The sequence below is a fragment of the Cydia amplana genome, chromosome Z, assembly GCF_948474715.1.
Source record: "Cydia amplana chromosome Z, ilCydAmpl1.1, whole genome shotgun sequence".
NCBI lineage: Eukaryota > Metazoa > Arthropoda > Insecta > Lepidoptera > Tortricidae > Cydia > Cydia amplana.
The window spans coordinates 3,264,092-3,325,039 of NC_086096.1; the positions used below are offsets into that span (position 1 = coordinate 3,264,092).

The following is a 60,948-nucleotide window of genomic DNA, read 5'->3' on the forward strand; positions in this document are numbered from 1 at the left end:
CTCACATCTTGTTTTATTCCCCACCGTAAATTGACCACCGTGATTGGTCAAATTCATTTGTTGCCCACCATAACAAATAAATTCGACCAATCATAGCGGCGCAATGCGACGCTATGATTGGTCGAATTTATATGTTTTGTCCCTCACGGAGGCACGCATAGACCACTTCTATAGGATGCTACCTTCTATGGTTTGCACTAATATGCGAGTACGAGCGAGATGAATAGAAAGTAAATTACGTTCTCGACGGCGTTCATGTCAGTGCCAAACTGACGGTAGCTAACCTAACCTATACGGTAGTATAATATATAAGACACGTTCCGCTCTGTCGAAAATAGGCGCCCAATGGTCATTAATACACAATGTATGGCTATTTTTACGTTACGTATAGGTACATTTGACGTGCCCCTCCCCCGCAAAAATCGGCAGACTGTTTTGTTGAAACCGAAATTCGCAAATTACGGGGATCTTTCTCTTTTACTCCAATTAAGACGTAATTAGAGTGACAGAGAAAAGTGCCCGCAATTTGCGAACTTCGATTTTAGCGGTTATAGCCCAGTTTATTTTTAACCTCCGACGCAAAAAGAGGTGTTACCTATATGTTTAACGTCAATGTCTGTCTGTCCGTCCGTGGCATCGTAGCGGATTTTTTGGGAAAACCTTGCGGCATGGAAAAGAGTTAAACCTCAATTTCATCCTTCCAGGTAATTCACTTCAATCTAAGTAGTAGGTAAAACTTAGACTTAAGAAAACTATTCAGGCGACCATTAAAAATTAAGAGAATCGCAACTCAAATGCCTTCATTAGAACCAATTTATCTTTGCCGTTAAAAAAACACTTATCAATCACTACGAGGCTAAATATTTTGCCGACGGCTAAACAAAGTTGAACATTGACTCAAGTGAATTAGGTTCAAAATTAATTCAACGGTACATTAACATATTTGGTTAGGCTGACTTTGAGTGAGCAGGTGTAAAGTTATGTAAGAAGTGATGCGCAGGTTGCATTTAAAAACCGGCCAAGTGCGATTTGGACTCGCGCACGAAGGGTTCCGTATTACACTTACACTTAAATATTTACTTTTTTCTATTTTTAGTACTTAATATCTGGGAGATCGAGCTTTGCTCGGAAAACATGTAAAAACTCAAAAATGAACGTTTTCCTAGAGATAAGACCTAGCTAGATCGATTTTTTGCCCCCGAAAACCCCCATATAGCAAATTTCATCGAAATTGTTAGAGCCGTTTCCGAGATCCCCGAAATATAGGTATATCTAATCTATCTATCTAATTCCTTTAAACGAGCAATTCTTGTTTATTTATTTATTTATTTATTTATATATATATATATATATATATTTCGGGGATCTCGGAAACGGCTCTAACGATTTCGATGAAATTTGCTATACGGGGGTTTTCGGGGGCGAAAAATCGATCTGGCTAGGTCTTATCTCTGGGAAAACGCGTATTTTCGAGTTTTTATATGTTTTCCGAGCGAAGCTCGGTCACCCAGATATTATAAATAAATAAACAAGAATTGTTCGTTTAAAGGTATACAAGATTTGTTGTTATAGCGGCAACTGATATACATCATCTGTGAAAATTTCAACTGCCTAGCTATCACGGTTCATGAGATACAGCCTGGTAACAGAGGGACAGACAGACGGACAGTGAAGTCTTAGTAATAGGGTCCCGCTTTTACCCTTTGGATTGGATACGGTACCCTAAAAAGCGAATTGCATAATTGAATGAGATTAAGATGCTATACACACTTGTACACTGGCTATATACCGTGTGCTTTAATGGGGACATGGTTTAGGAAGCCACTGAAATCTGATTACGTAATGTTTTCTTTTTAACCGACTTCCAAATCTAAAAGGAGGAGGTTATCAATTCGGTTGTATGTTTTATTTTATTTTTATTTTTTTTATTTTTTTTTATGTTTGTTACTCCATATCTCCGTCATTACTGGACCGATTTTGAAAATTCTTTTTTTGATTGTATGTATATGCATACAGATTGGTCCCGTTTTTGTCAAAACCCAGTTCTGATGATGGGATCCATGAGGAATCGAGGGAACTCCTCAAATCTTAAAGGCCTACATATAGTGATTTTTGTGTTTTTATCAACAAATCAAGCATATACATTCAGAAACGTGACATTTGATGAAGTGGAACTGCTAATGATGATCAGAACGGAACTCTTCAACGACGCATAGTTCACGTTTGGCGATTTGTCCTCTTCGTTATGTTTGTTAAGCAAGTTAAGTTTTTAAGCCACATTTTTGTCAAGCTCGAGTTCTGATGATGGGATCCATGACGAATCGAGGAAACTCCTCAAATCTTAAAGGCGTGCGTATAGAGATTTTTGTATTTTCATCAGAAAATCAAGCATTTTTATTAAAAACTGTCGCATTTGATGAAGTGGAACTGCTGATGATGATCAGAACAGAACTCTTCAACGACCCATAGTTCACGTTTGGCGATTTGTCCTCTTCGTTATGTTTGTTAAGCAAGTTTAGTTTTTAAGCCACATTTCTGTCAAGCTCGAGTTCTGATGATGAGATCCATAAGGAATCGAGGGAACTCCTCAAATCTTAAAGGCATACATATAGTGATTGTTGTGTTTTAATCAACAAATCAAGCATAGGTGAGGGTGGGGAGGGTCGATCCCTAGGGGACACTTGGTAAACTTCATTTTTAATCAAACCAAACGAGATACAATTTTTTGCGCTGGTAACACTCATTCATTCGTTCCTAACTTCACGTTCTGTCATGGCACTGTATCGGAAAAGTCAGTGGTTCAAAAATGGCGGACGGTGAAAGATTTTCTGCGTACTATATTCAATTTTCGGTAAGCTTTAACTGGATTTATTTTATAATATGAGATGGAAATGATGTTAGTGAGTGTGCTTATTTTATTTGTTGTTTATTGAGGTGATGATTAACTTAGATTACATTGATATACGCGAACACATGTTTCGAGTACGGCACGTTTTATAATCTTACTATGTATGGGGAGACTTTGTCTTTTTCTTCAGGGGAGATATGATTCCGGGATCATGTCACCCCCAAAGCGATCAAGTATACATTATAATAAATTTACTTACAAAATGATTCATAGAGCTATCATAAATATTTTCTTTTCTTTAGTAAATCATGCCGCGAAAGTACGACCAGAGAAACACTGATTTAAACTTTCAAGGTTTTTGACTCATTATTGTTTATTAAAACGGAATTTAATGGCGTATAATTCAGTTTTTAATTATACAACCGACTCCGAAAACGGAATTATCCCCGTGGCCTTTGAAGACTGACTAAAGTTGACATCAACATTTTACGAACTACCCGTACTTGGTCTTTTTTATCAAGTTAAACGTTTTACACACAGGGGATGTTACTCGGTCGACAAAAAACACTTATAACGATATTTGGTTTTCAACCGGCGATATTTGTTTTTATGGATGAAAGGCTATTTCAATGGCTTTCCGACCTCATGTACTATAGAACCGACGGTCCATAAAAAGCATTTTAGGATTATGCAGCTCAAACACCGTCCTCGAAACGTGAGCAGTAAATTTCTAAACTTATTTATTATAGTAAACAATAACTACCAGTGATGGGTAAAAAAAATAAAATTGCTGTAGGTATCTGACGCTAAAAATACCTACATAAGAACTTTAAAAAAATTAGCTTGTTACAAGAAATTTTATGTTAATAACTTAGATTTTGTTTTTTTTTTGGTACAAAAATTTATTCCCTATTTTATGTTGTTTTATGGATAATACGATTACATTGTTTTTTAAAAGTATAAGATTATGGATTAATATGTGTTTGATATCTTCATATATTAATTTTCTGTAGATAAAGTGAATAAATTAATGTAGATACTACCCTCGAAATATGACATTGCCACTTAAAATCTTTTTACCAAGTGTCCCCAAATCTGGAAGACTTGATCCCTTCGGCTTAGACATCTGATTACCGGAAATACAACTTCAAAGCATGGAAGATGCAATATATATATGTTTGCTGTGTATTTTACAAATTATAGATGCATTGCTAATAGCAATCAGAGTTATATAATCAATGAGAATCTGGTATGGGGAGACATGCTAAAAATATGTTTACCATGTGTCCCAAGAACCAGGGTCACTTGATCCCCCTAGGATCAAGGCTCCCGGCCAGGGGTAAACAAGTCTCCCTTACATAGGGGACACATGGTAAAAGTCAACAGTATGGGTTTTCATTAAATAATGATCTAATTTATTGCACAAATCTGTTCTAATTCAAACTATTAATGAAGAGATAAATTCTGAGTCGTATGGTCTATAAAGTTATTCAATACTACAAATAGTTAAGAAAATGTATGCTAAAAACAAAAGGGGTGATCAACCCTCCCCAGTTTCCCCTATACATTTAAAAAGTAACATTTGAGGAAGTGTAACTGCTGATGATGACCAGAACGAAACTCTTTAACGACGCATAGCTCGCGTTTGGCGATTTTTCCTTTTCGTTATGTTTGTTAAGCAAGTTAGGTTTATAAGCCATATTTATGTCAAGCTCAAGTTCTGAACATGGGATCCATGAGAAATCGAGGGAACTCCTCAAATCTTAAAGGCACACGTATATAATTTTCTGTATTTTCATCTTAAAATAAAGCATTAACATTAAAAACTGTCGCATTTGATGAACTGGAACTGCTGATGATGATCAGAACAGAACTCTTCAACGACGCATAGTACATGTTTGGTGATTTCGAATTTCGACTTTGACTTGGACTGGGACCCGGACTCGGATCCAGATCCGGCCTCGTACCCGGATCCGGTTCGGACCCGGACCCGGACTCGGACACAGACCCGGACCTTGACCCGGAAAACCACTATGATACCTAAACTAAACAAACTACTATGATTACCTACCATAAAATGTAGGTATAAAGTATGATGAGGCCAAACCCCTCCCGCTCAAACCCCCGTACACCGCACCGCATGCGCCGTTAAGTGGGTTAGGTTAGGTTTGAACTGCTATCCTCACAGAACCAAACAAAAGTGGGTTAGGTTAGGTTAGAACTGCGAGCCTTACAGAAACGAAATGCTACTAGAAAAGTGGGTGGTTTTACCTCCTTTTCTACATAGCGCACCATCTACAATAATCTTTCACCGGGCCGCATAGAAGTCGGTTTTATTTTCTTAAAAATTATAATTATATGTTATTGAGCGTTTTCCAAAAAAAATGTACATTTCATTCATGTCTTCAAAATATTGACTTCTTGTGCTCATTTTACTCAGAATCGTTTGTACATTCACGCCTCATACATGAAAAAATGTGCCCCAAAATTTTGTATGAAAAAATATTTTTCCAGTGCGTCACGTTTCATACAGTAAATAAAAAAAATATTCATTAAAAAATGTGACGATCTGGAAAGGATATCTTGGGACACTTTTTTTCATGTATGAGGTGTGAATGTACAAATGATTCTGAGTAAAATGAGCCCAAGAAGTCAATATTTTGAAGACATGAATGAAATGTAAATTTTTTTTTTGGAAAACGCTCATTTGTTCAGGAAATAAGCTGAGTCAGTGTTCAGACTCTTGGCCTGCAGTAGGTCTAGCACATTATTGGCGCGACAGTATCTCGCGGGGAGCGAGATAGACTACCTGTCTTTTTCTTACTATGTTAATTAAAGAGGGACGGGTAGTCTATCTAGCCCGGCGGATTACGTAACGAACCGCTGCGTTCCCGGGGGCCTAGCCAAAATGTAAATCGTTGATAACGCCAATGGAAATTTTAATAATGTATTGGAAATATGTAGTCACGCGACTTTTCGCAGCATCTGTCATTGCGATTCATTTTTAGGGTGCCGTACCCAAAGGGTAAAAACCGAGCCCTATTAGGTACTAAGACTCGTCCTCTGTCCGTCTGTCTGTCACCAGGCTGTATCTCGTGAACCGTGATAGCTAGACAGTAGACGTTTTCACAGATGATATATTTCTGTTGCTGTTATAACAACAAATTACAAAAAAGTACGGAACCCTCGGTGGGCGAGGCCGACTCGCACTTGTCCGATTTTTCTATTCGTTTAGAGTTTGTTGATGTACGATATACAAAAAACAAAAGGTAACATGCAAAACATAATGATTACAAAAAATAGTTATTTGTACAACAAGAGATCAAAGTTTGATATTTCTTCGAGTGCTTATTTTGAGTCCCGTGCAAGTGAAAGATTCTATTCTAGATTCACGAGGGTAGCGAGTGAATCTAATTTAGAATCTTGAGCGTAGTAAGGGACTCAAAAGCGCACGAGATGTAAATAACTTTGATCTCGTGTAGTACATAACATTTTTCACCTCAGCAGTGAGAACATATTAGAGAACCCGAAAAATGTATTCCTTCTTCATCACATACCTCTATTTACTCATGTTTTCTTAAGATATACCAACAATTAAATTTTCACCTCAGCAGCTCGAACAAGGGTACTTTGCTACTTAAAAACAGTGAGCAAAATCGCACTTTGCTCACTGAGTGAGCAAAATCGCATTTTGCTCATTTTGTCTCACTGAGTGAGCAAAATGCGATTTTGCTCACTATTTTTAAGTAGCAAAGTACCCTTGTTCGAGCTGCTGAGGTGAAAACATAATTATCGTTGCCAGCATTGACGTTAATATCTAAGCACGGGCTAATGGGGCACTTAAACATCGTACTAGTTCAGCGGTGCTACCCACGAATTCCAGCCAATCGTGCAGTCTAACGCGACTAGTTGCGACCAATAGCGCGCGTAATGCGAACTCGTCAACCAATCGCGCGCGTGATGCGAACTCATCAACCAATCGCGTTGTAGCGATTTCACACCGCTGTACTGGCCCCTGTCATGCCTCATTATTATTGCCCGTAAAGCCAGTCCTTAGATATCTATGTCAAGTTGCCAGAGTTTTGCGACCTTCGAAGAGTATAACATATTATTGCATTCACAAACACCTGCGACCTGGAGCATTCACGAATTCACCTCCCTAGGTATAGCGATGGGCGAGTCGAGTTATCTGATTCGAATAATTCGAATCAGCCTACAGATGAGTTAATTTGAATCAAGACTATTGGCAATTCGAATCAACTCGACCACTAGCTAACTCGGTGAATGAATCGCCAATTCGCCAACTCGCCGAGCCGAGTCAACGCTATCACACTGCTACTAAGGCCATTCAAAAATAAACCTTAATACCGTAGCCCGAAGGCTCTTTTTACAACAACGCCGTCTCAACTCGCTCCGCGCCTGTGCCTGTGACCTTGTCGCGAACCACGCGAATCGTCGAATCGAGTCAACTCGATTTTGAATTCGAATCAGCGGCCGAATCAATTCGAATGATTCGAATTGAAAAAAAGTGGACTCGTCACATCGCTGGTATGTAATGTACTATTAAGTTCTTGTCAGACTTTTGATATTTATTTTACATATCTTGAGATATAATATTTAAGACTTTCCCGTTTTGAACACATACCTAAATATATAACTCACATTTATAGACGGGTCTATCGCGAAATTTATTTTATTACCTTTATTTATATCTTCAGATTTAAATAAAAACCAAACTCAATGCGACACAATGTTTATTTACAACAAAGATTCATTAATTTTATATAGCGGTTTATAAACTCGATGGGTACGGTGACAGGTGCCATCTCCATATAATTTATAACCTAAAACGCCTAATCTCGTAAAATTGTATTGTAAAGACACCTCATGCGTGCCCATCCAGTTTGAAAAATACTATAATATGTGTTTAGTCTCTTGGAGGATACAACTAAACGGAGTAGCCATTGACAGGCTTTCCCCTCTGTCGAAAATAGGCGGCCAACGGTCATACACAATGTATGGACTGACGTTTATCCAGTGGCGTAACTAGGGGGGTGCTGGGGGGGGCACGTGCCCCGGGCGCCGTCCAAGGGGGGGCGCCAAAATGGGCCAAATACCTCCCATAGAAAATGGACCAGCCAAAATGTAGGAAATAGTCATATTTTTTTTTTCGCGACTTAGGGGTTGGTCTCAAAGTAAAAATTGGTCAGTATAATCCCAAAACCTCCCTGGCAACGGAAATGCAGTTATTTTTTAGCCACCCTGTATACAGGGTGGTCCAAACCTTGACGTGAAAAAATTTTTTTTGGAAACCTAGCTTTTTAGTAGATTTCGAGTTTAACTTTTAACTTTTGTTAAGAAATTCCGGGGTGAAGCTTTGCGTTGCTTTTATGCCTTCTAATAATTGTTCGTGGTATTTGCACTGATAACATAAATAGCAATGGGGAAGTGACCCCATAAAATAACAGTAGAAATAACAAAAGAGGATTTTTGTAATGAATTACTAATTTGGAAGCTTTCCACCTCAGTTCCTTTGGCCGGCGACTCTGACAAATTATGACTATTAAGTATCAGTTTTTTGACCTTTTAAAAAAACGTAGGGTCTAGCAGTTTCTAAAATAACCAAAAGTCTTTGAAATCGCTTGTATTTTTTATTTATTTAGGTAAGGGCAACATCTAAGCTTGACATGCTTGAACGTAAAAGTTTGTCTTTTTTTCCCAACTCAGCCAAGTGAGGATGCTGATTTTTATTTAGCAACTGCGCCGTTTGTGAAGGATTATGTTACAAAAAGAAATATTCAAAAAAGTTCAATAGTTTTTTTTAATAAATAATTGCTTCACCCCGGAATTTCTCAACAAAAGTTAAAAGTAATAACAATAAAAATCATAATTCGAAAACTACGAAAAGTCGGCTAACATACATATTCTGATAGCCCACAGCATGAGGAATCTAAAAAAAAATTTTGGACGGCAAGGTTTGGACCAACCTGTATAACACATGCCGTGCCAACATCTCGTTCTGTGATACTAGAATGCCGTGAAAAACCTGTGTCAGGTATTGAGGTATCCAGAGTTTTGGTGTGGGATCGGGAGAATTTAGTCCAATTCAATCCCACCAAGGCTCAATTTTGCGCGTTTACCGCTAAGAAAACCTTATTTTTCAAGGCACAACCCATCCCATGTCAGGGAGTATTGGGAGCCTCGGTGTTGACATCTCCATCAGTGACGTCCAATAATTTCGTAGCCATCTTGCTGGGTAGGCTGCGCTCGTATCCAAAAAACTCGGTGTGCTCAATAAAGGGAGGCGATACTTTACTCTGGGGCAGACAGATCCATAGGCGTACCCACGGTGGGGCAAGGTGGGGCAATTGTCCCACCCTGGTCTCTGACCATAAGCTAAGAATCTCTGTTTCAACCGTACTCTGTTAACGTCCCCAGCCTCCCCTACTTCTGCCCCACCCCTTAAAAAATGCTGCGTACGACCATGGACAGATCCCATATAAAGAGTACTGCTGTCACCTTTGGGCAGGAGCACCTAGATGCCACCTTGGTCCCTTCAAATCAGTCCAAAGGCGCGCTATGAATAGTCTACGATCCCAAACTTACAAGCGATATTGAATCTTCAAGTCTAAGGAGATCTCCAAAAAGAAGTGTATAAGTTTTAAAATGGTCGGCAACGCGCATTACCCGCCCCTGGAGTGCAGACGTCCATAGGATGCGGTGACCGCTTACCATCAGGTGAGTCGTAAGCTTGTTAGCCACCGATGGACTAAAAAAACACTTATTTGTCTAAATCAAAAGTAAACTTTAATAAGTAAAAAGTAACCCTTTCGTTAGTTCATTTCGTTTGGGGGGGGGGGGGGGCGCAAATTTGGTGCCTGCCCCGGGCGCCATATCCTCTAGCTACGCCACTGCGTTTATCTGACATGGCTATTTTTACGTTACGCATACATTTGACGTTCCCCTCCCCCGCAAAAATCGGCAGACTGTTTTGTACAGAAAATTACAGACATGGCGTCTCCGTTTGATTATATCCTCCAAGGTTTAGTCTAATAAACGCCAATCTTTCACCAGAGTTTGACAGCTAAAGGCGCTATGTTCAGTGCACTGATGTGTCGAAAATTGAAATTTTTTAACATTTCCACCAATAATTGTATCGTATCGTTGTATTAACCTTTTAACCGCCGTAGACTGATATATAAGACAAACAAAATCAGGCTCATTTCACTCCGGTCTTATAAATAAGACGTAACTTCGTGTATAGTCTGTAGAGTTGAAGCTTATAACGCCGGCGACTCAAGCACGCTCGATGAAATACTATGGCGGTTAAAATGTTAATCTGTCAGCTCCCACGGCTCATATATGAGCCAGAACGCTTAAAATGGTGACGTCATATCGTGGGATTCGACAGGTAACAAATACCTACATAGAATTACATCTAAACAGAGTGAAATGATATTCAGTGCAATAATTTAATTACATGGATTAACATTAACATTACATACACATGTATGTAATGTATGAAAAGCCATACCGTACATACATATGTACATGTATTTAAAATGTGTGTTATTGGTGCAATAAAGAATATTTACTTAACATTAAAATAATCGTAGTTAGTTAAATTAGTTTTTATTTTCATAACTTACTTGTTCTAAATGCCCCACATATGTTTTTAAAAGCGTAATGGAATATATAATTTTAGAAAAAATGTAATTCAATATAAATAGTTTCAATAGCCAGACATCGAATTTTCAGGGGCAAAATCAAATGATACGTAGATAGTTCCTATGTCGATAAACTTAACTATCGATGAATTTAATTTCGCCCCCAAAAATTCGAATGATGACAATACCAGTTAACGTTAAACAACACATTAACAATAGGGCACTGAATAAACGTTCACCCTGTATATAAATAATTATCATAATTTTACATTTGATCTAAATATACAAATACTTTAATAATTAATATCTACATCCGATTATTAATTACAATAATTAATTGATAACGCTTAGTAACTTAACTACTGAAACTACGCCCTATTTCTTTTTTTTTTAATTTTTTTACATTTTGATGGTAGGTATTTCTGGTTGTTATGTCCTGAAGGGATCAGACAACCGAATAGGGAGTAATACTGCAATATTCTGCCGCCAGAGTGCAGCACTAGCACACACCGTAAACCATAGAGTATGCACAGTTTTGACAAGTTTCCACTGATTATTTGTTACGAATAAATATGACATTGCTACATCAAGGCGGTTTTTTTATAGTTTGTGCTAGTGGCGCCCCTACGCTTGCGTAATATTCCTTATACTTCGTCAAATAATATGTCCAAAGAGACTATTGGGCCAGTTACGCTCTGATATCGACATGTATAGTTGGTCAAATCAGTCAGTCAGTAAGAAGAAACTATACTCATCTTTTTCTTTACGGTGCTAGTACTAGTGTAAGACAAATATATAGTATGATTCTCTCTGTCTATATTTGAAATGACATCCTTTGACAAACTATACTGAACGTTACAAGCATGGTATAATAATATACTCCGCCTGGTACTCTCTTCCGACCACGTGACTGACACAAGCCTACGTCATCATGCGACCAGCGACAGCGCTATATGATAATATGCGATAGCGCTATATAAAGCGGCAATGTTATTGTGACGTAGGCTTGTGTCACTCTGGGAAGAGAAGACCATGTTTTATTAGACTATGGTTACAAGCATTAAATTAATACATAGTAGCGTCACCCACTGGAGGGTCGGACGGGGAGATTGTCCAGGCACCCCGAGGACCCCGTTGATCGGACTACTAGTTGAGCATAGTGTGGTTGTCGTATATGTTGCGTCGCTGCTCACGGACCTGTTGTGAAAAATGATTTTGATACAATCATTCTTCAAAGAAAACAATGCGGTTGCTTTATAAATAGGGCGTATTACTGCGATCTTCTGCCGCCAGTGCAGTACTAGTACCTATCGTAAACCATAAATTAATTTATACATACTGTGCCTTAATTTGTTTTTTGACATGTTTTCACAGACAATAAGTTTTTGTCAAAAATTTCATTTTTGGTACAAGCTTTTATCGCTGACTGTACTTTTCTTACGACAGACAGGTGTACTTCCGTTTGGCCCAAATACATTTCGCCAAATTTCACTTCCCAACAAACTTATCGCAATAGTTTCATTTCCCAAAGGAACCTTTAGCAAAGTTACACTTCGCATATAACTTATTTGGTCAAATTATCATTTGGCATGATTTTACTTTGTCAAATGTTATTAGGACAAAAACTTATTTAGCAAACGTTTTTTATTGGCTAATATTATATCCCAAAAAGATGTTTGCTCAAATTGTCACTTCGCAAATTTGGCAAAATAAATTCGTTCTGTTAGAATTTTGAATTAATATAATATTTCTACTCAGGATCAGTAGCTTTCCCCATTCTTACTGAGAAAAAATGTCCACAAGTTTTTGGTGCATTTGTATGAAATTTTGGGGCCACTTTTTACTCGTATTAGGGTCGAAAGAGCTCGTGATTCTGACTGGAAATGATACAAAAAATCACAGTTCTGTGTAATGCAGATTGGGGGTAATCTTCATAAATTAAGTTATACAATGCAGTACCAAAAAAAATGTTTTATGTCAAAATCAAGTCAATTTCATTTCTGATCAAATCGATCGATTTGATCATCCCGTCTGGATACCGCTTTACCAGTTACACTACACTGAATGGGATTGGCAACTGTCAATGGTTTGCATAGATGGCACCATCATAGCTTGCCGGGGCTTGCCCCTTCTCTAGTTGAGTTCTATGAGATTTGGCTTAAAGGGCTGGCATCTAGGGCATAAAATTCTATATAAAAAACAAGAATTTGACACAATTCTGGGGATTGACAGAGCAATCTATGCTGGCGCCATCTGCTAAATACTTTGACCGGCCAATCCCATTGATTACCGAATCTTAATTACTTAATTTTTATTTTAGGTCCTTATATAATTCTAAAATATTATATATTACAGATATGTTCATGGTTCAACAAATTACATCCGTTTGCGTAGGTAAAACATAACCAAAATGATAAAGTATTTCAAATGAAAGCAAAAATAAAAAATACTGCAGGCCCTCTATTGGTATGTAAATTGTATCCCATGTAATATTTTGGGACATGTAAGTTATGCTTAATGATACATTTGACTAAATAATACTTGGTAAAATGAAACTTGACCAAGTAATTATTTGCTAAACAATACTTTGCCAAAAAAGACTTTTGCTAACTGAAAAATTGCGATAAGTTGTTTTGCCAAACATTTTTTTGGGAAATGATAATTTGGGAAACATAGTTTGGGATGTGATACTTTGGGAAACGTTTTTGGCCCATTCATTAGTAAACCCGACAGACAACTAATACTCATCGAGACAATTCTAAAAACCCCTAACACAATTAGGTTGCGTTGTTTCATCACAGAGTTCCTATGGCCACCTCATGTCTCCATCATCAGATCAGCTCGATGGTACCATAATATTGCATTGCCACCCGACTTACATGTGTATGCAAAATTTCAGCTCAATCGGAAACCGGGAAGTGGATCAAATTTAACTTAATTCCATTACATAGTTACATACAGGTCGACCTAATAAAAGCTTGTTAATGAGTGACCCGGTTCAGCACGTTGGGCACACCCATCGGCTGGCCTGAGGCTCCGCGGTAGAGGACTCCTGCAGTAACTCACCTGTCGCTTCCACTTGTCCTGCTGGTGAGTGACCCGGTTCAGCACGTCGGGCACACCCATCGGCTGGCCTGAGGCTCCGCGGTAAAGGACTCCTGGAGTGACTCACCTGTCGCTTCCACTTGTCCTGCTGGTGAGTGACCCGGTTCAGCACGTTGGGCACACCCATCGGCTGGCGTGAGGCTCCGCGGTAAAGAACTCCTGGAGTGACTCACCTGTCGCTTCCACTTGTCCTGCTGGTGAGTGACCCGGTTCAGCACGTTGGGCACACCCATCGGCTGGCGTGAGGCTCCGCGGTAAAGAACTCCTGGAGTGACTCACCTGTCGCTTCCACTTGTCCTGCTGGTGAGTGACCCGGTTCAGCACGTCTGGCACGCCCATCGGCTGGCCTGAGGCTCCGCGGTAGAGGACTCCTGCAGTAACTCACCTGTCGCTTCCGCTTGTCCTGCTGGTGAGTAACCCGGTTCAGCACGTCGGGCACACCCATCGGCTGGCTTGAGGCTCCGCGGTAGAGGACTCCTGCAGTAACTCACCTGTCGCTTCCACTTGTCCTGCTGGTGAGTGACCCGGTTCAGCAAGTCGGACACACCCATCGGCTGGCCTGAGGCTCCGCGGTAGAGGACTCCTGCAGTAACTCACCTGTCGCTTCCGCTTGTCCTGCTGGTGAGTAACCCGGTTCAGCACGTCGGACACACCCATCGGCTGGCCTGAGGCTCCGCGGTAGAGGACTCCTGCAGTAACTCACCTGTCGCTTCCACTTGTCCTGCTGGTGAGTGACCCGGTTCAGCACGTCGGGCACACCCATCGGCTGGCCTGAGGCTCCGCGGTAAAGGACTCCTGGAGTGACTCACCTGTCGCTTCCACTTGTCCTGCTGGTGAGTGACCCGGTTCAGCACGTTGGGCACACCCATCAGCTGGCGTGAGGCTCCGCGGTAAAGAACTCCTGGAGTGACTCACCTGTCGCTTCCACTTGTCCTGCTGGTGAGTGACCCGGTTCAGCACGTTGGGCACACCCATCGGCTGGCGTGAGGCTCCGCGGTAAAGAACTCCTGGAGTGACTCACCTGTCGCTTCCACTTGTCCTGCTGGTGAGTGACCCGGTTCAGCACGTCTGGCACGCCCATCGGCTGGCCTGAGGCTCCGCGGTAGAGGACTCCTGCAGTAACTCACCTGTCGCTTCCGCTTGTCCTGCTGGTGAGTAACCCGGTTCAGCACGTCGGGCACACCCATCGGCTGGCCTGAGGCTCCGCGGTAGAGGACTCCTGCAGTAACTCACCTGTCGCTTCCACTTGTCCTGCTGGTGAGTGACCCGGTTCAGCAAGTCGGACACACCCATCGGCTGGCCTGAGGCTCCGCGGTAGAGGACTCCTGCAGTAACTCACCTGTCGCTTCCGCTTGTCCTGCTGGTGAGTAACCCGGTTCAGCACGTCGGACACACCCATCGGCTGGCCTGAGGCTCCGCGGTAGAGGACTCCTGCAGTAACTCACCTGTCGCTTCCACTTGTCCTGCTGGTGAGTGACCCGGTTCAGCACGTCGGGCACACCCATCGGCTGGCCTGAGGCTCCGCGGTAAAGGACTCCTGGAGTGACTCACCTGTCGCTTCCACTTGTCCTGCTGGTGAGTGACCCGGTTCAGCACGTTGGGCACACCCATCGGCTGGCGTGAGGCTCCGCGGTAAAGAACTCCTGGAGTGACTCACCTGTCGCTTCCACTTGTCCTGCTGGTGAGTGACCCGGTTCAGCACGTTGGGCACACCCATCGGCTGGCGTGAGGCTCCGCGGTAAAGAACTCCTGGAGTGACTCACCTGTCGCTTCCACTTGTCCTGCTGGTGAGTGACCCGGTTCAGCACGTCTGGCACGCCCATCGGCTGGCCTGAGGCTCCGCGGTAGAGGACTCCTGCAGTAACTCACCTGTCGCTTCCGCTTGTCCTGCTGGTGAGTAACCCGGTTCAGCACGTCGGGCACACCCATCGGCTGGCCTGAGGCTCCGCGGTAGAGGACTCCTGCAGTAACTCACCTGTCGCTTCCACTTGTCCTGCTGGTGAGTGACCCGGTTCAGCAAGTCGGACACACCCATCGGCTGGCCTGAGGCTCCGCGGTAGAGGACTCCTGCAGTAACTCACCTGTCGCTTCCACTTGTCCTGCTGGTGAGTGACCCGGTTCAGCAAGTCGGACACACCCATCGGCTGGCCTGAGGCTCCGCGGTAGAGGACTCCTGCAGTAACTCACCTGTCGCTTCCACTTGTCCTGCTGGTGAGTGACCCGGTTCAGCACGTTGCCCCGCACGCCCATCGGCTGGCCTGAAGCGCCCACAGTTGAGGATTCATCCTAAAACAAATAAAAATATTATAAAAACTTAAAATCGAGATTACATTTAGATAAGACACTTTATGGAAGACTGAATAGGTACCAAGGCTCGGAAACCGGTTATATTTCCAAACCGTTATTATGTACTTGGCGCAAAACCTTTTAATTTCGGTATCGCCCGCAAACCCGTTATTTTTACTGGTTAAACCGGTTTTTAGGAGAACATTTCCGTAAAGTAGAACAATTAAAACCGGTTTCTTCCTATGTCCGTGTCTTTGTTTACGCTGCCCACCTCCAGGCCAACCGGGCGTTTAGGTGCTCGTCGAATGAACCGGTTTATTAAGGTTAAAATAAAGTTCTTAAAACGTTCGCGTTCTTATTAAAGTTCGGAGGAAAACCTAAATAAACCGGTATTTACAGGTATTTTTTAAACCGGTTCCGAGCCTGATAGCTACAGTTCATCATTAATTAATAAAGTATTGTATGTACGTACATCTTCATTGGTGTGTTCTTGGTAAGATGCCTTAGCTCGCTTGTTGATGAGCGGGTCCAGACATATAAGGAAGCCCATGTAGACCACCAGCAGCATTATCACCCAGATCACTATTATCACCACCACCTGGAACGGAATTAAAACTTATGAGAGCACTACACATAGTTAAAAAAAAGTATAATACATAATTTTGTTAGTATAGCAACTATGTATTTACATAAACGCAATATTTCACCGACATAAACGCAATTTTCTTGTTTTGTCCATACTTCAAGATGGGCTCTCAGTGACCGTGACGTCACGTTCACTTATCGTTTTATTAGGAGCGTTTCGCGAGTGAAGTACGGCTGTCGGACTTTGACTATCATTTGTGACTTTTGTATTGCTTTAATGATGGGAGGATGAACTCAAACTCACAGCGGGTCCGAACTGGAGAAAAGTGGCCCACTACAGACCCCAATGGAAAGAGCTAGAGGAGGCCTTTGCCAAGCGGCAAACTGAGTTAAGAGGCATACTCTAACTCAGAATAAAAGGGCTTAATAGATAGGTAGATAGATTACTGCAATGGGTCCCATTATACCATTAATAAAAGCGGTCAAGTGCGAGTCGGACTCGCCCATGAAGGGTTCCGTATTTAGGGGATTTATGACGTATTAAAAAAAAACTACTTACTAGATCTCGTTCAAACCAATTTTCGGTGGAAGTTTGCATGGTAATGTACATCATATATTTTTTTTAGTTTTACCATTCTCTTATTTTAGAAGTTACAGGGGGGGACACACATTTTACCACTTTGGAAGTGTCTCTCGCGCAAACTATTCAGTTTAGAAAAAAAAAATGATATTAGAAACCTCAATATCATTTTTGAAGACCTATCCATAGATACCCGACACGTATGGGTTTGATGAAAATAAATTTTTGAGTTTCAGTTCTAAGTATGGGGAACCCCTAAAATTTATTGTTTTTTTTCTATTTTTGTGTGAAAATCTTATTGCGGTTCACAGAATACACCAAGTTTCAACAGTATAGTTTCGGAAAAAAGTGGCTGTGACATACGGATGGACAGACGGACAGACAGACAGACATGACGAATCCATAAGGGTTCCGTTTTTTGCCATTTGGCTACGGAACCCTAAAAATGTGTCATCTAGCCTATTACCTTGATTATGGTGGTGTTCCTGTTCTCGTACTTGCACTCGCAGCGGGGGCAGAACTCCTGTTCCCTTCCCTTGATGAGTTCCCCCACTTGTGGCAAAATCACCCCGTCGCAGTTACTGACATACAAACGAAAAAACAAGTGGTAAAGGGGTGGATCAACTATTTCTTGTCGTTATTCTGTCCGGTCAGCCAAGAGACAATAGTAGCATAGTTTGTTAGAAGACATACACCACCTTCTTCTGACACGCTTGGTAGACGACCCTCAATGGAAAGGGTTTATAAGTATCACAAAAAAGCGTGTTTGGTGAATATACATGCATAAAACTGAGGTTTTAAAGAGTGACCCAGGAGAACGTAACCATGGCAACGAGTGACAAGAAAAGGTTGATTCACCCAAATAGTTTACAAACCACTACAAGTAATTAATTTTAAATGCATCTAAAACAATTTACCATTGAACAGAGAACATAGACTGTCTACTTAAATCATATATCTTGTCGGGTAAAATTAGTTATTCACATTATAATTAATCCCTACTAATATTATAAACGCAAAAGTAACTCTGTCCGTCTGTCTGTTACCTCTTCACGCTTAAACCGATAAACCGATTTTGATTAAATTTGGTATGGAGATAGTTTGTGGCCTGGGTAAGGACATAGAGTAGTTTTCAAGTCGTGGGTAGAAGCTAGTTGTTAAGTAAGTTACGAAAGTGAGAGCTGTGAGTTTCAGACTTACCATTTATTAGGGTGTACATTGGCAATGTAGAGTTTCCTGTCCGATGTGGTGTTGTTACTAGTCGAGTTGTTGTTGAGCACTGCGGAGGGGCTCGGACACACACACTTGCACCGCTTATCTTCATAGGACTGCCCCTGTGGTATGAAAATAAGTTTATGGTAAAAAATTATTTACAGATGGATAAATGGACAGGTGAAACTAAATAAAAGCTTGTAATTAGATGGTCATGTAGTTTAAACAAGCAGTTTATAAGCAATCTAACCACCTAAGTCCCAATGTCCTTTATAAAGAACAACGTCATTTTTCATTCATTTTCCTCGCGTTGTCCTGGCATTTTGCCACAGCTCATGGGAGCCTGGGGTCCGCTTGGCAACTAATCCTAGTAATTGGCGTGGGCACTAGTTTTTACGAAAGCGACTGCCATCTGACCTTCCAACCCAGGGGGTAAACTAGCCCCGTATTGGGATTAGTCCGGTTTCCTCACGATGTTTTCCTTCACCGAAAAGCGACTGGTAAATATCAAATGATATTTCGTACATAAGTTCCGAAAAACTCATTGGTACGAGCCGGGGTTCGAACCCGCGACCTCCGGATTGCAAGTCACAAGCTCTTACCGCTAGGCCACCAGCGCTTCAACATCGTCAATGTTGTATAATATAATAAAAGAAGGTTCCAAATTCAAAACTGCAAAAAATATTGGGACTTAGGAGGCTAAACCTACTTAGTAATATTATAAACTGAGTCTAACAGAAGACTTGAGTCTAAATAAATATGAATGACTCGAATCGAAATGTAATATTCCTACTTTCAGAATTAATATTTTTCATGTTAATCTCACAGGAATTGCTTTTTAAATCAAAATATATATTCATTTCAACCAAACTAGCCTATATTTATGAATTAAATTTATACATTAAATATTAATTAACACTTTCAGTGCCAAGCTCCCCATTTTCAAAACAAAATGAACCCACCTACTTGGGGGGTTCTTGACGGTCAATGTGTATGTGTGGCAAACTTTGTAGCAGTAAATATAAATTTAAATGCATATTGGTTAATACAAGAGTACCTACAATGATTAAGATTAAAAAAAGCACTGGTGGCCTAGCGGTAAGAGCGTGCGACTTTCAATCCGGAGGTCGCGGGTTCGACCCCGGCTCGTACCAATGAGATTTTCTGAACTTATGTACGGAATATCATTTGATATTTACCAGTTGCTTTTCGGTGAAGGAAAACATCGTGAGGAAACCGGACTTATCACAATAAGGTCTAGTTTCCCCTCTGGGTTGGAAGGTCAGATGGCAGTCACTTCCGTAAAAACTAGAGCCTACGTCAATTCTTGGGATTAGTTGTCAAGCGGACCCCAGGCTCCCATGAGCCGTGGCAAGATGCCAGGATAACGCGAGGAAGAAGACCTACAAGGATTAAGATTAGCACCTTTAAACTCTTTAAGTACTCATATCAATTGTTTTTTATAATCCTAGCTGTAGGTATTAACCGCTAACGCCCCTTTCAATGACTGACTAATATGAGTCGTAGATCAAAAATAAAAGGTCAAGAAAATTGCCTCTATGTTTTAAAAACGGCTGTCCTTCATTTGATTACTTGGCATTTTTTTTTCTTTAACGCACCAGAGGTGAATTCGTGAATGCTCCAGATCGCAGGTGTTTGTGGCCCGAACCGAAGGTGACGGCCATAAATATGCGATCTGGGGCTTTACGAATTACTGTTGTCTAAAGTTTTACGTCTTGCCTTGGCCAGGAAGTGAGATTTTCTCGCGTAGCGGGGAGAAAATACGGTGACGTAAAGATAATAACATTTCACGATGTGACGAACATACACTTACCGACACACAGACTGCGCCTGTAGCGGCCAAAGCAAATATAACTATTAGGTAACGCATGTTGCGAGATTTGATAATAATGTTTTAAAGGTTAAATAACAAATTTCACTGAATTTTGTAAAATAAATTAACTTTTTCGACATCAATACATAGCTGCCATTTTGATAGATTTGTTTGATAATTGACACTTTGTCATTTGTCAGTAATATAATGTTGCCATTTTGCATTTTCACGTAAGTCACAGAAGCGTTCAAATAGAACAGATTTTCTTCCATCTTAGTTATAGTCTGTTAAGCCATTTCTCTCAGTGGAAAAAAGCGGCAATTTAAAAAAATGAAGGCGCTAAGGGTTATCGTTCCATATATACTTGGTCAACCAGATCTTGACAGTAGAAAAAGGCGGCAAATTTTAAAAATGTAGGCGCGAAGGGATATCGTCCCATAGAAAGTTTTAATTTCGCGCCTTTTTTTACTGACAAGATTTGGTTGACCAGCTATAATTTTAGAATTTCGCTCTTTTTTTCTACAGTTGTTTGACAGGCTATTATAACAAAGAGTATTAAATCACTACGTTATACTTGGTCAACCAGATCTTGACAGTAAAAAAAGGCGGAAAATTTGAAAAATGTAGGCGCGAAGGGATATCGTCCCATAGAAAACTTGAATTTCGCGCCTTTTTTTACTCACAAGATTTGGTTGACCAGCTATATTTATCATACAGCTTTGAAAACTTGGATTGGCGTAATGTGGATGCATCTTGGAGGATACAACTAAACGGTTGGGTTGGCACTTGGCATTTTTTGACAGCTGTATTCTATATACTTACTGTACTCTTTGGCTGTATTGTATTGATTTCTTCCAGTTAAATCTGGCCCATATCCCTGATATCCAAAATTTCTCCTCAAAACTAGTTCTTAGTTAATTAAAACTTTGATCAGAGTTCGTCATGGCAGCGAAAATTCAAGAAGCCCAGGAACATTGCAGAGCCGCAGAAAAATAGTAAGTCTAAGAACAAAAATTGTATTGATTTTTCTATATCATTTTTTGCTAATATTTTAAGTCACTAGATTGATAGCAACGGTCTGAAGGTGTCTACAAGGAACGTTATAGAAAAATAAAGTGTTTTTTATGCCCCAGTACTTAACTACAGAAGGGTTACCTACTTAAGTTATTTTAGCAGTCTATGTATGTATGTTTGTACCCTTGTTATAAGTACTAGGGTTGAAAATACTGAGCCGTTTTCGATAAAGGAGGTGTTAATCAGTGTGTGGGCTTTGTAGACATATTATTATGCTACATTTTTTACTGACTTCCATATAGGAGCTCGTGCTATGCTATGCTATAAAAGGCAACTTCAGTTACATTATGTTACAGTTTTTCAAACTATTTACTTGTTCTCAGTCAGCTTTGTGAGACTTGGCAATTTTAACTTAGTTTCTGCATTGTGCAGCCATGCGAATTTTAAGTGTTAATTTTTACAAGCTTTTGTTTAGTTTCACCTGTCTGTTTTGTGACTGTAACCAAATTTTTCAAGTAAAATTTGACCCAGTTTCCGGTTTCCAATGAAACTGAAAGCTTGCATACATATGTAAGTTGGGTGACAATGTAATATTATGGTACCATCAAGCTGATCTGATGATGGAGACAGGATGTGACCATTGGAACTCTCTGATAAAACAATGCAACCTTATTGTGTTTGGTATTCTTAGAATTGTCTCAATGAGTTAGTTGGCTGTGGAAAGAAAAATACAGTCAGCGATAAAAGCTTGTATCAAAAATGAAATTTTTGACTTAAAACTTAGTTTAACCATCCCAATAGTTTTAGAACTTATTCTATCAACACATTTGCATTTGCTTGTAATCTTGTAGTTGTACTTGTTGTATTCTTACCTAAGTTTAACTTGAATGGGAGCCGGTTTGAAGTGGTAATGTGCTGGTCATATGGCATGAAAGACCGACTCGTGGAGTAAACAAATACTCGAGTGGCGTCCATGGGGGGAAGAACGTCCTCCAAGTAGACCCAATATGCGCTGGGAAGATGACATCAAAAGGACTGCGGCGATGAGATGGCTCCAGGTTGCACAGAACCGTGAAGAATGGCGAAAAATGAAGGAGGCCTACACCCGAAGGGTAGAAAAGGGCTAAAGAGAGAACTTGAATGGATGAACCTGCAGAGCAATTTATTTTCTTATATTTTAAAATGCATGCATACATTTAAAAAAAACCATATATGGTACTAAATATGTGACCTCCATACTTTCCTTTTATACTCTCTGTGGAAAGTGAAGAGTCATGGAATTTATGGAAACCAATACATTCTGTGATTTTTCTCTTTCACTCAGATATATATTTCTATTAATTTAATAGTAAATTTTTTTTGGAAAATTTTGCTGCAATGTGCTTTACAGTATGTACATATGGTGCTACTTTCCCGCACTAGTGCGTAAATAAGCACTTTTCGTTGCTATGTCAAATATTTAAAGGGACATATGTAGTTATGTACTGTAAAACGACCGAAGGGAGTGTTTTAAATCGACACCAGTTGCGAATTACCTATTCGTACGCGTATCGTACAACGTTTAACAGTACATATGCCCCTTTAAATATTTGACATAGCAACGAAAAGTGCTTATTTACGCACTAGTGCGGAAAAGTAGGACCATATGTACTGTAAATAACTATTTTCAAATATTTTTATTTTGTTATTTTGCTTTTGCGAAGTAATTACGAAAAATTTAGCAATGCAACGCATTTTTTTCATCTACATACTAAAAACGCGGGCGTCATAATAAATCTCGGTTTTATTAACACTATTTGTGAATAAGGTAAATTTGGAGAAGATTGTATATCATATAAGACCGTGTACAGTCTACAGTCGCCATCAAATATATCGGAGCGGCCAAGGCGCTCACAAATATCTGACCACGCCTCTATTTTTAAGGCGACATGTGCGCGTTCACGCAGCAGCCAGAAGGCGCGTAGAGCAGACAGAAGGAGCGAAGTTCTTTATTTCTACCAAATGTGAGAGTGCCTTCCCTATGACGGTCTAACCCAAAAAATATGTCTTTTTCACATTGACCTTAGCTGTATTCCCAGCAAATGTACCTAGTTATAAAACCTTGTAGACGTGGGAGGTGTGTCTGGACGTCCAAACAAACAGATTAAACGGTAAACAAGCCATTTGTACGCTTTCTCCCTCTTTTCGTCCGATATCTAAGGCATAAATCCTAAAAAAACTACCGTAAAAATCTGAAAAATTACAGTCGCCATCAGATATATCGGAGCGGCCAAGGTGTTCACAATTTCTGAACACTCACTCTAACGCCCTGACAATAGAGGCGTGTTCAGACATTTGTGAGCGCCTTGGCCGCTCCGATATATCTGATGGCAACTGTACATAAAGCAATGTGACTTTAAACAATACATGAAATACTTACCAATGTATGTGCAATTTCCTCGCAGCCTTAAGACGTCTTTCCTCCGATGGAAGCCAGACTACGATTCGGCGGCGGACGAATACAACCAAGCAGGTATGTGAAACCGAATGCCCGACTTTGAACCTTGTTGTTATAGTAAATTGGGATGAATTTCGTTTGTTTGAGAATGCATTGAAATAGAAGAATTTGCTACTTTATTTGGTACATATATGAAAGGTTCTAGATTTAGACCAAGATAAATCTGCAACAATTTTGATAGCACACGCAGTGCAAGTCTAATTTTAAACGTCAAACTTCTATGATAGGTTTGCATAGATGGCGCCATCATAGCTTGCCCCTTTTTCTATGAGATATGGCTTAAAGGACTGGCATCCAGGGCATTAAAAAACATTAATTTGACACAATTCTAGGGATTGACAGGACAAGCTATAATGGCGCCATGTGCTAAATATTTCGACCGGCCAACCCCATTAAATTGATACGGATTACGGAGTCAATAATGCACATTTAGCCTTATGAGGTCATGAATAATGACTAATCAATCAGGTTGTTTAAGAAAAAAGCATTATTAGCGGTTAAAACTCAAAACTTCTTCTATTTCAAGACTCCTAAACCACATTTACGTCCACCAGCTCAATGCTACCGGATTGCCCGGGACCTCGGGAACTCTAAAGAGTGCCACCTGAAGGCCTCTGAGAACTACAATAAGCACAAGGCGTTCTTCCATGCCGCGAGGGCTCTGGAGAACGCCATACTGGTCAGCAAGGAGACCAGTTCCCCTGAGGAGGTGAGACTATAACTCTTATAAGGGCCTTGTCAGATAAAAATAAATTATTGGTTATATCTTCAAAATGGAGCTAATTAGAATACCGATGTATTTGAGATATTAACTTAATTTCGTTAGCTCATGAATTTCACGGAGTTAATATAAAACACGGTATATAGTATCATAATGAGGAGGTTGGCAACTGTCAAAGGTTTCCATAGGCGCCATCATAGCTTGCCCCTTTTTCTATGACATATTGACAGGGCAAGCTAAAGTCTATTTTTTTATTCGGTAGACTGAAATGACAGTTCATAGTAGGAAATGACATTTTATGTTCATACTATGAACTGTCATTTCAGTCTACCGAATAAAAAAATAGACTTTATGATGGCGCCATCTAAATATTTCGACCGGCCAACCCCATTCATAAGTATCATAACTATTCCAAATTTGAAATCGATAGCTTAAGTAGATTTCGAGATATTTAGCAATGTCACAGACAAACGGACGGACAGATAGATAGAATACTCTTTATTGGCACACCTCAGTAAAAAGATACAAAAGAAAAGAACAATTGATTAAATGTAGAGGCAGACAACAGGCGGTCTTATCGCTAAAGAGCGATCTCTTCCAGAGACAGAGTTTCCTTCCTTTTGTACCTTTTTCCCAAAAGTTGAAAGGACCATGAGCAACTTTGTATGGAACCTGGACCCAACGCCAACAGAAATGAGAGTAAGGTCATAAGATAGGTATTGTATAGGTATTTTATTACCATTATTATTTTTACCTCATCTTAAAAACGTATCATATTTACCTACTATTTTAAACTTAAATTTTGACTTTTGCTTTACTACTATTTTTCAATTTTGACCTCAATATTATTTAGACACGGAAATCAGCTTTTTTTAAAAATATTAATTGTAATTTTAAAATGTATCCTAATTTAATAATTTTAAATTTTAAGTCTTTCTTCTTGACCTCAATTTTAATTTTAAACGTTTTCCAATTTTAATTCGACATGTAAATAAGCTTTGTTTTAATTTTTCGATTGATTGTATACAATTTATATATATTACAAAATTATTAAATTATTTTGTACCATTTGGAGTTGAAACTCTAGGTCCATGGGGTCCCAGCGCGCATAAGTTGTTCGCAGAAATCGCGAAGCGTCTGGTTGACGTAACTGGTGACCGAAGAGCTGGCGGTTACCTCGCACAACGTATCAGCATTGCGATACAGCGAGGAAATGTCGCCAGCATCCTTGGTACAATGCCTCAAGGGCCTATTTTAGATTTAAGCTAGTTTTTAATTTCTTTTAGTAATACACTGTATATATCTTATTTTGTAAATAAATAAAAAAAAAATATTACAAATTATATATATATAATTTTAAGTTTAAGTGTAAGTGTATCATTTATTTGACATGTAAATTGGCTATATGAATAAACGAGTATGAGTATGGGTACACGTGTAAACTATATTATTACTATCCCCAGGTGTATAACCTGGCTACAGAGGCAGCCAGCCTGTACCAGCAGCAGGGCTCCGGGGACTCGGCCGCTGCATGCCTAGGGAAGGCCGCCAAAATCATAGAGGAGAGCTCACCGGAGCTCGCTTACAAACTTTTCTCTCAAGCGGCCGATGTGTCATCGGTAAGTACACGATTATTTGACGACCGCTCTGGCCTATACTTCGTTTTTTTTTAGCATTAGAAATGAGGTAAACAATCTTGATGTGTCTTTTAATTGAAAAACACATTTTAAAAATAAGTTACGGCAAATATGTAACAATTATGAATCTAATACGATCATTTATATTCTTCTGCTTTCATAAGTAATAGTTTTTGATTTTTAAAAAGCGTGATTCAATTAAAAGACATGTCATGATCGCTTCTTGCAAGTTCTTTCTAATGCTAAAAAAACGAACTATAGTGGGTGACCCAGCCTGTGAAGCCGCGGTCCTGGGTTCGAATCCCGGTAAGGGCATTTATTTGTGTGATGAGCAGAGATATTTGTTCCTGAGTCTTGGGAGTTTTCTATGTATTTATGTATTTGTATATTATATATGTATATGGGGCATTATCTATGAAAAGGGACCTTATTGTCGATGGCGCTTACGCCGCTCAGCGTCGCGCGACATTGTATTTATATCGGAGCATCGTTAACAAAGGCGTAAGCGCCATCGACAATAAGGTCCCTTTTCATAGATAACGTCACATATATCGTTGTCTGAGTACCCACAAGCTTACTGTGGGACTTAGTCAATCTGTATAAGAATGTCCTATAATATTTATTTATTTATTACTGAATATTTAATTTTATCATATTTATGTTAAAGTTATAATCGACGCAAATTATACACATAATAATTGTAAACAATTATTTTTTTCTGAAAAGTGACATAATATCGCCTAATAAGCCTTAGTGTAAGGCCTGAGTGGACGCTCGAGTTGGGCGTGCAGCGGGGCGGGGCGTGCGGCGTGCATGTTAAACAAATGCAAGCGTATAGGAGCGGCTTTAGTACACGCTGCTCAAATCCCTTGTGAGCCCGACGCCACGCTGCACGCCCCGCCAAACGCTCCGCTTCGAGCGTCCACTCAGGCCTTACACTTACAGAATGTTGAACTGTCAAGAGTTTTTTTAATGGCCATTCATCACAATAAGGTTGCAATTGGCTTGTTTCTTTCTGATTTGTTAGGAAAGGCCAATTACTACGTAGTGTCCAATAACTATGCACATGTACCTCTCGAGCGACTTTGTATGCTACCGTAGATAGAATTACTTTTACTTCTGCCGCCCAGAGACCTATAAAAAGGTCTCCTGTTCCATTCTAATTTGAACTTTGTGTTGACAAAATAAAATTTCATTTTGCTTGGCAAGGTTTGACGTATGGACGGCTAGAGGTTATAACTCTGTTCTCGTATGTATTTTATGAGAATAAATATCTTTTAAACCTAACTATAGCAGTCACCCTATAAGCTTGTTTCCACACATTTGGCCTGGGATGTAACTGATGGAACTTCTTTTCAGGGTGAAAGCAGTCAACACCAAGGTGCAGAATACATCGGCAAGGCCTCCAGACTTCTAGTCAAGTTGCAATGGTAATTATTTAATACTTATACGATACTTTTTGTATTACGTTGTTACAATAAAATCCCGAAGTCGATACAGGTAGAAACATTGATTTTAAACACAACTATAGTAAAATTATTCCTATTTGCATTATTTGACACATGTCACTCACAACAGCAATACAACGTGTCTAGCACATCGAAATCACAAAGGAAGACAATTGCACTGCGAACGTTTACGTTCTACGTCTTTTTTTTTTAAATTAGGGTTGGCCGGACACCACCGTTATGAATCGGTAGTCGTCTAAGTAAATCGATATACATTTTTCATTCTAGGTCGCAATAAAGCATTATTAAATTTATTATATTTTCTTGTTCTTATTTATTAACCATATAATTATAGCTTTATTAAAATCTCAAATAAAAAATCATTAAACGTCACATGTCGATACCTCAGTCTAAAGTCTATTTTTTTATTCGGTAGACTAAAATGACATTTCATAGTATGAAATGACATTTTATGTTCATACTAAGAACTGTCATTTCAGTCTACCGAATAAAAAAATATACTTTAGGTGCCATCCAATCGTAATCACTTGCTGTGCCAATCGAGGCGGTGGTCATAGGAACTCTGTGATAAAACGCAGCCTAACTGTGTTTGGGTTTTTAGAATTGTCTCGATGAGAGTTAGTTGCCTGTGGAAAGAAGAATACGGTCAGCGATAAAAGCTTGTATCAAAAATTTAATCTTTGGCAAAAACTTATTCATATTTAATGTTGCTATACCATATATGTAGTATGAAATATGTAGTAGTATATTAATTATATATATTCTAGTGTTTTTATTTGTGTATTCTATATGTAGTTTATTAGAATTATTAAATGTTCAGTTGTTTACCATAGTTCTAATAAGTAAATTCCTTTTTCTCCTTGCACCAATTTTACATGTTTCTGTTTGGCCCGATGGTTGACTGGTAGAGAATGCCATTAGGCATTATGTCCGCCATGTGTATATTATTTTTGTGTTCTGTGCAAAAAGTAAAAAAAAAAATATACAACGTGTCCCAAAATTCAACGATAAGCTGGCACCAGAAGATGGACCTGCTCAGGACTAGTCGAGGAAAAAAAAAATTGAAAAATTGTAGACATGGTCGTTAAAAATGCCACTAGGGGTGTCGATTTTCATTTTTTTTCAGGTCCATCTTCTGGTGCCAGCTTATCGTTGAATTTTGGGACACGTGGTCTTGGAGGATACAACTAAACGGAGTAGCCATTAACGGGCTTTCCCCTCTGTCGAAAATAGGCGGCCAACGGTCATACACAATGTATGGACTGACGTTTATCTGACATGGCTATTTTTACGTTACGCATACATTTGACGTTCCCCTCCCCCGCAAAAATCGGCAGACTGTTTTGTACAGAAAATTACAGACATGGCGTCTCCGTTTGATTATATCCTCCAAGCACGTGGTATATAGTTAGGTACATGATATAATATTCAGGTACGACCAAGCCGTGGACAGTCTTCGGAGGGAGATTGGTTTCCACCAGGAGGGCGGGAACTCTGGCGCCATCGGACGTCTCACCGTGGCAGTTGTGCTGGTACAACTAGCCCGGGGGGATGCTGTGGCAGCGGAGAAAGCGTACAAGGTACCGTTACAGGCTTCGCGGGTATATGGTTTTATGTTCGTAGAATAATGGCAACAACTGAGGAGTGTCTTTTCAAAAGGGTTTATTTTTTCTGGGAATCTATTTCTAAATTGGACCTTAAGTTTTCTTGAGCAAGGTTCTCTCTAGAAGTACCGCTAAGAAAAAAATGAACCCTTTTGAAAAGACACTCCTCAACTGTAATAAGGTAAACGTACTAGTGCTCGACATGCTAATGCCCAATAGATGGCACCCTGCTGTCACCTCCATTGACAATGACTTAAGTTTCAAGATGACATGTACTGGGAATGCCTCGAGTACCTGTACGTTTGCCTTATATGGTGAAAGGGGACATTTTATTTAACGTATTTTTTTTGTTATTTCTACCCGTAATCACAACAGAGTCTCAAAATTTCCATAAATTTTTCGTTCTTTCCATTCCGTTACCGTTATACAAAGTCTATAAAAATGGCAACGGAATGGAAATAAAAATCTTTGAGACGTTTATACCTATGGTCTATAGTCAGACGCTACGATTCTTGTATTGGCAGATATCGCGTTATTCATAAACGGCTGCAAACAATCAGTTGATCATCGTTGTTTGTCCCTATCTGTCGTTATGCCATAGAGAGGGACAGACGACGATCACCAGCTGATTAACTTAGCAGACGTTTTTTTTTTTTTCAGGAATGGGGTAACAACTGCGAAGTGGCCGAAATGCAAACGATAGAGCAATTACTATCGGCATACGACGAGGAGGACCGCGAGTCCGCCAAGAGAGCCCTAATGTCGCCTTTTATAAGGAGCATGGACGTGGAGTACGCCAGGCTAGCACAGGTAAACAGACAGACAGACGAACAGACAGACAAACAGTCAGACATATCAACTAGTGAACGAGGAGGACTGCGAGTCCGCCAAGAGAGCCCTAATGTCGCCTTTTATAAGGAGCATGGACGTGGAGTACGCCAGGCTAGCACAGGTAAACAGACAGACGAACAGACAGACAAACAGTCAGACATATCAACTAGTGAACGAGGAGGACTGCGAGTCCGCCAAGAGAGCCCTAATGTCGCCTTTTATAAGGAGCATGGACGTGGAGTACGCCAGGCTAGCACAGGTAAACAGACAGACGAACAGACAGACAAACAGTCAGACATATCAACTAGTGAACGAGGAGGACTGCGAGTCCGCCAAGAGAGCCCTAATGTCGCCTTTTATAAGGAGCATGGACGTGGAGTACGCCAGGCTAGCACAGGTAAACAGACAGACGAACAGACAGACAAACAGTCAGACATATCAACTAGTGAACGAGGAGGACTGCGAGTCCGCCAAGAGAGCCCTAATGTCGCCTTTTATAAGGAGCATGGACGTGGAGTACGCCAGGCTAGCACAGGTAAACAGACAGACGAACAGACAGACAAACAGTCAGACATATCAACTAGTGAACGAGGAGGACTGCGAGTCCGCCAAGAGAGCCCTAATGTCGCCTTTTATAAGGAGCATGGACGTGGAGTACGCCAGGCTAGCACAGGTAAATAGACAGACGAACAGACAGACAAACAGTCAGACATATCAACTAGTGAACGAGGAGGACTGCGAGTCCGCCAAGAGAGCCCTAATGTCGCCTTTTATAAGGAGCATGGACGTGGAGTACGCCAGGCTAGCACAGGTAAACAGACAGACGAACAGACAGACAAACAGTCAGACATATCAACTAGTGAACGAGGAGGACTGCGAGTCCGCCAAGAGAGCCCTAATGTCGCCTTTTATAAGGAGCATGGACGTGGAGTACGCCAGGCTAGCACAGGTAAACAGACAGACAGATAGACAAACAGAACAACTAGTATACAGTCAGTAGCAGAAGTTGCTAAGCGACCCAGGTGTTCAAAATGATCATGACGCGACTTTATTGTTAAGAGAATAAGAGCGTGTCAAGGTAATTTTGAACACCTCACCCGCTTAGCAACTTCTGCTGCTGACTGTACCCATGAGGTAAACTAAATCAAATCACAGGTACCAAAATGAGCTTGAAAATGGTTGCAACACCTGCCTTATTGGGTATTGGAATGTATTTAAAATAAATTTTGTTAGAAGCGTTTCGTGAGTAAAGTGCGGGTGCCAGACTTTGACCATCATTTGTGACTTTTGTATTGCTTTAAGACAATGGGTCCCATACAGACATTTGATCCTCAAAACAAACCTGATCGACTGATACCATTCCTAAAGAAACTATTATTTACTTTACATGTATGTCTTTGGGTTATAGAGTTACATGTGTGTACCAAATTTCAACTTAATTGGTCCAGTAGTTTCGGAGCAAATAGGCTGTGACAGACGGACAGCCAGACACACTAGTGATCTTATAAGGGTTCCGTACCCAAAGGGTAAAAACGGGACCCTATTACTAAGACTCCGCAGTCCGTCCGTCCGTCCGTCTGTCACCAGGCTGTATCTCACGAACCGTGATAGCTAGACAGTTGAAATTTTCACAGATGATGTATTTCTGTTGCCGCTATAACAACAAATACTAAAAACAGAATAAAATAAAGATTTAAATGGGGCTCCCATACAACAAACGTGATTTTTGACCGAAGTTAAGCAACGTCGGGCGGGGTCAGTACTTGGATGGGTGACCGTTTTTTTGCTTGTTTTGCTATATTTTTTGTTGATGGTGCGGAACCCTCCGTGCGCGAGTCCGACTCGCACTTGGTCGGTTTTTAACTTTTTTCCTTTTGAGGTACGGAACCCTAAATATTGTGATATTTTATCCTTGCAGTTGGTGCCCCTGCCAGAGGCTTTAGAACCCACGCCCAGCGCTGGGATCCGTGAGAACGCCGCGCCCTCATACGTCAGTCCCAACGCCTCCAACTATGAGGTAAGCTTGCCAAAACTCGACATCTTTCGAATGAGCCTAAACGTAATGTGTTTAGCAGTGTTGGCCGAACGTTAATCCCAATTACCATTAAAAATTAACCATTGAAAAGGTTAATTCGAATTAACCATTAACCATTGAAGGAAAATTAATTGTCAATTCGCATTAACATCAATTTGCATTAATATTAATTTATTTCGAACCATTAAAAATTAAAAAGAATTAATGGTTAATGCTTCACAAACCATTAAAAATTAAATCAATTTTTAATGACAATTAAAAATATTATTGATAATTATCAATTAACAAAAATATATCGTAATTTTATAAAGGCGGCCGTAATTTTTATCTAGCTAGTGGACCTCAGGTTTGGTGCAACATAGAAACACGCCGTTTGGTCATCCGACTCGTCTTGATGAGCACTTGGGAGACCAGTACCCAAGATAGAGCTGATGCTGAACCCTGGGTGTACCTAGTGGAATTCAGGTTTGGTGCAACATACACACACGCCGTTTAGGCTATTCGACTCGTCACAATGAGCACTTGGGAGAGCAGTACCCAAGATGGAGCTGATGCTGAACCCTGGCTGTACCTAGTGGAACTCAGGTTTGGTGCAACATAGACACACGCCGTTTAGGCTATTCGACTCGTCACAATGAGCACTTGGGAGAGCAGTACCCAAGATGGAGCTGATGCTGAACCTTGGCTGTACCTAGTGGAACTCAGGTTTGGTGCAACATAGACAAACGCCGTTTTGGTCATCCGACTCGTCTTGGTGAGCACTTGGGAGAGCAGTACCCAAGATAGAGCTCATGCTGAACCCTGGCAGTACCTAATGGAACTCAGGTTTGGTGCAACATAGACAAACGCCGTTTTGGTCATCCGACTCGTCTTGATGAGCACTTGGAGAGCAGTACCCAAGGTAGAGCTGATGCTGAACCCTGGCAGTACCTAATGGAACTCAGGTTTGGTGCAACATAGACAAACGCCGTTTTGGTCATCCGACTCATCTTGGTGAGCACTTAGGAGAGCAGTACCCAAGATAGAGCTGATGCTGAACCCTGGCTGTACCTAGTGGAACTCAGGTTTGGTGCAACATAGACACACGCCGTTTAGGCTATTCGACTCGTCACAATGAGCACTTGGGAGAGCAGTACCCAAGATGGAGCTGATGCTGAACCTTGGCTGTACCTAGTGGAACTCAGGTTTGGTGCAACATAGACAAACGCCGTTTTGGTCATCCGACTCGTCTTGGTGAGCACTTGGGAGAGCAGTACCCAAGATAGAGCTGGTGCTGAACCCTGGCAGTACCTAATGGAACTCAGGTTTGGTGCAACATAGACAAACGCCGTTTTGGTCATCCGACTCGTCTTGGTGAGCACTTAGGAGAGCAGTACCCAAGATAGAGCTGATGCTGAACCCTGGCTGTACCTAGTGGAACTCAGGTTTGGTGCAACATAGACACACGCCGTTTAGGCTATTCGACTCGTCACAATGAGCACTTGGGAGTGCAGTACCCAAGATGGAGCTGATGCTGAACCTTGGCTGTACCTAGTGGAACTCAGGTTTGGTGCAACATAGACAAACGCCGTTTTGGTCATCCGACTCGTCTTGGTGAGCACTTGGGAGAGCAGTACCCAAGATAGAGCTGATGCTGAACCCTGGCAGTACCTAATGGAACTCAGGTTTGGTGCAACATAGACAAACGCCGTTTTGGTCATCCGACTCGTCTTGATGAGCACTTGGGAGAGCAGTACCCAAGATAGAGCTGATGCTGAACCCTGGCTGTACCTAGTGGAACTTAGGTTTGGTGCAACATAGACACACGCCGCTTAGGCTATTCGACTCGTCACAATGAGCACTTGGAGAGCAGTACCCAAGATGGAGCTGATGCTGAACCTTGGCTGTACCTAGTGGAACTCAGGTTTGGTGCAACATAGACAAACGCCGTTTTGGTCATCCGACTCGTCTTGGTGAGCACTTGGGAGAGCAGTACCCAAGATAGAGCTGATGCTGAACCCTGGCAGTACCTAATGGAACTCAGGTTTGGTGCAACATAGACAAACGCCGTTTTGGTCATCCGACTCATCTTGATGAGCACTTGGGAGAGCAGTACCCAAGATAGAGCTCATGCTGAACCCTGGCAGTATCTAATGGAACTCAGGTTTGGTGCAACATAGACAAACGCCGTTTTGGTCATCCGACTCGTCTTGATGAGCACTTGGAGAGCAGTACCCAAGGTAGAGCTGATGCTGAACCCTGGCAGTACCTAATGGAACTCAGGTTTGGTGCAACATAGACAAACGCCGTTTTGGTCATCCGACTCATCTTGGTGAGCACTTAGGAGAGCAGTACCCAAGATAGAGCTGATGCTGAACCCTGGCTGTACCTAGTGGAACTCAGGTTTGGTGCAACATAGACACACGCCGTTTAGGCTATTCGACTCGTCACAATGAGCACTTGGGAGAGCAGTACCCAAGATGGAGCTGATGCTGAACCTTGGCTGTACCTAGTGGAACTCAGGTTTGGTGCAACATAGACAAACGCCATTTTGGTCATCCGACTCGTCTTGGTGAGCACTTGGGAGAGCAGTACCCAAGATAGAGCTGATGCTGAACCCTGGCTGTACCTAGTGGAACTCAGGTTTGGTGCAACATAGACACACGCCGTTTAGGCTATTCGACTCGTCACAATGAGCACTTGGGAGAGCAGTACCCAAGATGGAGCTGATGCTGAACCTTGGCTGTACCTAGTGGAACTCAGGTTTGGTGCAACATAGACAAACGCCGTTTTGGTCATCCGGCTCGTCTTGGTGAGCACTTGGGAGAGCAGTACCCAAGATAGAGCTGATGCTGAACCCTGGCAGTACCTAATGGAACTCAGGTGTGGTGCAACATAGACAAACGCCGTTTTGGTCATCCGACTCGTCTTGATGAGCACTTGGGAGAGCAGTACCCAAGATAGAGCTGATGCTGAACCCTGGCAGTACCTAGTGGAACTCAGGTTTGGTGCAACATAGACACACGCCGTTTTGGTCATCCGACTCATCTTGATGAGCACTTGGGAGAGCAGTACCCAAGATTGAGCTGATGCTGAACCCTGGCAGTACCTAATGGAACTCAGGTTTGGTGCAACATAGAAACACGCCGTTTTGGTCATCCGGCTCGTCTTGGTGAGCACTTGGGAGAGCAGTACCCAAGATAGAGCTGATGCTGAACCCTGGCAGTACCTAATGGAACTCAGGTGTGGTGCAACATAGACAAACGCCGTTTTGGTCATCCGACTCGTCTTGATGAGCACTTGGGAGAGCAGTACCCAAGATAGAGCTGATGCTGAACCCTGGCAGTACCTAGTGGAACTCAGGTTTGGTGCAACATAGACACACGCCGTTTTGGTCATCCGACTCATCTTGATGAGCACTTGGGAGAGCAGTACCCAAGATTGAGCTGATGCTGAACCCTGGCAGTACCTAATGGAACTCAGGTTTGGTGCAACATAGAAACACGCCGTTTTGGTCATCCGACTCGTCTTGATGAGCACTTGGGAGAGCAGTACCCAAGATAGAGCTGATGCTGAACCCTGGCTGTACCTAGTGGAACTCAGGTTTGGTGCAACATAGACACACGTCGTTTTGCTCATCCGACTTGTCTTGATGAGCACTTGGGAGAGCAGTACCCAAGATAGAGCTGATGCTGAACCCTGGCAGTACTTAATGGACCTCAGGTTTGGTGCAACATAGACAAACGCCGTTTTGGTCATCCGACTCGTCTTGATGAGCACTTGGGAGAGCAGTACCCAAGATAGAGCTGATGCTGAACCCTGGCTATACCTAGTGGAACTCAGGTTTGGTGCAACATAGGCCCACGCTATTTAGGTCATCCGTCACATCTTGAACCTGCAGGTACTGCCAGGGTTCAGCATCAGCTCTATCTTGGGTACTGCTCTCCCAAGTGCTCATCAAGACGAGTCGGATGACCAAAACGGCGTTTGTCTATGTTGCACCAGACCTGAGTTCCATTAGGTACTGCCAGGGTTTTGCATCAGCTCTATCTTGGGCACTGCTCTCCCAAGTGCTCATCAAGACGAGTCGGATGACCAAAACGGCGTTTGTCTATGTTGCACCAGACCTGAGTTCCATTAGGTACTACCAGGGTTCAGCATCAGCTCTATCTTGGGTACTGCTCTCCCAAGTGCTCATCAAGACGAGTCGGATGACCAAAACGGCGTTTGTCTATGTTGCACCAGACCTGAGTTCCATTAGGTACTGCCAGGGTTTAGCATCAGCTCTATCTTGGGCACTGCTCTCCCAAGTGCTCATCAAGACGAGTCGGATGACCAAAACGGCGTTTGTCTATGTTGCACCAGACCTGAGTTCCATTAGGTACTGCCAGGGTTCAGCATCAGCTCTATCTTGGGTACTGCTCTCCCAAGTGCTCATCAAGACGAGTCGGATGACCAAAACGGCGTTTGTCTATGTTGCACCAGACCTGAGTTCCATTAGGTACTGCCAGGGTTCAGCATCAGCTCTATCTTGGGCACTGCTCTCCCAAGTGCTCATCAAGACGAGTCGGATGACCAAAACGGCGTTTGTCTATGTTGCACCAAACCTGAGTTCCATCAGGTACTGCCAGGGTTCAGCATCAGCTCAATCTTGGGTACTGCTCTCCCAAGTGCTCATCAAGACGAGTCGGATGACCAAAACGGCGTGTGTCTATGTTGCACCAAACCTGAGTTCCACTAGGTACTGCCAGGGTTCAGCATCAGCTCTATCTTGGGTACTGCTCTCCCAAGTGCTCATCAAGACGAGTAGGATGACCAATACGGCGTGTGTCTATGTTGCATCAAACCTGAGTTCCACTAGGTACTGCCAGGGTTCAGCATCAGCTCTATCTTGGGTACTGCTCTCCCAAGTGCTCATCAAGACGAGTCGGATGACCAAAACGGCGTTTGTCTATGTTGCACCAGACCTGAGTTCCATTAGGTACTGCCAGGGTTTAGCATCAGCTCTATCTTGGGCACTGCTCTCCCAAGTGCTCAACAAGACGAGTAGGATGACCAATACGGCGTGTGTCTATGTTGCATCAAACCTGAGTTCCACTAGGTACTGCCAGGGTTCAGCATCAGCTCTATCTTGGGTACTGCTCTCCCAAGTGCTCATCAAGACGAGTCGGATGACCAAAACGGCGTTTGTCTATGTTGCACCAGACCTGAGTTCCATTAGGTACTGCCAGGGTTTAGCATCAGCTCTATCTTGGGCACCGCTCTCCCAAGTGCTCATCAAGACGAGTCGGATGACCAAAACGGCGTTTGTCTATGTTGCACCAAACCTGAGTTCCATTAGGTACTGCCAGGGTTCAGCATCAGCTCAATCTTGGGTACTGCTCTCCCAAGTGCTCATCAAGACGAGTCGGATGACCAAAACGGCGTTTGTCTATGTTGCACCAAACCTGAGTTCCATTAGCTACTGCCAGGGTTCAGCATCAGCTCTATCTTGGATACTGCTCTCCCAAGTGCTCATCAAGACGAGTCGGATGACCAAAACGGCGTTTGTCTATGTTGCACCAAACCTGAGGTCCATTAGGTACTGCCAGGGTTCAGCATCAGCTATATCTTGGGTACTGCTCTCCCAAGTGCTCATCAAGACGAGTCGGATGACCAAAACGGCGTTTGTCTATGTTGCACCAAACCTGAGTTCCATTAGGTACTGCCAGGGTTCAGCATCAGCTCTATCTTGGGTACTGCTCTCCCAAGTGCTCATCAAGACGAGTCGGGTGACCAAAACGGCGTGTGTCTATGTTGCACCAAACCTGAGTTCCACTAGGTACAGCCAAGGTTCAGCATCAGCTCCATCTTGGGTACTGCTCTCCCAAGTGCTCATTGTGACGAGTCGAATAGCCTAAACGGCGTGTGTCTATGTTGCACCAAACCTGAGTTCCACTAGGTACAGCCAAGGTTCAGCATCAGCTCCATCTTGGGTACTGCTCTCCCAAGTGCTCATTGTGACGAGTCGAATAGCCTAAACGGCGTGTGTCTATGTTGCACCAAACCTGAGTTCCAGTAGGTACCTACTGCCAGGTTTCAGGGTCATTTTGTTGTCTCATTTTAAAATATCACGACCTGATAATTCACTGAAGCTTGTATTCATATATATTTTAATACCTAGCTCCAAGTTTCTAAGCAATAGTAACATTAATTATTAGTTTATGAAAAAATTGATTTAATTGCATTAAACGTTAATTTAGATTGACAATCAATGTAATTAAACGTCTCAAAATTCAATTCTAATTAACTTAATTTAAATTGATGCGTAATGCAATTGACTAATTGCGGATTTAATGGTTAATGGAAATGATTAATTGTTAATTAGAATTACACATTACGGCCAACACTGGTGTTTAGAGTCCAAGTTCGGTTCTCCGTACAAACCATAGAGAAATATAAGTATAGAAAGAGTGGTAACTGTATACAGTTTTCTTACAAAATTGCGAGTTATTTCGTAGTCGACATCCATAGACTAGGAATCCTCTAGACTGAGTTTAGAGCAATTATTTCATGAAACCGATGCTGCCAAAAATACGGAGGTGCGGGGGGACGAGGTGAGCGAGTCCCGTCCCGTGATTGGTCCGTTCAAAGACACGGACCAATCACGGCACGGGATTGACTCGAAGATGGAGTAAAACTACCGTATAAGTGGCAGAGGGGGTAGCGTTACTATGTTCAATCTAGAGGATGTCTTGTCTGTGTCGACATCTAACGTCAAGTAGCAGACATTATCAGTTCTGCTAGTTGACCCTGAAAATACCCGATATTAGTCGGGTTTTCGGCGCTGAATGTGTTAACTAAACCTAAATGTCTACTTGCCAATTTCAGCGCGCGTCACCCGAAGGGGATAGTCGGCCCGACAACGCGTCGTACGAAGCTCCCGTGCAGCCTCCGGACGAAGAGGAACTGTGCTAGACACAGACATAGAGAAAATAGTTATTTGTACAACAAGAGATCAAAGTTTGACATTTCTTCGAGTGCTTATTTTGAGTCCCGTGCAAGCGAAAGATTCTATAATTTAGAATCTTGAGCGTAGTAAGGGACTCAAAAGCGCACGAGATGTAAATAACTTTGATCTCGTGTAGTTCACAAAACTTTTCAGCTCAGCAGTGAGAACATATTAGAGAACCCGAAAAATGTATTCCTTCTTCATCACTTACCTATTCACTCATGTTTTCTTAAGATATACCAACAATTAAGTTTTCACCTTAGCAGGTCGAACAAGGGTACTTTGCTACTTAAAAACAGTGAGCAAAATCGCATAATTTACTCAGGGCATAGACAAAAAATACATAGATTGCTCACTCCATACATCAGTTTTAGTACCAAAAAGACTATTAGCATCTAGCATCGAGTAGCGGAACTATCAGTACTGCTACTTGACAATAGATGTAGCACCGACCGGAAAGTCTTATGCTGTTGAGATAAGACTTTCCGGTCGGTGCTACATCTATTGTCAAGTAGCAGTACTGATAGTTCCGCTACTCGATGCTAGATGTAGACACTGAAATTAATAGTCTAACTGATGTATGGAGTGAGCACTCTTGTCTTACTATATTTCTCTATGCTCAGGGTTGCCTAGTATTCGACGCTCTGTCACTAATAGTCAAATAAATGTCTGTTATTTTATGTTTTTGTACTTGCGCAAATTATTTGACGAATGAAATATTAGCCTTTTTAAGAAATCGCTGTATATTGAGTATTTTAACCTTTTAACCGCCATAGAATTTTGTATCGAGCGTGCTCGTGTCGCCGGCGTTATAAGTTTCAAATCGACGGACTATACACGAAGTTTCGTCTAAATTATCAGACCGCGGCGAAAAGAACCCGATTTTGTGTCTTATATATCAGTCTACGGCGGTTAAAAGGTTAAATGGGAAATTATTTATAATATAGGTAATTATGAGCAATAGTAAATAAGAAATACATTATGTAATGTTGCATTTTACTATATCAATAAGTGTAGGTACTTAACTTAGTTATGTTTTGTGATGCGTAATTTTAAGGAAAAGCTAAAAATGTTTAAAAAAATATTAGGTAAGTACGGATGTGTGGGTAACCCCTCATAGGGGCCTGTTTACACATTGATTTTTAGGGTTCCGTACCCGAAGGGTGAAAACGGGACCCTATTACTAAGAGTTCGCTGTCCGTCCGTCCGTCTGTCACCAGGCTGTATCTCATGAACCGTGATAGCTAGACAGTTGAAATTTTCACAGATGTATTTTTGTTGCCGCTATAACAACAAGTACTAAAAAAACAGAATAAAATAAATATTTAAGAGGGCTCCCATACAAACGTGATTTTTTTGCCGTTTTTATAGATAATGGTACGGAACCCTTCGTGCGCAAGTCCGACTCGCACTTGGCCGTTTTTAACTGTTATTTATTCCGAGTTCATACATTTCCACTGAACGCAAGTAGCAAATGTACGAACTCGCAATAAACACAAATCGATGTGTAAACAGGCCCCAATGTGAGGCCAGCCACACTTATCAGTATTTTACCTATGTATATTATGTATCAATAATCACTTTAAAAATAAAGTGTTAATAAGCTCATATTCACGTTATTGTTATAAACCTTAAGAGAAATTTATAATTTGCCCGATAATATTAAACATGTTAAACTAATTTTAAATATATCGTGATTTTTGTCAATTCAAAACTTTAGGTCCAAAGTAAGGACGCTAAGCACGAAGAATTACGTACATTGACCCACCTGTTCCTATCTCTATCGCACGCGCATAATTATATTGCCCATCACGGCGGCGGTCAATGCCTCCGTGCGAGCGGGACAGCAATATAATTATGCGCGTGCGATAGAGATAGGAACAGGTGGGTCAATGTACGTAATTCTTCGTGCTTAGCGTCCTTACTCTTAAGGGGCCCACTGATTAACAGTCCGCCGGACGATATCGGCCTGTCAGTTAGAACAAAAAGTTGACAGTTCCGAACAACTGACAGGCCGATGTCTTCCGGCGGACTGGTATTCAGTGGGCCCCTTTACCAGCCGCCTGAGTTAGCCTTTTGGACGCCAATGACCGATATATACGCACCACAGGTCCAACGCCAAAGACGGATTAATCGGTCATAGACCACAGAGCAACATAGACCTTGGTGCAAGTGCATAAAGTTCAATTTCAGTTTTGACACTTCGGGACGTGGCGTCTGAGTGACTGCTTTTGTGTTTGACACGGCGTCGAAAAGGTTAAACGGTGGACCTATATATAGTAGTTTTAAGTGTGGACTGACGAAAATTAGTACAATGTCCGCTTAATGCCAAAATTTACTTTCGATCTTTTGTCCTAAATTTATTGCCCTTAAGACATTTATAGTCTGTCAAGCCGGATATGTCAGTACCTGGAGCTATACAGGGTGGCCCATTTAAATCGGTCAGTATGGGAAAATCTGAAACTAAAACCAGTGGCGGATTTCCCATAAGGCACAGTAGGCACGTGCCTAGGGCGGCGAGATATTAGGGGCGGCAAATTGTGACAAAAAAATCGCTGATGATAACAAGAAATAACTTAAAATTAGGCCACGCAACGAATTCTCAAAAAAAAAAGATATAGAGGGAAATGCTTGGAACACAATTTTTGACTTCGTAACTTTGTTTGAACTAGTTAGGATGTGAACATATCAAAAGTCCCCGGCCGTAGCCCTTGACCCGGGGGAAGAGGGAGGTTTGAAGGTTCTATTCTAACGACTGATCATTGTACAAAATGAAAGCTGATTAAATTTGCTACAAGTTTTATACAGTCGAGTTTTTCGATAGGTATGTTGTTTAGTTTTTGAGATAGCCGCTCTTGAATGTCTATAATTTTGCATTAAATTTCCAAAACCGAAAAATGGAACCTTTAAATCAAACCCCCCTACCCCCGCTCAAGGGCTACGGCCGGGGACTTTTGATATTTTCACCTCCTAACGAGTCCAAACAAATTTACTAAGTTAAAAATGTGTCCCAAGCATTTCCCTCTATACCTTTTCGTTGCCTGACCTAAATCCTAAATGTAGTCAATATGATGGGTGCTGATGCTGAAGGGGCGGCTACAGGGTCTGGGCCTAGGGCGGGCGGGCGGCAAAGACTGCAAATCCGCCACTGACTAAAATACATACGACGATCTCTTCTTAGGAACCATGTCATCGATTTTAGTAACAAGAAAAACTGCATTCATACAATTTAAAAAATCGTGTACTCGGCTCGGCAATCGAACCCGAACATTTTGAAAAATAAAACTAACACTATTTCTATTTAGATATCGATTGTATAGGTCTTAAGCACTAAATGTTACTATGAAACATGATGTCTGAAATGAATGAAATGCATTGTTTTCATATGAATTTATTTCCTTTTATTTATTTTAGTAAGTTTTCGAAATTACCACCATTTTTTTCAAGTTACTAAAATCGATGACATGGTTCCTAAGAAGAGCTCGTCGTATGTCTTATAGTTTCAGATTTTTCCATACTGACCGATCGCGCTATGTACACGAGACGCGTAAAACCCGGCGGCGGGCTATACGAGTCTCGTGTACATAGCGCGAAGGTACGACGGCGGCGCGGTGGCGGCACCGTGTACACGCGCCCTCAGGGACCATCATTCGACGCGACTGGTTGATCACATATTTGACAAATGAAATGACCCTTATAATTACGACCTTAAGACAGGGTTGGTTAGCTTCATATAGAAAAGCCCTTTATTATAAGGGCCAATTCGTAACTCTCAGCGCCAATATCTAGCTTTACGCGTCTAGTGTTAATTTGTCTATTTTAAGCTAAAAAATTTTGTTTTATCTTAGTCGCCTCTTATTTTAATTCCATGAAACACTGTCATTGTTATGCAAATTTTCTTGAGAGTCAAAACATAGCAATAAGTGTATACAGTCAACTGTAAAAATATGGGTGTAGACAACTTACTCAAAAATATGTATGTTAATTCGCTGACATAAGAGCTATGGGACCTATTTTTGGGATCATTTGTGCATCCATATTTTTACACTTGACTGAACCTAGTCAATATTTTTGAACGTCAAAATACGTTAACGTTGACATAGATAGGTAGTCATTTGACGATCAGAATTATTGAAAAGATCTCTAATAAATATACTTGCAAGCATGTCTTTTTTTCTATCCTTACTTACCTGCCACTTGCTCCATCCCATAACCCGGGGTTAACCGGTTAAACCTGGAATTACTATGGTTACCAGTACAACTTGATACTGGGTTAACGGTTTAACCGGTTAACCCCGGCCTGCCGCTCCGTTGGTGAGCTGCGAAACGGACTGTATATCTCTCCTATACTATCAATAACTCTTAAATTAGGATAATTACATGCAGGTCTACGCGAACACCCTTGTTCCTGACACAAGGAAAACTGCAAAAATCTTTGTTCTAACTAGTTTAATTACGGGTTTTAAAAATATTACTATATCTAAAATGTACAATTATCTAACTTAACTCATTGTTTAACTTTTACATTTAGGTACAGGCGCTATACATTGTACATATATATGCAGCTGAGTGAGAGAGACGCCGCTATTTTATTAGTTTATAATACAGTCCATAATGCTTATTTTTAGAGTCGAGAGAGCGCCAAACAAGGCCCGGTCCTTATTAAGCTTGCCTACTTTCGAAATATCATACTTTACCATAGCCTCCTAAGGCCCAACGAAAAATTGAGTATGTAGTCAGTACGGCCCGTAGTCCTAGCAGTAGTACTATTGTTTTATACTCATTCAGACCCAAGTACTTAGAAGACTTATGTTATTGTAATGTTATTGTATTTATACAGCACCTACTACAGCACTCTGTTTTTTTTGCGAACTTGTTAAAGGGCTCACAGACAAAACAAAACAGTCCTTTAGAAGCTAATTTCGATAAGCGCGTAATTTAAAAGCAAAATAATGGGTTTTCTATTAAGTCCTACTGGTAGGACCGTGGTACGCTATGACTACACAATTGTTGTAGGAGCTGGGTCTGAATAATAAAGTTAATAAGTACTATGGGTAATGGGTAGGACCTTGGGCCTTAGGAGGATAGACAAAACTGCAAGTTCATATTAAACATAAGAAAAATCAAAATAACGGCGGGCCTTTTTTGGTGCAGGTATTATCTGATGCCGATTGTACTAACGCACCACACTGAACTAACCATTGGTAAATTAAACTTATTCTCATATCAATAAAGTTCAAGATGGTACAGCCATGGACTTTGTTGTATAATACTTATGATATGAACTCTCCAATATTATAAGTCGAAAATGGCCAAATATTATAAGTCCATGACTTTACTCAGCCCCATTAAAGTGTACCTAAGGAAAGAATAAAAAAAATAAAAAATGTACATGATGGTACATAACCCACAGGCGGGAAGTTGGTAAAATATGTATATGTATAAAAGTATCTAAAGTAGTGGTAAAGACCATCTATAAAGAAAAACCGTCTACAAGTTCTTTGTCACTTTTAACTCTTGTGTTTGAACACATATTCCACTTACAGAAGCTTGGTAAAGCAGAAGGATTACCAGTTCGCCAGACAATATCAGCATCAGCATGTCAGATAAACGCAAAAGGTGACAGTTCTGAACAACTGACAGGCTGATATAGGCCCCGTGCATGAACTATAGGGGGCAGCATACGAGCGTCAGATTTTTGGCGCGAGGCGTAATGTGTCGTTTATGCTTCCGATGTAGCCCACAAGATGGCAGAACCTACTACGCACAAGGAAACATACCGACGAGAACGGTAGATGGTAGCACTTGCTTTGGCAATATACATGTGCACATTTACCTTACCATAATTTTAAAAAGGCTCTACACAAATGGCTCATACAAGAAAGGTATTACTCTGTAAGCGACCTGTCGGAAGCCCGTGTTGATCGAAGTCTGTAAGAGAATTTTTAGATGATGATTATGATGAATGTAATGAAATTAATGAACTATATTGAGAATCAAACCAATTTATGATTAATCTATATATATAAATGCAAGTGTCCTGACTGACTGACTGACTGACTGACTGACTGATTCATCAACGCAGAGCCGAAACTACAAAAGCTAGAAAGTTGAAATTTGCACACTAGGTTGAATTTATAAAGTGTACAAGAGATAAGAAGCGATTTTGAAAAATTCAACCCCTAAGGGGGTTGAAAAGGGGATGAAAGGTTGTATGGGGTGCAAGTTTTATTTTAAGCTAGGAATTTGAAACTTTGTAAAAATGTACTATATTAAAAAACAAGAAAACTAATTTCTGCGTTTTCGAAAATTCATCCCCCAGGGTGGTGAAAAAGGGGTTGAAAGTTTGTATGGAGATTAAATATTTTTGTGAGTGTTGGACTTGAAACTTTGTATATGGGGATATTATTATAAGACAGGAAAAGTAATTTCAGCGTTTTTCAAAATTCATCCCCTAACAGGGTTAAAAAGGGGTTGAAAGTTTGAATCCATTACAAATGCTTTGAAACTTCTTAGAAAGACATAATAGCCGATGACAAAAAAAAGGAATTGCGACATTTTAGGTAATTCAACCCCTAAGGGGGTAAAAAAGGGGATGAAACTTTGTCCTGGGGTGCAAATTTTATTTTAAGCTAGGACCTTGAAACTTCGTAAAAAGGTATTAAATTAAAAAACAAGAAAACTAATTTCAGCGTTTTTAAAACTTCATCCCCCGAGGTGGTAAAAAAGGGGTTGAAAGTTTGTACGGCGATCAAATATTTTTGAGAGTGCGGGACTTGAATCTTTGTATTTGGGGATATTATTAGAAGACAGAAAAAGTTATTTCAGCGTTTTGTAAAATTCATCCCCTAACAGGGTTAAAAAGGGGTTGAAAGTTTGTATGGAGTTCAAATTTTATTTTAAGTTAGGAACTTGAAACTTCGTAAAAATATATGTTATTAAAATACAAGAAAACTAATTTCAGCGTTTTTGAATTATCATCCCCTAAGGTGGTGAAAAAGGGGTTGAAAGTTTGTATGGATATCAAACATTTTTTCGAACGCGGGACTTGAATCTTTGTATTTCGGGATATTATTAAAATACAGGAAAAATAATTACAGCGTTTTGTAAAATTCATCCCTCAACAGGTTTAAAAAGGGGTTATAAGTTTTAATCCATTACAAATGCTTTGAAACTTCTTAGAAAGGCATAATAGCCGATTACAAAAAAAGTAATTGCTACGTTTTTGGAAATTCAACCCCTAAGGGGGATAAAAAGAGGATGAAAGTTCGTCTTAGGGTGCAAATTTATTTTAAGCTAGGAACTTGAAACTTTGCAAAAAGGTATTAAATTAAGATACAAGAAAACTAATTTCAGCGTTTTTGATAATTCATCCCCTAAGGTGGTGAAAAAGGGGTTGGAAGTTTGTATGGATATCAAACATTTTTTCGAACGCGCGACTTGAATCTTTCTATTTGGGGATATTATTAGAAGACAGGAAAAGTTATTTTAGCGTTTTGTTAAATTCATCCCCTAACAGGGTTTGTATAGGGTTCAAATTTTATTTAAAGCTACAAACTTGATACTTCGTAAAAATGTATTTTATCAAAAGAGAAGAAAACTAATGTCAGAGATTTTGATAATTCGTCCCACGAGGTGGTGAAAAAGGGGTTGAAAATTTGTATGGAGGCCAAACATTTTTTTGAGTGCGGGACTTGAATCGTTGTATAAAGGCATATTATTAGAATACAAGAAAAATAATTTCAGCTTTTAAAAAAATCATCCCCTAAAATGGTTAAAAAGGGGTTGAAAGTTTGTATAGGGTTCAAATTTTATTTAAAGCTAGGAACTTGAAACTTCGTAAATAGGTAGTTAGGTAGTAGGTTTTATTAAATAGAGGACATGAAAATCTTCTAAGGGGGTTTAGAGGGATTATATCGAGGACAATTTTATTCAGTTAGGGGCTTGAAACTTCGTAGGTTGTGAAAGACAAAGTCTCATGCGTTGTATAATATTAGTAATTATCAAATGATTAACCGTCCTACCGCAATCTCTTGCTGCATAATGTTCTAAGCTAATGTAGAATATACAACCACCAATATACAAATCCACGCGTACGAAGTCGCGGGCATCAGCTAGTATAAATATAATTTAACATCAATACCTACGTAATATTAATAATTCCTATTTATTTCAATAATGATCCTATATTATGTTAATTATGAAAATAAAATTTGAATTATGTTATTTAATTAAGTATGTGCACATGGACATTCTTGTATATAGGCATGGTTTAGTTTATTAGTTATAAGTGTTTAATAAGTAGGCATATTTTAATATTCTTGCTTATAAAGCTGTATTGTTTCCATGCTGTTTGTGGACAGCTGAATAAGGAGGACAACAATAAACGTGAACATCTGTAACTGTACCCTTTTCACGCAAATAAATGATTTATGATTTGTTTCCGATTCAGGCCACAAGGTGGCAGACCCTCCAACGCGCAGTCCCTATCGTCCGGCGGACTGGCAATCGGTGGGCCACATACATAATACAAATAAAAGTTCTTGCCCTAGATAGAGCAGCCATTCTCAAAGTGTGTTCCGCGGAACCCTAGGGTTCAAGAATTTAGAATTATGCTTATTAATAAAACAAGCAACAACGGTTGCACTCCGGGAGTGCCGATAGAAGTGAAAACTCACCTCACTATGTTACCGACGCCCGGTAACACGATACATAGGTTTAGCGGAGGTATTCTATTTATTTATTATATATTATTATCATTCTCAAATAAGATCACACTTTTTCATCGACATGTTTATTTAGATACCTACTGAACATAGGTAAAGAGTCTCGAAAAGGAATCCGCAACATAAATGTCAAATAACATTGAGTTTTTCTTTATTGATTTAAATGCCATCTAAATTAACCTAACCTAACCAAACATATCCTATTGAAGCGCGGCACCCTACCGCGGCGCGCGAGGCTGCCCGCCTTCGCGCCGGGGCGCCGGGCCCGAGCACCGCGAGCCGATTATGAGTGGCCATCTAAACCTTACGCCCCTTACGGTCACGTGATCGCCGCGACGCTGTCTCGAGTTTATAATTTTTTCCCCACCTCAAAAAGTGCCCAGCGCCGCTAAAGAAGTTTTTACTTCAAAAATACACTTCTAAAAACTATTGTTTTATTGTAGGGTTCCATCAAGTATTTCGCTTTCCAAAAGGGTTCCGTCAAAAAAGATTGAGAACGGCTGCCCTAGAGCTATGACGGTTTTACCAGCCAAAAACTTTATATAGATATGATGGTCTTCTCCAAATTAACTTCAGTTGAAGTCCATTTGGGAGATCTGTACAGACCGGGTTTTGAAGTTTCTGAAGAAAGTTCATCATAAGTATACAGACATGATATTCAGCTCCAGCAGATAAACCAAATGATTAAAAAACACAAGTATCTGGCTTTAACACATTCATTGCCACCCAGACAAATTAGACATCCGCGCCAGGCCACAAAAATTTCTTCATATAAAGGTGCAGTACCACGATCCTGACTATCGGGTCGTCCGGCTGGGAACGAAATCATAAAGTACCTGATAGTCAGGTCTTGGCACTGAATGTGTTAACGAGAAGATTTAAATCAATTCAAGCCTCATTGAAGTTATATGTAGAGTTTATATAACCAACCACCATGCTTACTAAATTTTGATAGGACTCGGCAGATCCTCATTTCTAGTGCCAAGATAAAGGTCATAAACAAAGTTTCATGGATGTACCTACATATTTTGCCGCCAAAATACACTACTTTTCCTGTGCTAAACATACCCTTGAATAAGAATTTGTGCCATTCTCAATCAAAAGGGTACTTATTGTCGATTGTCAATAAGGCACTATTTCCATATAGCTTCAATCTGAAATAAACCTTATCGACAACCGACAATGCGGTATGGTTATGGTTGAATACATTACATTTGTTCTGAGCCTACGTAATAGAGAGAGGAAGATCGTTCCACAGTTTGCTTATAAATATACATATCGTCAGGTGACAAGCAAAACTCACTAAGTACCACCACAAATTCATAGCCATAGCATAGAGAAAAAAATACATAGAGTGCTCACTCCATACATTAGTTCAGACTATTAATTTCAGTGTCTACATCTAGCATCGAGTAGCGGAACTATCAGTACTGCTACTTGACAATAGATGTAGCATTGTCAAGTAGCAGTACTGATAGTTCCGCTACTCGATGCTAGATGCTAAGTCTTTTTGGTACTAAAACTGATGTATGGAGTGAGCACTCTATGTATTTTATTTTCTCTATGGCCATAGTGAAGTGAACCATATTAGTACGAAAAGAAGGTTGATTTTTGTTTAAATATTTTTTAGTAATTAGTGACTTTTGCTTGTCACCTGACGATGTAGCTTGTTGTAAACAATGTCATACGCCGGTTTCCGCTGTATTTATTATGTGAAAATGTTTTAAACAACTTTCGCTATGCTGGTGTGAATGCGTGTTTCCAAACATCTGAGCGTAAGTATGAACGCTTAAAAGTGAATAGAACCCGTAAGTTGAATTCGCATTGCAAAAATCTACAGCTTAATTTTATTACCGTTTGCTGGTAATATTTACGCTGCCAGTGACCCGCTAATTAAATACTCGGCTCATGGGCATGTTTCACTACAAAGCGGAAAGCGTCGCGCGTAGTTCGCACTGGCAGTGAATATAGGTATTAATTTATTTCTCTTTAACAAGTTTCTCGCCACTTGTAATCTCAACTCATAAATTCCCTTGAAGAATCTTTTATAATACATATCTTAAGCTTATAACTTTTCAAGAAACAAAACGATAAACGAGATACACCGTTTGAACTATTACTTGTGATTTCAAATAGTCCAGTACCTACCTATTTTTATATAACGCAAGAGTACAAAATCAAGATCATAGTACACATACATTATGTTTCCAGGTGTGGTTTGTCAAATATCTTGTCGAAGTTTCAACCATTTACCACTAATATTAACAGTTAAATACTACTAAAGCCTATTCACAAGCTTTTCAAAGATTATTACTTGATAATAATTATTACAATGGCTTTCTTACTAACTTCCTACACATAAAAATACAATTTCTAGTTGCCATTCAGTATTTCTAAGAGTGCCGCATAGGACGTAGGTACAATTACATTATTATTCGCTTCTTTTTTATCATCTTTATACATAATTCATACGTTATAACCAACAATAAAGATTATGCAGTTCCAAACATGGATGGCAAAGTTAGAGCGTAGACGGGTGGCACTGTTGAGGCCGCCTGTCAGATCAATGTTGCCAGCGCAACTGCCTTTATCACTATATTCGAGATTTTCTAAGCTACAACTTACGACTGAATATTTTTATGACTAAACATAGTGTGAATGTAGGGTGGCACCATTGGAGGCACTGACGACGTAGGTTCTGGAACTGGCTCCTTCTCCTTGTTATTCTTCGTCTTTCTGAATTGGAATCCGTTTTTGCGAAGAATTTTACGAAGCGTTTCTCGAGACCCTTTGAAATTGATTTCTTCTTTTAGGATTTGTAACAGTTTGTTAATAGTTGGCACCTCCTTTTTAAATGCATAGAACTCATGGATTTTGCGTCTTATGACTTGTAAGTCATATTCGTCGACTTCGATCTTGCCTTTAGTACGAACGCGTTTTTTGGGTGTTTTCTTTAACGTTTCGGGGTCTAGAAGACCTTGTTCTACCAAGCGCGCTTCTTTGACTATGTTAAGTACGGTACGTTCTGATACACCTGAAAGCAAATTTATGTATCAGTTAGAGAAAGTTATTATATATAGTGTGTCAAAGGACTGTCTTATTTCAAACATAGCACCCAAAAGAAAACGATGAGTATAGTTTTTTTTGTTCCTAATTACTGACAAATTGGTTTGCTCATATACATATATTTATGTCCTTATAGGAAAGTGATGAGGTAAAATACGTCATACTAATTAACGCATCACCTGAATGATTTTTACACTTAATCGAATCATGCAGTCGAAGACTAGGAATATTATTATCAATGTTAGGAAATACAGTGTGTGGATTATTAGCCAATATTTTTAAATAAGATATTGTAGGGATTGCGAAACACTCGTATGGCAACACTGACCTGTAGCGGCAGAGACCCGCACATACACTTTACTTAACGGAATTATCGGCACTTGCATACGTTTTTCTTCGTCCATGAACTCTTTCACTTTCAATATTATCTCACGCACTTCACTGGTTATATTTTTCGGCATTTTGGCGGTTATTTATGATTAAAATCGACACAAAAACACACAACGGACATCGATGTCCTATGGCCGCCTTGACAGTTTGTTGACAAGATGGCGTCTGTAGTTCCACATTTCGCCACCCGCACAGCGCTAACTTGGTTTTGCTGTCAAGCGGCAAAGTCAAAAATTGTAATTTCAAATTATGTTTAGAAACGAAAATATTCTTCAACGCGGGCGTTTTAAATCGGTCCTGATTGAGAACGATGTTATTAATGTACTTGTACGGGAGGGAGGTGTTTATGGCAAAATTCGGAGGTGGTGGTACGGTTTATTTCTGTTGTCGTATGAAGATGACCGAGCAAAACGTTACTACATGAGTTCGTACGCGATGATGATGGCAAGGGCCGCCCAGTTTCACCATGACCGTAGCTGTATCCATCCTTTTAGTACATTCAGGTAAGTAAATAAAGTTTCGCAACGCGCAAGATTCCACTTTTTGAACCACTCGCTATGCTCGTTCGATTTTGTGATTTTTTACCTTGGGATGCGGCATTCGCACTATTTCCCCTCTGCCTAGGTACAAGATCAACTGATCTAACGCGGGTAATAAAACTAGTTGCGCTCGGATTTTTAACTAGACCGAGTCCAGACGCGCGAGTGAACACAGCAGCAGAAAAAATGCCTAATTGCTCGGTTTTTTGTTGTAATAAAATGAGGTCGGGGACATCAAATTCACAAAAAGAAGGTGTTACATTTCACACGTAATATTTTTTTTACATGTCATACGTTTAATTATATTTAAACACAATTATTATATTTTAGTCTCATGTAATTGCTGGATTTATCGATTTTTCTCGCCCAGTACAAATTGCGGATCGGTCGAGCAACAAATCCGACTTCTCATCTCTTGACGAAAATGTGTTAGTGTGCGTGATGTGACACTTGTGACTCGTCCGTACACAAAAACAGATCGAGGTGTGCAAGATTTGTCTGTGTAGGGTGTCATTTTCTATGTATTTGTGTCGTCATTACAGATTGGATTTTGTATGCAAGTGTGTGAGAAGTGCGACTGTGTGCACGTTCCCCCCGCGAAAAATGGCAGAATGATTTGAATGTCAAGATATCGCTTGGGCCTATCCCTTCCGACCTGTCGGAAGCCCGTGTTGATCGAAGTTTTTTACCCAAATTAAGGCGTAATTAGACTGACAGTTGTCAGAGAAAGGTGCCCGCAATTTGAGAATTTCGGTGTTCGCAGTAGGCCTTCTGAAATTGTTCTTATTACTATTGTAAATACTTAAACCGGTTTTGGTTAAAATCGGTTTTCTTTTAAAGTATCTAGGGTTTATTGGCCACTACATATAATTCCTCGTTTTTTTAGCATTAGAAATAAGGCAAACAATCTTGATGTATCTTTTAATTGAAAAACACAAAAATAAGTTACGGCAGATATGTAACAATTATGAATCTATTACGATCATTTATATTGTTCTGCTTTCGTAAGTAATAGTTTTTGATTTTTTAAAAGCGTTTTTCAATTAAAAGACATGTCAAGATCGCTTACCTCCTTGCAAGTTCTTTCTAATGCTAAAAAAAACGAACTATATTACTATAGTTCGTTTTTTAGCATTAGAAAGAACTTGCAAGAAATAAGTGGCCAATAACTAAGTATTATATTAGCAGTCATCCTAGGCGTGAAGAGTCGAGCTCTCATACAAATTTAAAAATTACGCGCTTTTTCCTAGTAACAATTTCGTTTGCAACTTGCCATAATAATAATTATGATTGTTTTTCTTTAGGAACTTTTGGGACTGCATAACTCTGCTACTCCTCTTTACACGCATAATAATATTCCAGTTAAACAATAGTGTGCTACACGACAATCACATATTCTTACACTATTTGTTGGTCATCATCGACGTTGTATGCATCGTGGACCTTTACGTCAACGCAAAAACTGGTTACGTGGTCCAAAGAACTAGACAAGTCGTTATGAATTCCCATGATATATTATTAAACTATCTTTCTACAAACGTTTTTGTCCATGCTATGACTGCAGTACCAGTTCAGAGCCTTCTGTTCCTTAGACTGGGGAAGGATGTGGCTATAGCATCCAACAAAGCCAACTTATTCTCCTGTACGCTTAAGATTATAAGTGTGTTTCATGTAGCAAGACTGTTCCAAGCTTCTAAATACTTATCGAAAGAGCGTGCTACTTTTGCAAAGACGGTCGCCTTCAAGTTTATGAGAATAATCGTTCTTGGAATTGTGGTGATTTATGTAATAATAGCGTTGACTAACACATACAATGTGATTAATGGAATTGTGACAGGATCAATCAAAATAAATACTTTTAACGGACATTTGATATTAATTAAGTATCATTCCGAGCCCGGACAGGTACATGACTTATCCATGTTTCACTTTGTGAAGTTATCCAGAGTTTGCAAGATTCTTTTTCTCTTCGGATTTGGACTTTTACCTAATGTGGAGACTGTCGATCGCATTTCAGCTATAGTAAGTTACTGGGTAGCCTTCATATTTCACCTCTGGGCTGGAATTGTTTTATATAACTGCGTGACCAGAGAACACTCTTTGAACGACCGTCTACATGTGGCCCGAACACAGACTTTTAATGTCTTACGAATAAGGGGGCTTCCTGACACTATTCATGATAAAGTCGTCCAGTATTATGATTATAAGATGTCAAGTTTGAACATTTTAGAGAAAAAAAACTGCCTGTTTAAAGCGTTACCTAGTGAATTGACGTCAGAGATCAAAATGAGCTGTTTTGAGAACTATGTTGTAAAGATTCCCTGTTTTTCCAAATGGCCACCAGAAGTTATTGCTAAAATTGTGGATCTGCTGCAACCTGAAATATACCTGGGTAATGATCTAGTGAGCAGTGTAAGTATATGCTTATACTATACTAAGTATTTATTATATTATTTAGTTACTCAAGTCATACACACTATACGAAAATATTCTACAAGAGCCTGAATTTTATTGCGAGTCTTAAGACAGGGACCTGCTTACTAGTACTTATTCTAATTATCGTCCTATCTCCATCCTTATTCCTTTCCTATCCAAATTTTTTTTTTAAATTAAATCTGTTTATTTCAATTAATAATCGTATTACAATTTCTTAAACCTAGTTACAATCTTTAATTAAAAAAAAAAGTCCTAGAACGGCTAGTACATCAGCAACCAATTTCCTTCCTGAAATGAAACGACCTCCTGAAACCGTTTCAATCTGGTTTCCGTGCCGGCCACAGTACTGTACTACTACGGCGCTTGTTAAAATAAATTCTGATTGGGTATGAAAATGTCGCTAAAATCCAAGAGAGCAAGAACGGTAACCTTTTTTACCGTTCTTATACTCTTGGATTTTAGCAACGCCTTTAACACGGTTAGATTCGACATTATGCTGGTTTTCTTAAACTTTCTAAACATATCTGCTCCAGCGATTGACTGGTTTCAAAATTATTTAGTCGGTCGTCGGCAAATGATAAAGGTTGACTATTCTTATCTTTCTTGGTGCAGCTCGCTGTCTGGTGTTCCACAAGGCGGTGTGGTATCTTCTCTATTATTTACTGTATATATTTTTATCACCTTCAAATTTATTCACATGGTGTGCTTAGTGATATCGATTTGGTGATAGAGGGTACGAAACACGAATATATTGACTTGATGTAAAATAGTATTGTACATCTCTTCGCAACTGTTTAATAATATACCCCTTTGCTTACACAGATACAGAACTCGCGCGACGGACTGGTGATAGTAGAAGTAGGGCTGCTGGCAGTGTACACTAAACAAGAAGAAACCGTTCACCTCATGGACGGTGACCACTTTGGAGAAACAGCGCTGGTCAACGATCGGGAGACGCCATCGAATACTGTAGTTGCTGTTACACCTAGCACGGTTGGTGTACTGCTATTTTTTACTGATCTTTATGTAACTACTATTTAAACCTCCCAAAAACAATGCACATGGACACTATTTTTAACAGTGGTTAACAGACCCGGAATTTTCATGGCATTTTTTAATTGCCATAATGACTTCTTTGTCGACTTTACCTAAATGATATCGACATATTACATAAGTATAGTTTGTAGCTTTCTAATAGAGCCCGAAGGCTAATCCTATTGTCTATTGTTAAGTAAAACCGCTCGTGCCACGTGCCACAACCACCTGCATAAAAAATCGGTACTTCGGTTACTGAGTGCCGGCGAGTCGAACGCTACAGAACCAGTCTAAAATGTGCCATCGAGATGCGTAACAAAGGCGCGTTGTCGGAGAGCGCACTGGTTTTTTGAGCGTTGGACTAGCCCGCGCTCAGGTGCCAAATAGAATAATTAGGACCCTTTTTTGTTTGCAGGTAAGTAGCACGTGCGGTTTTACTGAACAATAGACAATAGGATAAGCCTTCGGGCTCTACTAGAAAGCTACAAACTATACTTAGTTTGTCTACTTTCAAATTGATGTTTAGGTGTAAAAAAAGGTAATTTAAAACTAGATAATATGGAAAAATATTGGCTATCTATTTAGTGTATAGGTAGGTACAGAAACTAATGGAACACTTGTTAGCACAAAAACTGAGTTTAAACATGAAATTGAGGAGAGGTCGGAACCGGTAACAATTACCGGTTAATAAAAACCGGTTTTGTAGTTTATGATAATCGCGGTGTGTTTTATCTCACCTTGAATTATTTATCTCAGACTTAGGCTAACAAAATAAATCTGAAATAAAAAGTATAAAAATCACGGGTATTTAATCAAAGAATATATTCACCATGTATAATTATAGACTTGAATATACTATTTGTCTATTACAATATTTACAATCGTTCAGGGTGAGTTCCCTTCGTAGCCCAGTCACCCGTTTAGACCCCTTGTTTTCCCCTTTTGTTTTCAGGTTTTGTTATTGGATAAAGTACTTTTCCGTAAAATGATGGCATCATATCCGAACCTCTTTTGTTCGTTACGTATGGAGTTCATATTAGCCAGCGGCGTATCGGATAGCCGACATGTCGAAGAAGAAGAAACAGGTATATCACCTGAATCGTAACCGGTACTTAGGTACCTAGTTTTGTTTATAGAATAGAATAGAATAGAAATAATTTTATTCGTGAGCACAAACACAAAATAGAAACAGATATAACAGATATAACAGAGATATAACAAGAGATGACAAGAGATATAACAGAGAATAAAAGGATAAAGTGCCACGAAATGGTCTCATCTCAGCATGTTGCTGGCGACTTCCAGCGCTGATCTTCCGATGAGACCATCCGGTGAAACAATCACGACAGGTAACATGAATACAAAACAAAATTAATATATAACATACAAAAGACAAAGACAGCAAAAAGATTAAAATACATTACAATAAATTACTATGTACAATGTTGGGTCGAACCCGTCTTGGCCGTACATTACGCCTGACAGCTAGCGCCATGCGGCAACTATGCAGACTAAACTAAAAACTAAATGAATGTTTATGTTTTCAATTTGTGTTTCTAAGTTAGAGATGTTATTTTAATGTTCTAAGATGTTATGTAATGAATTCATCTTAAGGATATAAATACAAAATGAAATGATTACCGGTATTTTTTTGTGAAACGAAAAGTTTGGATATTCCATGGCTAACGTAATTCGGCAGGAAACCGGTTTTTTTACCTGCATTTTACTAACCGGTTAGAAAAAGGCCCCTCTTTCCCAGTAGTCAGTAAATCACGGGAAAGTATTTTATAACCTAAAATCCTAAACCATTAAGTAAAAATAAACTTAAAACCTAATCATGTTTATTTTTATACCCCTGTAGTCTTTATTAACCCCTCGCTATCGGGTCAGCAAAGAGAATCAAAATCAATTCTAAATTTAAATCTTCAAGTTCGTTTTGGCTGATATAATTACCCCTGGGTCCCCTGGGAGTTGAGGCAGAGAATAAATAATAGTACGTTGAGGGGATAGTAAGTAGTAACGCTGTAACAGAACAGCGCCATCTCGTTGCAAATCATGGAACTTACGCAAACTTACAGACCTTTGGGTTCATTCGCTTCTTGAGCTTACTAGGTAAGCTCCGAGAGAGGACGTTCTATGCCATAGGTTTGGCAATGGCAGTGTCAAAGGTTTTCATAGATGGCACCAGCATAGGTTATAATATCTCTCTACTTTTGTTTTATGCTATGAGATTTGGTGTATAAGCATTGTAATTCCAAAAATAAAAACAAGAATTTGAGGGTTCCGTAAAAATTAAACTAATTTTTTATTTTATTTTTACTCCTTGGATTTCACGAGCCTATAATCCCGGTCTTTTGATAGGCTTGCATGGGGATACTGGGGATATAGATCCAACACGTAGAGAACGGCTGTTGGAACCCGCTCACAACCGTTTCGGCAGGTTCCGATGTAAAATCATGTTTCTGCCGAAGGTTCGGTTTCGGCTGAAACTGGAGCATAGCCTAACCTTAAGGGGACCATCTAATTAACAGTCCGCCGGACGGTATCGGTCTGTCAGTTAGAACAACATTTTGACAGTTCCGAACAACTGACAGGCCGATACCGTAAGGCGGACTGTTAATCAGTGGGCCCCTTTAGGTTTCGGTCTTTCTGTTTCGGTCAGCCACTAGTAAAAGCTGTATACCATGTAAATAATTTCACAAAAAAGTAAAAGTACTTAAAGGCTTTATAATTTCTACCTTATGCCATATAAGTATGATGCTTATGCTAAGGATGTCGGCGTGCTGGCGATGGTATCTGATATTTTTGAATGTGTTTAAGTAATATAACTGTTTAACAGCTCTCTCAATATCACAGACCGTCTGTACTTTTGACTTCAGGGTCACTTCTACCAACAAAATTCACAAATCGCGTCTAAATAATTATCGCCTAAGCACTTACTATTGTACCAAATAGCATTAGCATTCCCTATTTCACTCCTTTGGGGGATGAATTCCGAAACAAAAACTATCCTACGTCCTTTTCTTATAAACTATCCTTTTTACCAAATTTCAACGAAATCCGTTAAGCCAAATTTGCCTCAGCGCAAACATACATCCCTAACGTACTATCAGTACTATCACGTTCCGCGATTGTTACGACATTTAGGGTCCTAGCTAAATTGGTTGTTCCACACTTACGCTATGGAATGTCCAATTTAGCTAGAACCCTAAATGGCGTAACACTCACGGAGCGTGAATGTCTTACTTCAATAGTAGGAACTAGGAAGTTAAAGCGATGAATTAGATTATTATAAGTCCGAATGGCATTCCAGCAGTATTTATTACTTAAATGTCTGTGAAACAAAACCATTAAAATTTTAAATCTGACGTCACAGCCACAATCCCAGCTGTTCCATACTACGTACGAATTAGCAAAATATTCGTACTCCTTTCCCGATTATTTTTAGAGAAACCGTCCGTCTGACGTGCACCGCGCACACGGGCGTCCGCGCGCGGCCCGGACGGTAACGGAGCCCGACGGACCCCTATGGAGCCCCCTGCGTTCGGCGGAGACTCGCCGGCCCTTACCGTGGCCCCCGGAGGCACCGCGACCGTCCTCATACCCCTGGCCGGGACGCCGCCGTTCCAGTACGAATGGTAAATATAGATCCCGAATTCCTGAGGCGTATACATACATTATTTTGATTGTGACATTTGATAGTGTGAGTGAAATTTGGAGGTTAGGCGTTTTGTTAAGACGTATTTCGAATGTATATTTTTTTATGTTTTTATCTTAATTTTGAATGTTTTAACGATTTAAAACACGCTTTGAAATCTTCTAGTTTATAATACACACAATTCGATTTCTATTTGCGTTGAGATTATAAAATGTAACGTTTTTAATACACGTTCGTAGTATAAGTACTGTTTTTAAGCGATAGAAAGTGCTTTTCAACCATGATTCTAAATCCAAGCATTGCTCGGCTGCGTCAATGGATTATGAATCTTATTCGCGTATCATAAGGTCGTACGTGGCTTGTGTTGTTGGTGGAACTGTTTATTTGTTTTTACATGTGCCCGGTATAAATAAGTCGGTTGGTAAGACACTTGTCGCGTCGTCTGTGTGTTCCAAAAGGTTTTGTGAGCGTTTAAAACATTATTAAACCAGTGTAAACGTAAGCCTCACAGATATACAATGTACAGTCCGCAGCAATAGTTGCTAAGCGGGTGAGGTCTTCAAAATGATCTTAACGCGACTTTATTGTTAAAAGAATAAGAGCGCGTCAAGGTAATTTTGAACACCTCGCCCGCTTAGCAATTTCTGCTGCTACTTCTCTGGTACGGTACGGTTAAGAAATTTAATTTCAGTACCACATCGTACCTTGTCACAGTGACAATAGTATGAGTTCCCTAGCTTTCATATTGATTGTCAATGTGACAAAAGGTAGGTACGAAATGGTAAGGAATTAAATTCTTTGACTTCTAACCTTACGTTTTGGTACATTCAAGCGGCCGCTATAAAGCTCAAAACTGGTCGCGTTTTTTGATTTGTAGTCTGCCTCTTTCACACTCATGAAATGTTCATATAGGTAGGTACCTAGGTGATGGCTTCCTTTTTGGACATTTCAATTATCTCGTAGGTACCTAACCTAAGCCTCATTCTATATCTGTGGTAAACCTAGTATCCACAAGAACTGAGATGTGAGTGCACACAACAACATATCATGTACCTACCTAGTTATAGCGGGAGTTTAAAATTAGTGTTATTTTTTCGTACTGATACAAAGTTGTAATAACAAACGTTATTCTCAGTCGTCTAAGTTCATGATCTGCCTGATTTTACGATCGGCCGCCGACATGTACGGTCAGCACTCAGCAGCAATAGTTGCTAAGCGAGCGAGGTGTTCAAAATTACCTTGATGCGCTCTTATTCTCTTAACAATAAAGTCGCGCCAAGATCAATTTGAACACCTCGCCCGCTTAGTAACTATTGCTGCTGACTGTACAAAGTATTACATGGGCTAAATAATGGTACGTTACATAATGGTTGTAGAAGTCTGTCATGTAACCAGTGACATTCAGAACTAGTGTTGAGTCGCTCACTCGTGAGGCACCTCATTTGTACCACTCATTTTGTTAATTTGTCGCAGTACTTCGTACCGCAAAAATGTCTTACTTCACGCCTCTATTCATTTTACTCATTTACTCGCGCGCATCATAAACACCTCTTACCACCAACACACAAATCATTCACACACTTCAAATTTCAAAAAACTCTTATCCGTTCAAATTCACGCGCGAGTCTCGCGATCCTCAAAACTCATACAACTCGCAAGAGAATCACTGGATTGCGCGAGGCGCCAGGTGCTCGCCTGCTCGCCGACACTCAAAACTCAAATGTCTCAAATGAAGAAACGAGTAATAGTTCACACTGTCAACTGCCGAACTACAAACCTTATTGCAACGACAAATTAAAAGTTCCACCGAGAAATGAGTTGAGTTTGTACCACTCACCGCCTCTCTGTGACATGAACCCCTCAAAAATCCTTTCAAAATGAAACAATGAATTAGAAATACCCAAAGAGGGAGTGAGACACGCGACGTACTTGAATATCGCTTCGCGTCACCACCGATACATAAAAAAAAATTGTCGCTGTTGGAATTAATGGAATAGTCGATGCTGAAAATATGCTAGTACCTCACCTCATTTGAAGTAAGACATTGTAACACCTCATTTTAGAAAATGAGGTACTCATACAAACTCATTTTAAATTGATGTCCTACCCATCACTATTCAGAACATGATCCTATAGTGTCAGATGAAGGCTGGCACGTTCCACGATCCATTGCTAAAGAAACCACGAGGTTGACCGATAGAAT

General features: G+C 40.3%; 4 protein-coding genes across 4 annotated transcripts; 2 read left to right on the forward strand and 2 right to left on the reverse strand.

The window, feature by feature from the left end:
• Positions 1 to 11,585: 11,585 nt before the first annotated feature.
• Positions 11,586 to 20,285, reverse strand: LOC134661842 (uncharacterized protein CG1161-like). The gene is made up of 6 exons (XM_063518050.1): positions 20,118 to 20,285; positions 18,272 to 18,405; positions 17,538 to 17,652; positions 16,379 to 16,504; positions 15,808 to 15,906; positions 11,586 to 11,712 (listed from the first exon to the last, which is right to left on the reverse strand). The coding sequence occupies exons 1-6, from the start codon at positions 20,172 to 20,174 to the stop codon at positions 11,662 to 11,664; spliced, it is 582 nt and encodes a 193-aa protein (XP_063374120.1). The 5' UTR covers positions 20,175 to 20,285; the 3' UTR covers positions 11,586 to 11,661.
• A 671-nt stretch (positions 20,286 to 20,956) lies between these two features.
• Positions 20,957 to 38,870, forward strand: LOC134660918 (gamma-soluble NSF attachment protein-like). The gene is made up of 9 exons (XM_063516800.1): positions 20,957 to 21,112; positions 23,576 to 23,643; positions 24,183 to 24,337; positions 25,813 to 25,968; positions 27,346 to 27,416; positions 28,888 to 29,035; positions 29,720 to 29,869; positions 31,809 to 31,907; positions 38,775 to 38,870. The coding sequence occupies exons 1-9, from the start codon at positions 21,060 to 21,062 to the stop codon at positions 38,859 to 38,861; spliced, it is 987 nt and encodes a 328-aa protein (XP_063372870.1). The 5' UTR covers positions 20,957 to 21,059; the 3' UTR covers positions 38,862 to 38,870.
• Positions 38,871 to 49,968: 11,098 nt separating this feature from the next.
• Positions 49,969 to 51,266, reverse strand: LOC134660927 (uncharacterized). The gene is made up of 2 exons (XM_063516812.1): positions 51,016 to 51,266; positions 49,969 to 50,655 (listed from the first exon to the last, which is right to left on the reverse strand). The coding sequence occupies exons 1-2, from the start codon at positions 51,146 to 51,148 to the stop codon at positions 50,243 to 50,245; spliced, it is 546 nt and encodes a 181-aa protein (XP_063372882.1). The 5' UTR covers positions 51,149 to 51,266; the 3' UTR covers positions 49,969 to 50,242.
• Positions 51,267 to 51,302: 36 nt separating this feature from the next.
• Positions 51,303 to 58,596, forward strand: LOC134661732 (potassium/sodium hyperpolarization-activated cyclic nucleotide-gated channel 4-like). Its single transcript, XM_063517913.1, has 5 exons — positions 51,303 to 51,580; positions 52,921 to 54,028; positions 54,875 to 55,045; positions 56,040 to 56,188; positions 58,536 to 58,596. Exons 1-5 carry the CDS (start codon positions 51,327 to 51,329, stop codon positions 58,594 to 58,596), a joined length of 1,743 nt encoding a protein of 580 aa, XP_063373983.1. The 5' UTR covers positions 51,303 to 51,326.
• Positions 58,597 to 60,948: the final 2,352 nt, after the last annotated feature.

Coding starts and splice junctions, on each gene's coding strand:
- LOC134661842 (XM_063518050.1), bottom strand. CDS start 20,174: ATGCGTTACCTAATAGTTATATTTGCTTTGGCCGCTACAGGCGCAGTC. Junction 17,653..18,271: donor AATGTACACCCTAATAAATG/GTAAGTCTGAAA, acceptor TTTGTATGTCAG/TAACTGCGACGGGGTGATTT. Junction 15,907..16,378: donor AAGAACACACCAATGAAGAT/GTACGTACATAC, acceptor TATTTGTTTTAG/GATGAATCCTCAACTGTGGG.
- LOC134660918 (XM_063516800.1), top strand. CDS start 21,060: ATGGCAGCGAAAATTCAAGAAGCCCAGGAACATTGCAGAGCCGCAGAA. Junction 23,644..24,182: donor GGACGAATACAACCAAGCAG/GTATGTGAAACC, acceptor TACGTCCACCAG/CTCAATGCTACCGGATTGCC. Junction 31,908..38,774: donor CCAACGCCTCCAACTATGAG/GTAAGCTTGCCA, acceptor TGCCAATTTCAG/CGCGCGTCACCCGAAGGGGA.
- LOC134660927 (XM_063516812.1), bottom strand. CDS start 51,148: ATGCCGAAAAATATAACCAGTGAAGTGCGTGAGATAATATTGAAAGTG. Junction 50,656..51,015: donor GCGGGTCTCTGCCGCTACAG/GTCAGTGTTGCC, acceptor ATTTGCTTTCAG/GTGTATCAGAACGTACCGTA.
- LOC134661732 (XM_063517913.1), top strand. CDS start 51,327: ATGTTTAGAAACGAAAATATTCTTCAACGCGGGCGTTTTAAATCGGTC. Junction 54,029..54,874: donor GTAATGATCTAGTGAGCAGT/GTAAGTATATGC, acceptor TTGCTTACACAG/ATACAGAACTCGCGCGACGG. Junction 55,046..56,039: donor TTGCTGTTACACCTAGCACG/GTTGGTGTACTG, acceptor TTTTGTTTTCAG/GTTTTGTTATTGGATAAAGT.